Below are 72,089 nucleotides of genomic sequence, written 5' to 3' on the forward strand. Positions count from 1 at the left end.
AGATTGGTAGTAAATTCTTAGTTAGCTACTCAAAGCAGTCAGAATTATAGTGTCAAGGACATTATTTACTCATTTATTAAAGAGAAGCTTAAATAAAATACCCTCCTGCAATAGGATTCTAATTTGTAGCTTCTAATCAAAGAATCTTACCAAGAGTAAAGCAACATCACCCCATTTGACTCTTTCCTATTTACAAAGCAAAAGGTGATAATGAAGGAAAAATGAAACAAGAAACTAGTTTCTACTGTCCACATTTACTAGAATAATATCAGAAAATAAGAACTGGAGCTGAAGATATTTCCTTAAAAAATAAATTAGGATTGATGATGTTTCTGTATGGACTGGAATAAGCAGATGGGGACAGCAGCCACAAATTTGATTAAAAGCTCTGATTTCAGGCTTTTCTTCATCTTCATATTAAAACCAAAGAAAACTCATAGGAATACAGAATTAAGACTGTCCAGCCCAGCCAGCACCCTTGACAAATATGAGATGCTTCCTAGTTGCTGGCAGGAAAGGGGAAATTCCTCCCCTACCCATCTTAAGTTCTTATGCCTGGATTAATAATAAAATTGACACAAGACCAGATTAACAGGAGAGAAACCAATTTAATACATACATACAGGAGATCATAAAAATAATGCTCAGAGAGTGAACAAAGCAGGCAGTTTGTATATCTTTTTACACAAAGAAGCAATAAATTTGTGAGGATTTGACAGGACAAAGAAACTTAGGCGTGGGGTACATAATAAGTGAGGAATTTTAGCAGAGTTTAGGCTTGAGGTAGTAAATTATTAAAAGTCATTAGGTCTGTTTATACAGGCTTCTCAGCCCTGAATGCCTTAACTCTGGTGATAAGATGACTCTATCTCCTGGTGTGGGGACCGTCCCTTTCACATGGGAGATTTATTTCTTGCTTTCAGGGAAAATGGAGAGAGGAAGAGCAAAACTTTAAGTCAAAACAAGCAATTTTAATTCAAAGTAATCAATATGCCATTTTGGGGCAGCCTGCTGTGGGCCCCAACAGTCCCTTACGATAGATTTTATCACCATGGTTCTTTAGTCAGCTTCCACACCTACAGTGAAGAGCATAGTCTATACGTTAAGTCTAATGTTTAACAAGTTCTACATAAAGTTTTTGTTGTTGTTGTTTTGTTTTGTCTTTTAATATTCATCTACTTACATTTATCAACATTTGGTCTAAATTCTGCCCCTAAAGAGAGGATGAAACTCATCTTACAACTTGACGCCAATAATTATATGTTATAATATGAAACTGAGAGCAGCAATTTCAGAAACACTTCAAGTATCAATTAAAATATTTGTAAGAAATATTCAATTACCTGTAATTTGAGTCCCACATTTATGAGATTACATAGACTATGTCCTTCTGGGCTAATCTAGCTGATTTTTGGATTTTAGTAACATTCAGTAGCATAATTCAAATATAGAGCAATATTTCTACAAAGAGAAAGTAAAACATTTTACAAAATATGCAGGATTTCATGACATTAATGGATATGTTGGACAACTGCAAAGCCAATTGCAATGAAGTGGTGGCATTTATCAGCCTGGTGATGTGATTGGTACTTCAAATGAAAATGATTTGAATATCAAGAGTGAATGAAGCTAGGGGGAAAATGAGTTAAGATCTTGGAAAGTCTGCAAAAATAAAAACATATGATCATGCTGTAAAATTCGAACATAAATTAAAGAAATTTAAATTATACTGTGATGTAGTTTGGTAATTTGTAAAATTATATAAAACATTCAACACGATTCATTCTGTATTATTTTAAAGATTTTATTTAATTCAAGTTATAACTAACATTTTGTTCATTACTTTGCTTTAAGTTTCAGTTTTGTTTTCTAGATAAATTCTGGACCAAACTACTTTTGAAATTAAGCATTATAATAACACTCAGCTATAATTATCATGTTTGTATAAACTTATATAAAATTTACTAATTTTATACAGATATATATGTATAGAACTTTTTTCATAGCTGGATCTTATTCTTTCAGATAAAATTTCATATTAAATCCTAACATAATATTTCAAATAAACTTTTTTGTTTAAAACCATGTGTCAAAATATGAATATCGTGATCTTAAGCTCTGGGAGCTCGTAGTGCACAGTTTAAAAATAAATTAACAATATTCAATTATGTGGAAATAGCATAATTTATTTAACAATGCTTTTACTCCTCAGTATTACATTTTTTAAATATTAATGCCATTTTCAAGGATGCAATGAACACCTTTTCTTATCCAGTAATTGCACATTTCCCTCATTATAGTCTGTGTATAAATTCAAAAAATAGAAAACAATAATTCTGATAATATGAGGGTTTTTTTAGAGTGCTTGATATATATTACCAAATTACTTCTAGTATAATTTTTTTAAAAATATGCCTAACAACTTGTGTTTTATTGAGCGATTGCTGTTTCACTGCTTCCTACCTCAGATGAGAGTGTCCGTTATTCTCACCCCAACAACAATTCTTTAATTGCAAAATTTCTCTTTTTGGAGGGGAAGATATTATCATAGTTGAAGGTTAAGAGATGTTTAAACAATAAAGGAAGAAAACAGAAGTTTGAATGACTAATGAAGCTATTTGCTTAAAAATGTTAACATGCTCAGTAAGGAATTAAAACAATAATGCAAAAATGGACTTGGTGTGATTAGCAATATTCTTGTGATTAGAAACATTCCTAATCAAATGAGCTAACCATCTATACATGTGATTTGTTAAATTATTGCCATAGAAATATATGACAATACTATTACTGCAAAGGCACAAATCACAACATAAGCATTGTTACCTCAAATAGTCTTAAAATATTTCAATTTGTGTTAAAGTAGAGAGAAGAAACTAAGGTAGGATTGCTGCCTATACCCAAAAAGTCCTTGTATGCTTAAAGAGGGTAATCAATGTGACTTAATCATAGGTAGTGTTCAGTAATACAGTCATTGTTATCTAAATCAAAAATATTTGATGAAAAGTTATAAAATTCAGACTCCAGATCACAAAACATACCTGCAACATAATGCTTTGGACTATGGTGCCAGAATTAAGCCCCACCCCTGAGGTGACTTATATTATACACAGTAGAGTTCTAGAAGCACTAACAAAAATCCGTCTTTGTCTATAGAAAATGTGCCTCAAAATTTAACAGATCAACAGACAAAATAAAGTGCTTTAGGTACAAATACTGTTGAATTTGTTATTCTGTTTGTGTAAATGTCTTTTAAGACAAGCCAATTGATCTCTGAGATTTTTGAAACTCCACACACTAAAAAATTTATGCTATTATTGTTGTCTTAATTCCCGAACATAACAAATTTGTAAACATAAATAACCAGAAAGAATTCTTGAACTTTTTTCAGTTATAAACTTTGTCACATAGTATGCTACTGTTAAGAACCAGATAACAATGTCACTGAAGCTATAATTACAGTATTGCAATTTTTATACTTAACATAATTTTAGAAGATAAAACTTTACAAAAAATTTGTGTAACTTTAAAAAAATCTGTTATAATAATGCAAATCCATGGACTAGTATTTCTCTGAAGAATTGTTCTACAATAGGTATCAGTTTTAAATATTTTACACATTGTTTTCCATGGGCTTATCTTATTGTATTTTCATATGTGTGATAAGGAATCAGTAAATATTTATGTTATTATTCCCAGTATTTTAATATAATGTTTCAGATATACTAGATTTGAACTTTAAATTAAGAAGAAAAGAAAAAATTCCACAGAAAATGAAGAAGGGCTATGTTTTGTGCAGTCAAAGCACTCCATTGAGAGTCTTGGTGTCTCTGTGCAGTTCCAACTCTGGCACTAGATAGCATTATGTGCTTGGGTATTTTACTTATTTCTCCTACACTCCCTGGACCTAAATATTCTCCTCTTTGAATTTTTACCTCATGCATTTAATGAGAATTGATGGCTCCTTTCTTTGTCTCACCCCTAAAGAGTTTACATGCCTTTTAATTCTATTTATTACACTGTCAGGTATGCATTCGCTTGTGTGTGTCTCCTGTATTAGATTTCTACCTATTTGAAGTTTCATTTATCACAGTGTTCACAGTCCATGGCACAGTATGTGGCTCACAGTAGAAGCCTTTCAGTGACAATAATTTGACTTAAATTTTAAAGATTAAATGAATACTTAAGATTTTCATGTATTAAGAAATTATATAACTGAATTAAAACATCAGAAACATCATGAAATATAATAGTCACCAAAATCCCTGTACATCTCTTATTTTCTCTATTCCTATGCCATTTAACAGTCTCAAGAATATTAGAGAATTTACAGACACTGACTCTGAAACAAAGCAGTCCTCAGAGATTTACTCTGATATCAATCCTGTTAGCACTGCACATGACTTTTTGGTCTTTGTCAGTAATTAGTCTATCTCATCAATCTCAAGTTAAATATCTCTTATCAACAATAGTGGTATCTTATATTGATCCTGAAGTATTTTGAAATATATAATTAATAAAAGCCAATAGTTCACTTCCTTGTGAGACATCAAAACAGATCAGCCATATCAAGGGAAATGTCTAGTTTCACATGGCATCTGAGAGCAGTCCCTAACATGTAGTCTCCCCCAACTTCTACCTATAATTCCCCATGAAGACAAAAAAGAAAGCTGAAAGTTTAAACATTTAAAATTAAGATACGCGTAATTACTTGGAAGACTCCACTAATATAATGAACAAACCGATTAAAAAAAAAGTGTACATCTATAATTTGCCTCACATAAAAAGCAGCCCAGTTTATGTAAAAATAAGTAGGTAAAAGACAGTGCCGCCCGGGGGTATTATTTCTTTTTATAGTGTACCGTAGATAACTAGGCCAGAGTCTAGTAAATAACAGAGCAGGAAAGCTTGTGAGGTTCCCAAAGCTGGTGGGTACCACTGTATTTGCAGACCAAGGTAAGTGATCTAGGCAAGGTCAGAGGCAGGACTATACCTAGGAATTCTGAATGCTACTAATGGGAGTTTGAGCAGGAAGCAATATATTTCAAGTGTTAGCATGACTAGTGGAGTAGGTCTTAGCTTGGTACAAAAGAACTGCACTGTTAGCTATCCACCAGGACAATGGGGGTGAGAAGAGAGGAAATGTATCAGAGTCACCAGAGTAGCTTTCCAAATACACATACTTGCACTTCATTCAGTTCTCTAATTTCAGGATATAACAATTTCTGAATTTTTATTGTGAGTAAGAATCATTGAGGAGAACCCATGTAAAATGCACGATTCCAGAATCCATATCCAGAAATTTTCTTTCAGTAAGTCTGGAGTGGTTTTCAGAGTTTTAATCGTGTGAATTAAAATATTTATTGAGCATTTACTGTGTTCCAGGCACAGGTCCAAGGCTTCTCTGCCCTTCATGGAGCCTCCACTCTAGTGGGAGGTAAGGAGGAGCTCCAAACAGTAAACAAAACAAATTACATACTGTCACAAGTTGATAAGGGCTATGAAAAAAATAACAATATGACAGGGTAAAATGGGGCTGGAAAAGTTAGAGAGGTAAAAGTTACAATAAAAAGTACAGTGGTTATGGCAGATCTCATTGAGAAGTAGCATTTGAACAATTCGAACAACATATTCAGGTGATGTAAATGTAAGTGGTCATGGAAAACACTCTCTGTAGAATTTACTACAAAGGATAGAGTAAAAGCTCCTAACAAAAATGTCTTATATAGAGATTCAGAAGAAATTTTTAAAATGTTTTTCAAATCCATAGTAAAATATTAAAAATATAGCATTTATGAAATTAAAAATAAAATATAAACAAGAGATTGCGAAAAGATAATTAGAGAAAAGGTAAATAAGCACTAGGAGAAAAATAAAATTTTATTAACAAATCTAAAATAAAATATCTAGAAAGCAGAATTGAAGAGTGGTGTGGAAAACAAACTTGAGATACCTTTAAAGACATTGAAGAAAAGGAAAAGTGAAATGAAAGTATGAGGAAATGTATATTATATATTATTTATGTTATATCTGATAGAATGGTATGCAGCCTTTAAAATAAGAAATTTTAAAATCATAACATTTTTTAAAAGCCAGTATGAGTATGTTTAAAACAAACATAATCTCAAAAATAATGAACATGAGTGAGGTGACAAATCTCAAAATTAATTGCCTCATATTTATTTTTGTTGATGGGTTAAAATAAATAAACTAAAGCATATAGAACAAAAACTAATAAAGCAAACATAAGGAAGAATAAGATAACTTGGAAACTCCAAGAAAATCAAGTGAAAAACATTGCATCTAACATAAAATATATATTGTTGATTTAAAAATTACAAGTACAGTTTTCTTAAGTTCCAACAATAAACACTTAAAGCTATAATGACAATCTTATTAACAGTCACAACAAAATATACTAGCTAGGAATAAACTGATCAAAAAATTTTGTGATCTAGATATTTACATACATATATACATACATATATAGATAAATATGTAGATATATGGATAGTCTAGAGTTCTTTTTTCTATTTATGCTTTTGCATAAGGTAAATATCTATGTGTTTTGTTATACATGTATAAAAGCATTTTATTTTCTATATTTAGTACATATGCATGTAGGAATTAATAAACTGGTTTTTTTCAAGCACGAAATTTAAAATAAGTGGTGTATCCTTCCCCCAACTCCAAAAAAAAAGGAAACAGACCATGAACAGGAAGGACTGATCAACACCGGAAATAAACTACAAATAGTCCTTAAACCAGGGTTACGATATGATAGGTTGTACTACCAGCGTTCTCTAGAAGAAAGCTAACTGAGTAAGCTCCAACTTGAATATTCTGAGATATGAAAACTTCTAAATGGGGAGATCCTACTACTTCCTACATTATTTGTATGGACTATTAGTAGGATTCTGGCAGAAAATAAATGGCAAATACAAAGGGAAAATTGGGCACTAGTTACAAAGGTGTAATGAAGTTTAAGGAAAGCAACAAGGGAGGCTGATAATCCAAGAACCAATGGGAAAGCTTTGTGGGATGGGCTTGTAATCCAAGAATTCTATTTATAGTCAAACTATCAGTCATCTATAAAGGCAATATAAACTATTCAGTGACAGAAGGCTTAAAAACATATCACACCTTAAAAAAATCACTCATCTGTATTTCAGAAAACAAACATATATTAAACATAAATATTCAAGAATGGAGAATTCATGACATTAACAATACAGGTAAATTCACCCAAAACTTAAGAAATTCAAATTAGATTTGAATTCAAATTAAAATAAGAATTAAGTACCACTATTAATTTAACAAGAATATTTTCTAAAAGTTCTAAAATATTGGCCACGATATTGTTTGAGAAACTCTTACTGCAATTACATAAAGACATCATTGCATATTTTTATATAAAGTTTTAAAGTGTTTCTTTCTTAATTTGTATTATAATATGCTTGAATATATTACTTTTTAGTATATTGTGCAGTGGTATTTTCCCCCATTGGTATAATTATTTGTCTCACTGTTCATTAAATATTTTAATCATTCCCATGACCACATAATTTTATTTATTATATTCTTGGATTTGTGGGTATTCTATTCTGTTTCATAAGTCTCATTGTCACTGAGATTCATATGTATGGAAAAGGAACGACTGCATATATAGCAAAATTTTTGCAAGGACTAATGTCAGTGGAATTATGTATTTAAGTATTTTTCTCTATGGTATTTGCATATTTCAAGATTTTCTTAATATGTGTTTTTCATCCTATACTTTTAAAAAAATGTCTACCTATTTATTGGTTTTACGATTTTACATTATGCCTAGTAGTGTATGTAAAACAGAGCCTCTACAAGAGAAAATCTATTTAATAAATGTTCAGATACATCATTCTATTTTTTTATATTTCTTCTATGCTTGCTAGTATGAGAACAAGATTTAAGCTGAAACCTGTAATCTCTTATACTTTGGTAGTGTTTTATTATTTCAGATTGTGCTATATTTTTAAGAAAAAGTAAATGCAAGATTATTGTCAAGTATTAATAACAAGGCTCCTTCACCTGTGTTAGGTAACTCAGACATTAATTGGCCAAACTGCATGAAAAATGGCTTGTCATCTTAGGAATCTCAATGGCAAGCTCTCTCCCTTTTCACATTAGTTTAACAGGATCACACAGATGCCAGTTTTGTGTGCCAAGCGCATTGGTTTACTCTTATCTGTGAGTTCCTTATGTTTGGAAAATATACATTTGACCAACTCATCTGTTCAAGGGTGTAATCACCTCATCTCTAAACTGATAATTATATTTCTAATTGATATTTATGATACATTGTGGCATCAGAAATCCTAAGGTGTATAACAACAACAATGAAAACTAACTCAATAATATCAAAAACAAAAAGTACAAATCTACTTCTGAAAAATTATGGTCCTGCTTCAAATGCTAAAAAGTAAATTCATTTAATTTTCACTTTTCATTTTGACCCCAAAATATGATTCCTGTTTCTTTAGACATTAGTAAAAACACGTTGCCCTCTGAAAACTGTAAACTTTTGAACGTTGATAAAATGAGGTGGTGGTCTGGGGCCAGTTCTAAGTGGACAAGGCTCTATTTTTTAACATTTGCCATGATGATTGGCATTAATAGGTTCCTTGGCTGGCAGCACTGTCAGACAAAGGACAGATTGTGTGACACAGATGCATGAACTTCCATCCCTCCCAGAACTGAGCACTTGTATCCAGGACTTGGGAATGTGAGTAGGGCATAGGAAGGAGTCCCCGATGTATTTTACGCTGTGTGGGTCTTATAACTAGAGAATCAATTTGCTGTTAGCCTTCTCACTTGAGAGCTCAAGTCTGTGTTTGCAAGTTGCACAGTGTTAAGGCTGTTTTCAGATATTTTAAAACAGTGTATCTCTCTAGTGCAATGAAAACTGGTACCAATTAGACAGTGGAAAATATTGACGGATATGTTATTTTATTATATAAAAGTTCAGAATTCTTGGGCCGGCCCGGTGGCTTAGCGGTTAAGCGCACGCGCTCCGCTGCTGGCTGCCCAGGTTCGGATCCCAGGCGCGCACCGAGGCACCACTTCTCCAGCCATTCTGAGGCCACGTCCCACATACAGCAACTAGAAGGATGTGCAACTATGACATACAGCTATCTATGGGGGCTTTGGGGAAAAAAAAAGGAGGAGGATTGGCAATAGATGTTAGCTCAGAGCCGGTCTTCCTCAGCAAAACGAGGAGGATTACTATGGATGCTAGCTCAGGGCTGATCTTCCTCACACACAAAAAAAGTTCAGAATTCTTACAGTACATATCATGGAAAAAACACAAGCATTTAACCCAAGCAGAAACCACAATTAGAGATAATAATGGTGCCCTGCATATAAGCAATATAATCACTGCTTATGGTCTTCTAAACTCGTCTTTGTCTAGAGAACAGAAGTACTGACTCTTGTGGTCATAAATGCAGGGTTGCTGTTTCTATCAGTGCTTTGCTCCGTTTCTCTCTGGGAAATCATCTCTCTGGATCCATATTTTCCCCTTGTTTTAAAATGAATCATGTAAGCTTAGAATAATGGAAAATTAGAACTGGGAGAAAGGTTAGAGATACTATACCTACATAATACTGTAGTTCATGTTATAACAATTGACCAGGAAAAGGAAAGAATAGAAGACATAAAGCAGGTGAGACAGTGTAAAAATGTGGTGGGATAGACAAATTGGAGTTCCAAGGAGATCAAAGAACAAGAGACTGATCTGGAATGATGAGAGGTACAGATCAGAGAGTGGGATTCAAAATATGAAATTATAGTGAAGACACATAATAACAAGGAGAAATATTCAAGGAACTGGGAGGAGCTAAAATCTTCAGAAATGTCAAGAATACCACAGCGATCAAATCAATAATAGATGCACAAAGATTTACCTGATATATTGCCAGGTCCAGAGGAAGAAGATCCAATAAATCATTATTGAAGGTAGAAGTGAGAAAATAATAAAACTATAAGGTGATAATCCTTCATTCAATAAATATAATTATTTGATATGATATTTTTGATCTGTTATGTTCTAGCTGAGCAAAAATAGGTTTTTTATTCCAGTCAGAGTGCAGAGTAAAAACTTTACATGTATCAACAGTTCTTTCAATGTTAATTCTATGCACATTCAATCTCTCAAACATTTATAAGCAAGAACTGTGTCCTTTTCCCCCCATGATCATTTGATTCTTTGTGTAAGGTGAACATTCAACAGATGATTGTTGCCCAGGTCTATATGACTTCCAGAAAAATTAGGCTTTCCTGAAAAAGTCACTGGACTTTCTGGACAATGCAGTATTAAAGTGCTTAAGTTATTAGTGTTCATATTTTTCCATTTTCCTACTTACTAGTATAAGTATATAAAATATAAAATGTAGATAGATAATGGCTACAGTGTGCTAAGACTAGAAGTATATATTCACCATTTTATTAAAAAATGTATGTAGTAGCTGATTTTATTTATACTTCCCTCACTGCAAAACAAAAGAAAAAAGTTGTATACCATTTATTAAGAGAGGCTGGATTGTGTCATGTTTAAGAGCATGGATTAGAGGTCAGACGGCTTGAGTTGAAAGAATTATGAGTCAATACATATAAAATGCTTAGAACAGTACCTGACACATAGTAAGTGTTGCATAAATATTAGTTAATTTTATTATTATTATTTATATTATAAAATACCTACTGAATACAAAAGCAGCAAACTGGAAATGAGGAACTAAAGCCAGAAATAAAATGTCAGGAAATAAAATTAAACCTTGTGCGTATAATTTGGTCCTCCCAGGAAGCTCAGGAGCAAGAAATGAGAATTTTAGAGAAATATTAAAACATGACTTTGCCATGGAAAACAGTATGGAGATTCCTCAAAAAATTAAAAATAGAAATACCTCATGATCCAGCTGCTCCACTACTGAGTATCTACCCAACAAACCTGGAAACAACAATCCAAAGAGGCTTATGGACCCCTGTGTTCATAACAGCGTTATTCACTATAGCCAAGACATGGAAGCAACCCAAGTGTCCATCAACTGATGACTGGATAAAGAAGATGTGGTATATATGTACCATGGAATACTACTCAGCCATAAAAAAAGACAAAATCATCCCATTTGCCACAACATGGATGGACCTGGAGGATATTATGTTAAGCGAAGTAAGCCAGAAAGAGAAAGACAAACAGTGCATGATTTCACTCATATGTGGAAGATAAACCAACACATGGACAGATAGAACTGTTTGGTGGTTACCAGGGCCTGGGGGTGGGGCACAAGGGGTAGAGGGATGCACTTCTATGGTGACTGACAAATAATAATGTACAACAAAAATTTCATAATAAAAAAAAACAAAAAAAAAAACATGACTTTGCTTTTCCTTTGCCTTCCCTAAAACAATGTTCTCATTTGTTAATATAACTTACATGTGTATGCCAATGGCACAAATTATTGAGCTATGCAGCTGTTTTTGTGACTTTGCTTGTTCTATGCCCATTTCCTAATCTGTAAATTGGATATAAATAATGGTACTTATCTATTAGGATTTTAGTAATAATTAAACAATGTGCAGTACAACTTTTCTTTTTCTTCATTATTATTATTACATTATCATTATTTATGGTTTGAGACATAAAGAGAAACAGACACTAAACTAAGATAATCCAGCGCTTATTTGGACAAATCACTGCCATCATCATGGAAAATAAAAGTATATATAATGCTATCTGTATAAAATACATCCTACATGTCATGTATTATTTCCTGACGTATTTTCCTCATATCTTATTCAAAGAGCTTATTGAAATTGGGAGTCAGATATGTGACTAAATAAACATCAAGACCATGTGTGAGTTAATAACAGAAGTATGCTTATGAAAAAAGGCAACAGAGAAAAAAGTTATTGGCTGTATTGTTGGTGCAAAAAAGGTTTGGAATGTAGTGAAGTATGAGCTAAGTTTTGAAGACTCAACATTATCCTTATTCTGACATGTAGCAACTCTAATATCATGCGACCAATGTGCCAATATACCTTGAAATATTGCAGATCAGCAAAGCATTTGAGCTCTTGAGCTGTATCAAGCTAATGCTCCTTAGTCTATTTTACCAGTTCAGGTACTAAAGATATTTTACATTTGATTAATATTTTACAAATTATAAGTGGTTTAACAAACATAATACATATATTGATATTTAAATATCCATATGTGGAGAGCAATTTCCTCTTGCCAAAGAGATAATAAAAAACACACGGAAGCAAAGTAATATTTATGGTTAGAAATTTGAAGAGAAAGTGAAGTGAACCTGAAATTATCTTGATTTAGTAGCTTCATGTCTATTTGGGATTTATTCAACTTTCCTGGACTTAATGTTTTTCGTAAATGCTAACTGCACTCTGACACACATTAAGAGACCTTAGGAGTACATAGACCACATTGTGTGATACAGTAAATAAAAGGAAGCTCTGCCAGAGGTCATGGGAAAGCTGTCATGGATCTCAGGGCTTCCATGCATTTTCTTCTCAGGAAAAATATTTACAAATCAGAAGAGTGACACTGTTTTTTAATATATATTTTAAGAACTATTATTTTTATTGAGGTGCAATTGACATATAACATTATATTAGTTTCAGGTGTACAACACAATGATTCAATATTTGTATGTATTGTGAAATGATCACCACAATATGTTCTGGTTAACATTCATCATCATATATAGTTACAATTTTTTTTTCTTGTGATGAGGACTTTTAATTTACTCCCTTAGCAACTTTCAAATATGCAATACAGTATTATTAACTATCGTCACCATGCTGTACATTACATCCTCATGACTTAATTATTTTATAACTGGAAGTTTGTATGTTTTGAGCCCCTTCAAAAAACCATCCTTCCCCCTGTGATTTAGATTAGACTCACAGATGCTGCTGTGTTTCCCTATCACAAAGCCGGCACAGAGCCTCCAAATTCCCATTCTTGGCCTCATGAATGATTAGCTAAATTGTTTGTTCCTGCTGATCAATTGAAACAAAAATGCTTGTTAACCAAACTTTTGTTAAGATTCTCTCCTCCCCTAGACCCCTGAACTTTGACCCAGCCTCGGCCTAAGCATGCAGACAACCCCTTCTTAAAGGCCCCTCTGAAAAATAGACTGACATCAGGGTAAAGCATTCATCTACTATTCAGTCATGCCGTCCTCACTCATCCTACTTCCCCATGCCTGGTCTGTCCAGCCTTGATTACTCCTTCTTATTGAAGAAAAGCCCTGCTGGCCTAAGCTTTGAGATGCTCGCAGATTCCTCCTATTCTAATAGTCCCCTTCTCTCTTGCTCGCCCTATTGCAATAGTCCCTTTCCTCCCTCTTCCAATAATGCTTTCGAATAAAGTCTCTCCTTACCTAAGTTCAGAGTTGTTCTTTATTTGACAAGAGAAAAGTGAAAACAAAAATAGAGAAGCCACATGGGGACCCAAAGCAATTACTGACGATATTACGGCAGGTTTTCATGATTGCTTTGCTTATAGAAACATAAACTAAGAATCAGAAAACCTGAAGTCATTTCCTAGCTCTGCCTCTTGACACTTGGTATGACCTCGGGCAAGTCATAAAACTTTTGAGACTTGAATTTCTTCCATGATAAAGCGGGAATCACAATGCTTACCTCCAGGGATATTGAAGGATTAAATGAGATAATGCTTATGAAAGAGATTAGCAAATGGCAAAATCCTTTCATATTGCGTTTATTACCTATAAACTCTCCTCCACTTGCTGTTGATCACTCAAAACAGCTCCTGTCTTATAAGGATGGTTTAACAGTTTGCAAGATTATCGACTCTGATCATCCCTGCAGGACAGAATAAAAAGTGAATAGAGAAAAATAAAATTTAGCCAGAAATAACTCCACGTAAGCACCGTCGATTTTTTAACTTGAGCATAAGTGTTTTCTTAAAAGACCTTCAAGCAACAGGGAGAATTATCTAAAGGATAATCAACACTGGACCAGAGAATACAATGCAATGAAAATGAAATATTCCAAGGATTACATGAAATTGATTTTAAAAACGTGAAATTTTATATGATTATAAAATATTGCCAACCTTTTTTTGGAAATAAAGAATTTAAGAAAAGCTTTAAATAAGGGAGAAGCTTGTTGTCATAAAATCAACAGGAAACTAGACTGTTTTTCTTGAAGCTTAGCAAAATGGTACTTTCTTGGGGCTGTAGAATCAATCTTGCCATAAGAAGGTCTTTTTTAAATTACTAATCTTTAAGATTGAAAACACTTTAATTTACTTTCTCTGGTGCAGAAGTAGCAGTTTGACTCTTCGTTTATTTTAGACCCAAAGAGATACATTTTTAGGGCCGGCCCTGTGGCTTAGTGGTTAGGTGCGTGCACTCTGCTACTGGCGGGCCGGGGTTCGGATCCCGGGTGTGCACTGACGCACTGCTTCTCCGGCCATGCTGAGGCCGCGTCCCACATACAGCAACTAGAAGGATGTGCAACTATGACATACAACTATCTACTGGGGCTTTGGGGGGGAAAAAAAAGAGATACCTTTTTAAAGTTTATCCCTCAAGGTTATAGCAGTTCTTTAACTTTTTTTTCCTTTCTCATATTGAAGGACTTCTCCCTACCTGAATATTTTTCTTTGCATATTTCTTAAATCAAAAGGCATTTTAATTTATATTATTTTTCTAGTTCATGTATTATAAACAACAGGGAACTAATCATTTTGGAGCCAAATGTATGTATTCTAATTCATTTTATTCAAGTATTTTTAAACTTATACACAGTTTTTCCAGAAGAGAACGCATTTACTTTTTAAATTTATATGTTTTATTAGCCTATTCAGGAGCTGAACATATGAATTACAATATTTAATATACTTCTGTACTGAATAATGTGATGAACAATTATAAATTTAATTTTATGTCATGCTTATGTTTTCAGTCTTGAGTGGTAAAAAAATCTCGTTTAAGTTATGAATTTTCATTATACTTTAGAATATTCCCATTGTTTTTGACTCAGCCATTCATAAACTTACCTTTCATTTCAATTCTGGCTATTGGAAATATTAGCCCAAATTTTTTGTTGTTTGATTCTGTTTTTGTATATTTTTCCTCAAAATTGTCACTTTGCTGAATAAACATGAAAAAGAAAATACTTTTAAACACAAAAGCAGCGATATTACTGTTTTAAAATATTTTTTAAGTACTAAGAGACCGTTGAACATCATAAGCAAGATGTAGTTGAATTGCAAAAAGCAAGGAATATTGGACTTAAATCTTGGTTCTATAATTTTGTTACATAGACATCCCTGGGTTTCAGTTTCTTCCTTTATAAAATGAAGTATGTAAACCACGTAGTCCATAACATTTCTTAAAAAGCCAGCATCTTAAGATCTAGTTAAATTCATTTAGAATGTTATGAATTACAGCCCTTCTCTATTGAATCCTTTTTCTACTGAATAAACTTAGTTACTCAACTATGACATCCAGTATTTATTATTTCTCATGTACAAACAAGGGTAAACACAAACTATAACCTGCAGAGCACACTTTTTACTATACTACATTGAATTTTGCAAACAAGTTAATAAGTAAACACAACCTTCACCTCTTTCTATTTCCCTTCTTCCATCTTTACTCCGGCATTCATTACTATCACATCTATTACCTATATGTTCTGATATATATTCCTGAGTTTTTCCAATATTAGTGGAAGGATATGCATAGTTTTGTAACACATCATTGTTCTCTGAAAACCATAAAATGTGCTTAATCACTTGTGTAGTTGTGGTGAGCTCCATATAGAACTTACTCAGACCACATTTTTGTTTGGTTTTGCTTTTACAATCATAAAATAAATATACTTCTTCCAAGGAAAGATATCCCATTCAGAGTCATGTCTTGCACGGCAGATCTTTCAAATTGAACTTTTCCTATCACATGGAGTGAACTGCAGGAGAGCTCAAATCCTAAACTCTGCTTTCCTTTGACACCAACGGCGTTTCACTCCTCAGTAAACCAGTTTCCTTTTTGAGTCTTTCTCTCTTTATAAAATACAGATAATAATCTTTGCTTTGTGTAAGTTATGAGATTACTCTCAAGATCAATGGAACAACTACACGTGAAAGTGCATTGCGAATTATAAAATATAACATAGTTTATTCAAACTGAAATGTCACCTTTTTTGGGCACGTCTTCTTAAACTGATATCTTATAGACACGATTTGCCTCTTTACCATACAAGGCTCATATAAAAACTATGTGTACTTGTAATTTCTATTTTTAAAAGTTGAGAATGGAAACATGTAAGTTTTCTGTTTCAAAAACTCACTGTTCAGCAATCATATTTATATTTCCTGTCCCATCTGTTGTTATTTGTTCTCACACAAAACCGTAGATAGCAGAAATGTTAGCAAGTTTGATTAAATGTATTTTATGAATGACTATATGAGAGTAACTTTGGGTTAGGGTGGGTTTAACCTGAAGGTCTATCTCAGAGATACGTGAGTTTGCCTCCCTAAAACACTGAAGATTAATACAAAGACCAGCAATAACTCTAGATTCAAATATATAATTATAAAATAAGGTGAAAAAACATCTCACAGAGAGAAAATTACCTTTTCTTGCTGCTTATTTGGCTAAATAAGTTCCAGATTTTCATTTGGGTAAAATTACCAAAAACAATAGGTTTGTTCAAAGGTGTGAAATCACTCAGTGTGGCCAGATGCTAATGTGTTGGAACCAACGATAGTTTCATAGGTCTCAAATCATCTCACTCTAGGGAATATATTTTCATTCATTGGAACGGTCAACTGAACTGCGCATGCAACTTAAACTTGAAATTCTTTGGCTTTTGCTTTTCATCCAGTTTTTTTCTCAGCAAAACTCTGCTTCACACTTGCCCCATTTCTTGCATTTAGCATTGTTTATTCTTTTTGATTATCTATGTCCTCAATTTGAAAACGCATCTATCATTTGTTCTTTTTCTTCCATTTCTCTTTCCTCCCTCTTCTCAGATCCTGATAACAATGGGGCTGATGGCAGAGAAATATAGATACAACATACTTCTTGGAAGTTGAGAGAGTGTGCCTTCCCCACTTAAATAACCTTTCCTCCAAGGTAGTTTCTTATCTCCCTATGCAAATACCTTTCCTAAGTTTCTATTAAACTTTATCATCTGGAGTAATAAATGGCCCCTTGTGACAAAATGTTCACCCTTTACCATGTGGGAGTTTTATCTATTTCATGTCTAATACGCACAAAGTTTAAAAGCATTATCCTATTCTGATATTTATGGTTGTGGTAACTCAGACTACATGCAACATGGACTGGAGAATTTCCTTCATTTAGGGAAGAGAATGTATGATTTACCGGTTGTATTAGTTAGCTAGGGCTGCCATAACAAAGTACCATAAATTGAATGGCTTAAACAACAGACATTTATTGTCTTACCATTCTGAAGGCTAGAAGCATGAGATCAAGGTGTCAGTAGGGCTGATTCCTTCTGAGGACCAGGAGGAATTCTCTATTCCATGTCTATCCTCTAGCTTCTGGTGGTTTGCTGACAACCTTTGGCATTCCTTGGCATATAGAAACATCATTCTCATCTTTGGTTCATCTTCACTTGGTGTTCTCCTTGTATGTCTGTCTTCAAATTTCCCCTTTTTGTAAGGACACCAGTCATATTGGATGAAAGGTCCACCCTATTCCAGTATGACTTCATCTTAACTATATTTTCAATGACTGTATTTCTAAATAAAGTCACATTCTGTGGTACTGGGGTTAGGACTTCAACATATGTATTGGGTGTGGGGGACACAATTCAACCCATAACTCTGCTATTTAAAATATTTTACCTTACTATAGCCAAGTGCATTTGTTAGATTCTTATTTGTAAGATTGAAAAATAATTTTGGCTAATATTGACAGAGAGAGAATTCATTGAAAGAATAATGGATACTTCAAGGAATTGTCAGGAAGTTTCAGGAAAGCATACAAAGAGATAGTAGATTACACCTAGAAAGAACTCTAGAAAGCCAGAACCAGACACAATATCAGGCCACATAATGGTTAAGTAAGGGACACAACTGCAGCTGCCACTGAGTGCTGACATCCTGCCCCTACGAGCACCACATTGGCACTCAACAGGCTTACATGGCTACCTTTTGAAACTGGACTGAGTGCCACTGCTGTTGCTTCTCTAAGCCTCTACTTTCAGATTCAAATGTTTGATTCAGCAAATTGATGGCCAAGTCTAGACATTATGACCATACCTTGGCATTCTTAATGGCTAGAAACACCATTTCATCTTCTACAATAGGAGGTGAACTCTTCTCCCCAAAAAACACACATATTGGGAAATTCTGGAAATATATTGATAGGGTTTATATGCTGGAGAGCCTAAGACTGGCAAATGCCCTCAATAACGTGTTGTTATTATTTATTTCCTCACGGTTTTGAGAGTGTCCTTTATATAAATAACTGTATATTAAAAGATTGTCTCTGAGGAGGGGAGTTAGAGGGGCAAGGGATGGTGTCACTGTGGCAAACAATAGTGAAATAAACACTGTAAACACCCAAAGACAAGGGACTTTCCTAAGGACCTGGACCAGGCATTGAAATGAGGGCTGGGCTAAGTAGAGAAAGAGGCAGGGCACCTGATAAAGATGTGACACTGAGAGAAGAACGAATGGGACATCTTTGGCATAAAAATGGTTTACAAATTTAGCTGGAGTGAAGCATTTGTATAAATGAGTGATGGATTGGTATAAGGATCTCCATTTGGGCAGGCGATTTATCACCTTGTATGTCAGAGTAAAGAGTTTGAAAGTTATTCTAAAAAGAATGAGATATTATTCAAGAGAAGGAAGAGGCATATTTAGGAAGAATATTCTAATATATGATATTTTGCAGAGGGGAGTTTTGCAGGCATGAAACCTGGTAGAAGAAAACAGTTATGAAAAATGACTGCAATCAATATAGCACTTTGGAAATGTAGCAAAATAGTCAAACCTGTGAAATTTTACAAAGGGAAAGTAATAGAACTTGGTAGAGAAATAAAGCATCAGAGAGATAAATATATCTCTAAAGTTTTAAGCCTGTATAACTACAAGAAAATTAGTTTCTTGGCATGTACAAGAAATAAGGCAGGGAAACTGTCCTATGGGCAAATATTTTATATTTTTAAAATGCTGTGCTAAAAATGGTAGCATAATATTCGATAAGAAACATGTCCACACAAAAATGAAACCCTAGAACTCAGAAGAAAGGACCAAGCTGAAGGCACAGATTTGGGAGACATTTATAGAGACAATCAATTTAAACAACTTTACTCTGAGAAAGAGAGGGTGCAGAGAAATGAATAGCCTCAAAATCATTAGAAGTCAAGCATCTAAAGCCAAGATGTGTTAGTATGATACAATTCATGAAAATTCTCAAAACCTGAATTTTTAAAAAATGGATTATTGCTCATGATAATGATGAATTATAGTATTATTTATCATCTATTTGTTTTGTTTTGTTTTTGTGAGGGAGATCAGCCCTGAGCTAACATCCAATGCTGATCCTCCTCTTTTTTGCTGAGGAAGATTGGCCCTGGGCTGACATCTGTGCCCATCTTCCTCTACTTTATACAGGATGCCGCCACAGCATGGCTCGACAAGTGGTGCATCAGTGAGCGCCGGGATCGGAACCCTCGAACCCTGGGCCACCAAAGTGGAGCACGCACACCCAACCGCTTGCGCCTCTGGGCCGGGCCCTCATCTATTTAATTTTAATTCTATGAAAGTTATTTTTATGCATTATATATAAGGCATGTCTATTAAACAATATATTATATTCCCAAACAATTCAAGATAAAATTAGCTAACTACATTATCTACATGTATGTTAATATAACTTTAATTATGAACTACAATTAAAATTAAGGAGCTTACAAGCCAGCCCTGATGGCCTAATGGTTAAAGTTCATAGTGCTCTGCTTTGGTGGCCTGGGTTTTGTTCCCAGGCGTAGAACCACACCACTCATCTAACAGTAGCCATGCTGTGGTGGTGCCTCACATAGAGGAAATAGAAGGACTTACAACTGTGTACTGGGGCTTTGGGGAGGAAAAAAAAAAAGAAAGGAAGATTGGCAACAGATGTTAGCTTAGGGAAAATCTTTTTCAGCAAAAAAAAAAAAATTAAGGCACTTACAATAGTTTAGATCTTCAATATCCACAACTATAATAAATTATATTATTTTTTTTCACCAACTATCCTCAGTCTAATTAATATTTGGGTATTTTGTGAAATATGCAATAATTGTCTGTTTTTTCCATTGTAAATATCAGTGTGCTTAATTACACAACATAACCACCAAACTCACATTAGAAAAGTACAAATACATGAAATAGAAAAACATGCATTCAGAATATATTTGCATCTCAATTTTAATTTTTCTTTGATGAAGATTGTGGAAAGTTACATTTGTTTACTACTGTTCATTATTCTGAATCAAAATAGCAACTAGTATTGACCTTAAACAAATACACAGACAATTATTTCTCCAGAAAAAGTGAATTTATTCAGATCAGCAAAGAACTGCAATTCAGGATCTGCGACCATGGTGAGCCACTGGCAAGTCCCCAGCAACAAGAGGAAGAGAAATTCTTCCATAGAGGGGAAACAAAGAGTCCATTGTAGAACTGAGTTGATGTGTTGGCTTTTCACTAGCTGAGTTGTAATGGTATCTCATTGGCCGAGCTCTTTGCAGGTCAAGAAGAAGAAGTTCTTCTTCTTCCTGTTGGGCTCTGCTATTGAAGTAGGGCATGACAGCTCCCCATTTTGGCCTCCCAACTCCAATTTAATGAGATTTTTGTTTATTAATTTACATATTCCCCCCTTTTGATCAAGATCTTTCTCTAAAAGCTTCACTGATCAAGATCAGGTTTTTCCAGTTTCAGCAGCCTTTTGTCCCTTGATATGAGGAAGGATCTTGCCTGGGTGTCATGTCCCACACTGGAGGAAAAGTGCGCAGATTGGAAACCTATTGAGGTCACATTTAGAGTAACAATGAGGGGTAGGAGGGAGAACTCTCAGGCGTATGTTTTTTCTAAAGTCCTTATAGTATCAAGATCATACGTATTGGAGATCATCTGAAGTGTTGTGTCATCATCTAAGGTTTGACAGACAAACTTTCAACAGGCTAGCCCAAACACCTTGGGAAGCTGTCTCATCAGATGTCATCTGCCTCAATTCTGGGAAATCTTTACTTTTAGGTCACCAGTTGTTGTGCAGGTCCAGTCAGGGTTTAATACTTTCTTTAGGTGTCTCACCTGAATCCAAGAGTCTATCCCCCAGAGTTTTATGGCACAAAGGTTAGTTAACATTACTGGATAGGGGCCTTTCCAGTGAGGTTGAAGAGAGTCCTTCTGGAGTTGTCTTTTTCAATAGACAAAATCTGAAGGTTGCAAGGTGTGATGCTTAAGCTCTTCATCTCCCTGGAGCACACTATGAAAAGATTGCTCTACTAAAAGATGGTTAATTTTAATAGAAGCAGTCAGGCTTTTGCAATATTGGAGTATGTCTCTTTTTATCAGCTATGGATCAAAAGAAGCAGGAGCCAAGTGCATTGGGCATCCTGTGACCAACTCAAAAAGCAAGAGTTTATGAGTTCCAAAGTGGGTTGATTTGAGGTTTAGAAGAACCAAAGGCAATGCTTTTGGCTAAGGTATTTGGAAGGTCTCTACAAATTTTGCCAAATGAGTCTTAATAATGCCATAGCATGTTCAACTAAACCAGAGGACTGAGGGTGGTGAGTGCAGTGAATGTGTTGTAAAACTAGCCAAACAGTGCAGATTTGTTGAAGCACCTGACCAGTAAAATAAGTTCCTTGATCGCTATGAAGTTTGAGAGAAGTTTCTCTGGTAGGGATAATCTTTTCAAAAGGACTTTAGCCACAGAAGAGGCAGTAACCTTTCTGCAAGGGAAGGCTTCAGTCCAGTGAGAAAACATACGGACCGTGACTAAAACATATTTACATCCATGAGACAGGAAAGTTGCATGAAATCCATTTGTCAAACCTCAAATGGTCCATTAGGCAGTTTAAAATGTCCAGGAGCAGTATAAACAGGCTTCTCAGGTTGTATTTTAGACAAGTGGGAAAAGTGAGGTAGGCACTTTTTGGGGCCTTGCTAATATTCCCCCACCAATGCTGATTCATGATGGCTATCATTTTGTCAGTAGACCAATGGTTAAATGCATGTACAGTAGTTAGGAGTTTTCCACTCCTAGAGTCTCTTGTAGTACTGGTTGTCATTTGCTCCAAAGCAGAACTTTCTATTTTTTATCAAACCAACAATTCTTGAATTTATGCTCTTGTTTTTCCTTTTCTGAGGCCAATTCTTGGGCTTCTTTAGACAGTTTTTCTAAGTTATCATTTGGGGAAATGTCCTTTTGGACCATGACAGAGAAGTTTCGTTGTTGTTGGTTCCTTTAAGGGCAGCATTTCTTGCAGAAGTATCAGCAAGGTGATTGTCTTTAGCTTCCAGAGAGTCAAGTTTAGAATGCCCTGGCATCTTAATAATAGCTAAAGCAGCAGGTAAAAGTATAGCATCCAATAATTCCTGAACATAGGGGCCATTTCTAGTTTTATTTCTGCTGGAAGTAAGGAAGCCATATTGCTTACACAACATTCCAAAATTATGAGCTACTCCAAAAGCATATCTACTACCAGTATAAATATCGGCAGTTTTGCCCTTGGCTAGAGTACAAGCCTGTGTAAGAGTATATAATTCAAGCTCTTGAGCTGAAGTAGCCATAGTTAAAGGTGTTTCTTCAATGATATCAAAAGCAGTTGCAATAGCCTACCAGATACAGTATTTGCCATGGTCATCCTTTAAATAAGAACCATCAGTAAACCATGAGAAGTTGATGTTACCCAAAGGAGTTTCCTGCAGATCATCATGAGGAGTTAGGAGCTGATCTGTCAACATTAAGCAATCATAGAGACTTCATTGGTAATGGAGGGGAGAAGAGTAGCAGTGTTAAGGTTATTACAACATAAAAGTGTTATGTGAGGAGCGGTTAACAAAAGGATTTCACAGGAGGTGAGGTGGTTGAGTGAAATATGTTGAATGTGATGAGAATTCAGGAGAGCTTCCACAGCATGAGGTGCAAAAATGGTTAAAGGGGATCCCACAACAATTTTCTTGGTGGCCTTAACCAAAGGGGCAATGGCAGTAATGTCTGTAAGGCAAGGGGGTATCCCGATACCACAGGGTCCAGTTGCTGGCTATAATACCATATGGGTCACTGGTGGTCGCTGTGTTTTTGGGTGAATACCCTTAGGGCATTCCCTTCCTTTTAATACAAAAAGGAAAAATGGAATCTGATAATTGGGATATCCAAGGGCAGGTGGGTTCATCAAACTCTCCTTTAAGGCCTTAATGTTTATGTCATCCTGCTCTTTCTATAAAATCGGGTCAGGGTTTTTGTTCTTTAATAAAACATACAGAGATTTGGCCATAAGAGAGAAATTTGGAATCCAATTTCAGCAATAACCAACTAGCCTGAGAAAAGCTCACATTTGATGCTTAGTTTTGGATTTGGGGAAACTTAGGACACCATGAAACCTGTCTGAATCTAGGTGTAGCCCTTGTTCTGATATCTGATGCCCTAAATATCAAACCTGGGTTTGGTCAAACTGCAATTTCTCTTTGGCGACATTGTGTCCCTTTAAGGTTAAAAGCTCTAGCAAGTGGCTACTGTCTTCCTGTGAGTTGGTTTGGGAAGAAGAGCAAAGAAACAAATCAACCACATATTGCAACCAAGTAGAACACCTGGGGAACTTTATATCATCCAGCTCAGCCTTCAGGATTTGTGAGAAATAAGAAGGGCTTTCAGTAAATCTCTGGGGCATTACCGTCCAGGTGAATTGTTTTCCTTTCCAAGTGAAGGCAAAAATGTATTGACTAGTTTCATCAACTGGAATGCTAAAAAATGTACTACATAAATCAATTACTGTAAAAAATTTGCTTCCAATGGGAATGGATGTTTGCAGCATATGAAAGTGAGGAACAATAGGGTGTCAAGGGATAACAATGTTGTTTATTGCCCTGGAGGTCTTGGACAAACCTCCACACTTGGCAGTTGGGTTTTCTCACAGGGAAAATAGAAGTATTACAGGGACTATTACAAGGGATAATGAGGCCCTGAACTTGTAATTCTCTATTATGAGCTTTATACATTGAAGGGCTTCTTTACTTACAAGATATTGATTAATTCTGGGAGGAGTTTTTGAGGGATTTATTTGAATCTTGTTGGGAGCTATGTTATGAATTTTTATCACTATCAGTTGGAGATTTTGCCCATAAGGCAGGTGGTAGCTGATTCAATAGAGACAAATGGTCAGTGTTTCCAGAAGCAGCTCTCGTACCGTCAGAGATGGAGCAAATAAAACATGTCAAAGTGTCATTTAGTTTACCTCTTTGGCTGTTTTTGTGTGTGTGTGTGTGTGTGTGTGTGTGTGTGTGTGTGAGGAAGATTAGCCCTGAGCTAACCTCTGTTGCCAATCCTCCTCTTTTTGTTGAAGAAGATTGGCCCTGGGCTAACCTCCCTCTACTTTACGTGTGTAAGCCACAGCATGGCTTGATAAGCGATGCATAGGTCCACACCTGGGATCCGAACCTGCGAACCCTGGGCTGCCGAAGCAGAACATGGGAACTTAACCACTACACCACAGGGCTGCCCCCCTCATTGGCTGTTTTGATGGCTACTTCAAATTCTAGAATTATTTCCCCCTTTTGGAGGAAAGAAGTTCTGGTATGATACTTTTAGAAAGAAGTATCATGTATAATGTACCTAATAAATGAATAGGGGCAGAGGAACTAAGGATAAAAGCGTGTGTGTCTCCTCTCAAAGGGCCTAAACAAAAGGAAATGGGTTCAGAGACAGGAACCTTTTGAGGTTTATTGGAGATCCCCACTATTTGAACTATTTTAGTACTCCAAGGCAGGAGATGCTTTATAGTAGTGGGGTTGAGCACTGAGAGTGTGGCTCCAGCGTCAACTAGGGCAGAAAGGGATTTATCTCCAACCTGCAGAACTCTTTCTCCAAGCCAATTGAGAGGGAGGATTGGAAAGATCCCCTGAATTTCCTTGGAGCCCCATCAGTGAGAACATTGGGAAGTCTGGTTAGAGGGCTGAGAGCACTTAAAGCACTTAAATTTGTAACAATCTCTTTTCCAATGTCCTGGCTCTTTGAAATAATAGAAACTAAGAGATTTCATTTAGGGGCCTTCATTTGCTGGAGTTGAAGATCAAGAATTTTACCGGTCTTTCTTTTAGGTGACTCATCTGGAGTGTGAGAGAGTTGGTTTGCCAGATTAACTAAATCTAGGGTGGATATAGTTTTCCATTCCATCCTGGTCCTTTTTACTAGAAGGGAAAGGTCCTGGTTCAGCACATTGATAAACATGAAGGTACAGGCTACCCAGGTAGAACCAACATCTGAAGGAAGAACAGAAATTTTTTTTTTTTTTTGGTGAGGAAGATTGGCCCTGAGCTAACATCTGCTGTCAATCTTCCTCTTTTTGCTTGAAGAAGATTGTCCTTGAGCTAACATCTGTGCCAATCCTCTTCTATTTTGCATGTGGGACGCCACCACAGCATGGCTTGATGAGCGGCGTGTAGGTCCGTGCCCGAGATCGAGACCCATGAACACTGGGCCGCTGAAGTGGAGCACGCTAACTTAACCACTATGCCACCGGGCTGGCCTCCCAGAAACTTTTTTAAAAGCAATCTGAAGTCAATTGTAATAGTCATGAACAGGTTCATCAGGTTTTTGTGCACAAGCCTGAATTTTGTTCTAATCAACAGGCCTTGGGAAAGCTCTAGGAATTGCCTGATGAAGTCATCTAGCAATTGCCTGAGCCTGACCATACAACAAATCAGCATGTTCATTTCCTGGTTGTAATCCTAGAGACCTTTCAGGATTTTCCAGATTAACAGCTTTAATCCAATGCTGGGCCTGGCCTTCACCGACAAGCATATGAACTAGCTGATATAAGTCAGGGAAACCAGACTGAAAAGTTTGAATGACTATATTGAATTCCTCAGTAAAACTGTGAGGATCTTCAGTCACTTTGGGAAAATCTTTGACTATGGTTCAGAGTTCAGCTTTAGTCTGGGGATTAAAAGAAATTAAAGGTTTAGCCTTTGAGTCCTCAGAAGGCTTAATTTTAAAAAGACAGGTTCTGATAGATTCAGAGAAAGAGGGAGTGGGGAGAGGTTCAGGGAAAAGGGAAGATTGGTGAGAGAGTTAGTATGGGGGAACTGAGGGTATAGAGGAGGTGTAGACTGTAGAAGGAAAGGAGGAAGATGGCACTAGAGGCAGGGCGTGAACACAAGGAAGGACATGATGGCGCCAGAGGCAGAGCCTGAGACGAAGAAGCCAGGAGAGAGGAACGTGAGCTTTGGAAGCCATTTTGTCTTTCTCTAATCATTTGTTTGTCTTAGTTAATCTTAAAATCTAATTTTGAAAAAAGGCAATTTTAGACTTCTGATAATGTTTGGAAGCCTCAAAATAACAATTGAAATAAGAATTCCATTCAGTTTTGGAAATTACAGAGCTATGGTTGTCCAATTCGGTTTTAAGAAAAATAAGTTTGGGGAGTTCAAAAGTTTCCCAAAATGGCCACTGGTATTCTAAATTACTTTTGGTTAAGTTGGTCTATATATAGTCGTGTGTTGCTTAATGACGGGGATATGTTTTGAGAAATACATCGTTAAGAGATTTTGTCATGCAAACATCATAGAGTGTACTTACACAAACCTAGATGGAATAGCTTACTACACATCTAGGCTATATGGTACTAGTCGTATGGTACTAGTCTTATGGTACTAGTCTTATGGGTACTAGGCTTATGGTACTAGTCACTGTTGTACATGCAGTCCATTGTTAACCAAAATGTCCTTATGTGGTGCGTGACTGTAGTTAGAAATGCACATGAGGAAGTACGGCAGCTTTTAGAACTTAAAATCAGGGTCCCTGTAGGAGGGGTGGCCTCAAAATATATAGGTAATAGGATCCCATTTCTTAGAGGTTTTTCTCTAGAGCGAGGGAATAATTCTCAAATAGCCTAAAGAGCTCAAATAGCTTGCAACTCAAACAGCTTAAACAACTGAAACAGCCTGCAGGCTTAACACCAGCCAGTTCCAATAGAACAGTCTGATTTCAGTACAGTGGACCAGAGGTTGATTTAATGCAGTTCCAATGAACAGTTCAGTTCCAAAAGGAATCAGACTGAAGGCTGATCAATGCAATTCCAAGGAACAGTCTGCTTCCAATGGAGTCAGACCAAAGGCGGGACCAGCTCAGTTCCAATGAAACAGCCTGAAATTTGGGCCAGAGGTTAGCAGTTCCAAAGAACAGCCTGATTCAGAGTCTAGTTGAAGTGTCACCTAAGTACTTGCAGACAAACAAGGCTTTAACCAGAAAGGGCCAAAGCCTTAAAATAGATCACAAATAAAGCCCGGAGAGGCTCAAACACAGATGGTGAAATCTCAGATCCAGGAGAAAGACTTAACGCTCAAGCTCCAGTGTTGCCAAGAAAAGGGGTGAGCTCAATGGACTCCGTTGTGGGTACTGCACCTATTTGCTCACTGCCTTGGAGTTGTTGGGGGTCTTCTCTGGATCCTCACACAGACCACCAAAATGTTGGCCTTAAACAAATATATAGCCAGTTATTTCTCCAGCAAAAGTGCATTTATTCAGGTTCAGCAAAGAATTGCAATTCAGGGTCTGCAACCATGGTGAGCCACACTCAAGTCCCCAGCAATAGAGGAGGAGAAACTCTTTTGTAGAGAGAAAGAGGACACTTGGAGGACTATTGTAAACAGAGTCCATTGGAGGAAGTGAGAGTTCCATGTATAGTGGCTTTTCATTGGCTGAGCTATGACAGTCTCTCATTGGCTGAGCTTCTTGCTGGTCAAGAAGTCTTTCTTCTTCCTGTTGGGCTCTGCTATTGATGTAGGGCATGAGAGCTCCCCCTTGTGGTCTCTTACTCTAACTTAATGAGGTTTCTATTCATTAATTTCCCCAATAGTCCAGCCAAATGCAAACCTAAAACAACCTGTGACTATTACTTCATAATAATAGTGGTGAACCGAACACAAACCCTGACTGATGTAAATTACAAATAAACTTTATACACCAAAAATTAAATTGCTTACTTTTTGTCTTGCTTTCCAAAAGTAACTTTGGAAAAGTAACCTCACTTCTCTGAATCTTATTTGCCCCTTTGGTAAAATGTAAATAATGATACTTGATTTACTTGGTTCGTAGGATTATTGTAAGGATGAAATAAGATAATTTAAGTAAAAATGGCCTGTAAATTATAAAGTAGATGAGAGGGTCCAGCCAAACAGAAATATCTTAAAACTGAATGTCATAAAACAGAAACAAAAAACTGTCAACTGACCTCAAAGGAAGCCATAGAGATAAGCTTCTATTAAAAATTCCTGATTTGTTTTCTTCACCTCTCACCTCCTTGTCATTTTTCAACCTACCCTGCTCTTTCCCTTTCAATCTTCCCTAGATGCCTCCTTTCCTCAATTCAGGTACCATCTTGTCTCCTCCTGCGAAAGATCTTCCCCAACTATTTCAAATATATATACCTTGTATTGTCTCATAAATATGTATATTTCTTGTGATACTTGCTACAAATTATAATTCTATGTCTACTTGTTCTTTTAATCATTTATTGTCTCTTTTCACTGCTTTAATTGTACACCTAAAGAGAGCAAGGACCACCATATATCTAACAGTTACTTCAGTGCCTGGCACATAGTACATTCACCTGTCAAGTTTACATAGAAAAGAGAGTAATCAAGGATTTTAAATGATACAATCTAATTAATAATAGTTTCCTATATTTGTTAAAATATCAAGGAAGAATGTATATTGACACCGTTAGCTAAAGAAACCTTGGCTGTTCATGTATTCTCCACGCACAATTTTATTTATTTAACTTTTTACCACAATAGTTTAAACATAGTAGTTACTAGTTTATAAGTATCTTCATTATTTATAGCAACTGTTTTTTATATATAATTATTGCCTTTGATTTGTAGATGACAGATCTAAAATTTAGGATAAGTGAATAATTCTTCTCAAGATAATAGAATTAACCAAGAGTAGAAAACGAAATCCTGCTCGATGTTTTGGTTCTGAAGGCAGGGAGAAAAAAAAAAAAGAAGAAGAAATCACCTCAGATGAATACATGAAGCTCTACTCATCTGTCCATAGAATTAACTCTGTCATTTCTCCGTTAAGCACCCATTAACTTCAAAATCTGACTTTTCTGTGAAAAGGTCAATGTGTATCTTCTCTCACCCCACTTCTTTTCTACCATCACTACAAGAATGAGTGCAAGGTTATATTACCTGAGGGTTCAGATTGGAAGAGCTCAGGCAAAGAAAATGATTTGTTATGGCTTTTTATATAAGAGTAACATCCCTGAAGTATTAATAAAAGTTGGATATTAATCATGTACTCATTAACCTGAGAAGAATATGTGCAGTTTAGCTACAGTAATTTTTAAATTATTTATGACAAAAACTTCTACTAAATTTTTCTATAAAAAGAAGAAAACATTTCAATCAAAGAAATAGCAAAGGTGTAGTTCTTTAGATATATTAATTGCTAACTGACAGCACTATCATATTTTAAAATAAATTCACTAGGATCACATTCTACATTACACATCATTTGGAACTGAATTGGTATGCAGCATCTACATGGCAAAAATAAAAGTAATATATTAATGTTAATCTGAATAATTATCTCTTGTATAAGATGGGTCATAAGCATCATTTCTGATTTAATTTTATATAAATCAAGATGAATATAGTGCATAAATGTTAGTAAAATGATAAAGAATAATATTGTCATGATTGTAATAAGTTTATTGTTGAGCAAATGATGAGGAGGAGAAAAATGGGAGTAGTTAGTTTCTGTAGCTCAATAAAACATATGGAAGTGAATGTTTTCATTAATTATTGGAGAAAATAATGGGAAAAATGTTCTCCTCCTTGGAGAAGATTATAGTATATCAAAAACTTGTTTTTGACAGGGCTAAATTGTTGAGTTCCTTACATTTGTAAAATGCTATGATTATTAAGGATACTTCATCTAAATCAAAGTACTTATCTAAATGCTTCCCTCTCTTACGTATTGCGTATTTCATTTGCACTGACATTGGAAAATCCAAGATAAAAAGTCAAGTTACGATGTAAATGTTTGTGTTTTATCTCTCTTAATGCCCAACCATTTCCCACTTGAATTATATCTCTTCGAATCCCCAAACCGTTTACTAGATACGGGATATCTGAAGACAGCTTACTCTCTTAAATTCATCTTTGAATTCATTTTACTTTTTTCCCATTCCCATGCACAGCCAACTGAGTTAACAACTAGTTATATAAAATCTCCTTCATTTTAATTAAATTCAAAAATTAATTGAATAATGCATGCTTCCAGTACAATATTTCATGTAGGGATCTAAAGATTCTTAAGGAATAGCCCTTATCTTCAAAGAATTGAATGTATAATCTACTGAAAGAATAAAGGGTAAACAGTAAGAGAATAATCAAAGTGCTGGAATAGATGCAGGTAGGATCAGGACGATTTAGGAATAGTCCACAGACATGATATTTGAGGTGTGTTTGGAAGGGTACATTATTTCTCTGAGGAAAGGAGACAGTTACAATGGATAGACGCAAACATGTATCAACTTTATAATCGTTAGAGTCTGAGCATGTACAGAAATTATAGAGAAATAGAAAATGAAGAATATTAGGGACTGAGAGTAGGAGATAAAACCAGAGATAAGCTAGCCTCAGATTTGACATGCAAAAAATTTTTTCCCCTGAGCAGATTGCCATAATCAATTTTTTCTTTAAGGAGCTAATTTTGGTAAAAATTTTAGAGTATACTAAATTCCAGGGAGAGTAGAAGCAGATAAACAGCATATGTTTAAAAAATCCCCAAAAGGATAGAGGGTGCAACAGCCTTATCTTTTCCTATTGGACGGATTATCGTAAAGTAATTTATCAGAGCTCTTCATGTTTTCTGCTTTCTACTTCTGCATTATATGGATTAGTCTAAAATAATCTTACTTGACCTTCTCACATTTTCCCTCTGTTATCACATAGTACATTTTTTTCCACATATATTAAGGCAGTTGTTATTTTACTAAATGGCTTCCCTATTTCTAGTCACAGAATACATAACCTAAATTTGTAACAGCAGATAAATAACAAAAGACTACTTTACTCTTGATTATTTAGAGCAACGACTCACCAACAGGCTTTACAGAGAAGTTTAGTTAAACATTACATATTGCCTCTAATTTAGTCCCAGAGATGAAACCATAACATATTTTAAACACAAGTAACCGCACCATTATATACACTGTTAAAGAATGACATGTTCTGGATTACCAATGACTGGGAAAATGTTAAACCCCAATGATAAAGATTTAAACCCCAATAGTGTTATTCAAACCATAAGCATTTTTTGGACTTACCAAATTCGGATCTTCAAGTTGCTGGCTCACAAGACTTATTTCTACATTTCTGAGTTCGTGTCATTGCTGAATTCATTCCTGGTTGTTGAAAAACGGAGATCACACATATATATTTCAACTTAAGGTAAAAATCAGATTGTTTCCTAGACTATCACAGCTAGATGGCATGTAGTATGTTGTTAGGGAAACAATATTGCCATAGAAGATAGCTATTCTTTACTATTCACAAACCATTAGTTAACTAACCATCTACTCACTATTCACTGTTAAGTAACTGGCTAGTTTATTTTTCGTTATTAACTTACTCTAATTCTCACATATTCTTCATTTTTAATTAAATTGAATTTGAGTGATTCATTTATCTTTTTTTCTTTTTTTTGAACAGATTCTTATCTACAAAATGAAAGTTCAGCCAATGATACATCATGCCTATTATGGCTCCATAATTTTATTTATTAGATGTTCAACTTCAAATAAAATAAAAGTTAGCTATTTCCTTACGTCTGTCCGGAGTTCTTTCATTTGCTAAGTAACGTTTTTATTGAGTCCCTAACATGTTCAAGATAAGGTGCCTACTAAGTTAAAGAACTATAGAGGGAAAAGGGGTTAGTCAAATGTGTTGCCTATTCTCAAAAAGAATCTGAAGAGAGAGAGCTGTAGATAAGGTATTACTCTGGGGAATAATGGTATTCTCAACAAGATGGGGGAGAAGGATGGCCACAAAACTTCAATAATTCTGCACAAAAAATTAACTCTTTTCTAGCTTCTGCAACCTCACTCACTAATATAGGTTTGAAAATGAAAGCTCACTAATGCTGGTTAGATCAGTCTCATGATTTCAGTATATTCTGGATAGGTATTTTTTTGCTGTAGGGTCTCAGCATCAATTGTACTGTTTGTTGCCTTTGGGACACAAGCCAAAACTAAAACTGAAGTAATCTTTAAAAAACATCCAACTACTTTAGGGAAAATAAATGAAAAACTGGAAAGCCATTGTGCAAATGCTTTGATATTTGTATCTTCTTCACATTGTGGATTTAAAATCAAAGAATATAAAAAGGGAGTCAGGAGTGTTTGTATATGTATCTTCATTTCTATTTAAATGCTGCAATTCTTTATGGTTTTTGTTAGGTCTCTGTAGCTACAGGACTGTGAAAGCTTAATTGCTTAGTTCTCCTTAAATTTTACCAAGTATGTTTATGTGCTTGCTGAAGCTAGAAATCTTAAATATGTGATGGCCCTAATTGTACAAATGCATCATTTTTTGCTGCAAGATGAAAGACAAGTGAAAATTAGATGGTTGGATACAGATTTTGCATATGATAGTGATGGTGGTGGTAAGGGGCACATCAAGGCAAAAGGCAATCAAGAAATATGGGATTCTGGCAGGAAAACAATTGTTTTGATGAACTAAGGAAGTTAGGTTTAGGTAGTGTATTAGTCAGGGTTCTCCAGAGAAACAGAACCAATAGGATATATATATATTAGAAGATTTATCATAGGAATTGGCTCACATGGTTATGGAAGCTCAGAAGTCCCATGATCTGCCATACGCAGACTGGAGAACCAGGAAAGTCTGTGGTGTAATTTAGTTCGAGTCCAAAGGCTTGAGAATGTGGATGGGAGGAGGGTGATGACGTAAGTGCCTGTCTTGAGTCCAGAAGCCCAAGAACCAGGAGCACCTATGTCAGAGGGCAGAAGAAGATGGATGTCCCAGCCCAACAGAAAGAGAAAATTCGCCCTTCCTTCTCTTTTGTTCTATTCAGGCCCTCAACAGATTGAATGATGCCCACTCACATTGGTGAGAGCATCTTTACTCAGTCTATTGATTCAATGCTAAACTCTTCCAGATTCTGACACCCTCATGGACATACCCAAAAACAATGTTTTACCAGCTATCTGGACACCTCTTAGCCCAGTCAAATTGACAAATAAAATTCACCATCACAGGTAGGTAAGGAAAAACTGAAGGCGTAGAGGAACTACCAGTTTAAGTGAATTAGGAGGACCAAGAAACTTGTGATTGCAACTTTTTTTTAAGTAATCTCCAATTCCTCTATATTAATGAAAGAACTAAGTAAAAAAAAATTATAGTTTGATACTTAAAACTCATCCCATTATTTTTTTCAAAATGTAGGCTTCATGGAATTTACTACTTAAGAATATCAAGAGAGTTCCAAAAAGTTCTCTATTTTATAAAGAATGAATAATACTTCCTTTTCATGACTGACAATGATAAGTCTAAACGAAAGCAATTGCTAAGAGATATTCTCTTGATCCTTGTAGAGAAGTGGTCTCTGTAATAGTTTTCTCTTGATGCATTTATTAAGATAATTATATGCTTTTCCTATTTAAATCATTAATGTGTTGGGCTATATTAATAGATGGACTTTACACTGTTCATGAATTTCTAAGATGAGTCCAACGGATCAATTACACTTATATGCATTATTGGATTCATTTTTTTCTAATATTTTATTTAGGTCATTACATGTTTACAAGTGAAATTTGCCTACAAATTTGGTTTTCATATTGTCCTTATCTAATTTTATTTTTAATGTTATTACTGCATTATGTAAAGGATTGTGTAGTGATCCTTCATTTTATCTTCTCTAGAACACTTTGTAAATACTCGCATTTACCTAGTCCTTGATTTTCAAGTAAATATGTATCTCATTTTGAGATTATAAGACATTTTCTTTTCACACAATAACAAGGAATGCACAGCATTTTTATTGTCATGAGTGTATATGTATGTATTACATATATATGAAGGAAACTGTCAGAAACCATTCAAGAGGTCACATTATTTAAAACAGACTGGAACAAATGAGAGTATTTCAAATAGTACAGAAGAGAACAAAACTTCTCCCTTGTCTACCAATCTTCATTAAATACCAGACTCTCTTCCAGGAGAATGAATTGCTATGTGAAGGTATAGAGGTATAGAATAAAACAAAAAAGCACAGAGACAAAAAAATGTACTTTCTCCGGCTCCCTTAGCAACGTAAATAATTCCCCCGTTTCTCTGTGTCTATAACTCCAGTCTAGTCCAACACTACGCCCGAAAATCTGTCCTTTCCCAAGACTTTTTTCTCAAGCGTGTTTTTCACAAAAGCTTTGAGTTAGCTTTGTGTGAACTAAATAACAATGAAGATTATCTCTTTACCTTAAAAAGTCATTGTATAGCCCCTGCTGATGAAACAATCTCAACTCACTTTTTAGCTTTTGCTGTACTATCTTCTGTCACGTCTCTGTTTTGTTCCTTGTAAAGACCAATCTATCTTGAAAAAATCAGTGTACATTCTTTATACATATATAGTTTTACTTATCAGCATAATTTGGGTTTAAAGGTGTTAATTTAAAGGACCAAATTAAATTGAAATTCTGTCTCTCTTGCCATTTCTCTTCTCTGAAAAAACTGTCCAGAGAGGGAGGTATTCTATCTTCAGCACTTGTTCCTGAACTGACTTTGATAGTCTCTGTCCCCACATGCAAAACACAATGACCTCACTTAGAAACTACATTAGCACTAAGCTCTTTAATTTTATTAGAATTATTTTCATGCTTTTTGTTTACATTGGGAACACAGAATTCATCAAAATATCATCTTCCTTGGGAAATAGCAAAAGCATGACTTGTCTTGTGGCTATACTTGCAATCACAAGGGGTCACTTCAGAGATCAAGGGATGGCCCAGTAATTAATGATAGGAGGTAAAGATAACATAGTTCTTCTCTATGTTTACTTTGTATTAATCTAAAAATATAATCTTTCTCATGGTTATTTGAGAGTCACTTATTATTGCTATTTTTCATTTTGATAAATTATTTGGGGCTACAAGCAAAATTATTTATTTTTGAGTAAAAAATGGAATATGCTATTGACATTCTCATTTTTGTCTTTTTTTTTTTTTTGGTGAGGAAGACTGTCACTGAGCTAACATTTGTGTCAATCTTCCTCTATTTTGTATGTGGGACATGACCACAGCCTGGCTTGATGAGCGGTATGTAGGTCTGTGCCCAGGATCCAAACCCGCAAACCCCGGGCCACTGAGGCTAAGCGCATGAACTTAACCAGTATGCCACTGGGCCGGCCCCTACCTTCTTATTTTTTAACTGCATTTTAGTTTTGGGAAATAAAATAGCCTTTCCTCATAAGTAAATGTGCCTACTGCTCTTCATTCATGGCTTCAAGAGCAGACAAATCAAGAACACACAGAATTTAAACTATTTTATTGATATAAAATCACTATTCATTATGTAATTTTATTTGGTCACAATATGTAAGATATAATTCATGATACAGAAAGACTGCATAATTCTAACTTCATTTCTGCTCTTATTTCCCATTCTGAAAATAACTATATGTTAAATAAAATGTCCTTCCTGAGCCTTTCAATTTCACACTTGCTTTTTTTTTTTTTTGAAGTCATGAATTTGCCAATTCTGTAAGCTTTTGAACTACACAAAGTTATCAATTGCTAACTATGCTTGGGGTATAAGTAATATCACATTTTATTGCCTTAAATTTTAGCTTAATCTCCCCCATAGTAACACCTTCAGGTGATCCCAAATCAGTCAATTTCCAAGTCTATTTCTCCCTGTCTCTAACAAAGAAAACTGTTTCCATAAAAATGCAGGAAATGTGCGGGGCCACGTATCTTTGCAAATTTCAGAAATCTGAATGAAGCATTTGAAAGCACGCAGCCAGATAGTGCCTCCATTTCTTCTTTGCTAATCTGGGAGATGTTCATCCGGACTCCCAACTGCTGTGGCTTCTAGTGAGCTGCCATCACCCGCGTCCCCATAGCCACTGATGGGAACGTCCATTGGGCGTGTTCACTTTACTGCATACGCTGATAAGCTTGCAGCATCTCACACTTCAGCCTCCTGGAATCCGACATCACTTGGGTCATGGCTGCCATCTCACTTCCCCAGGCTATTGAACTTTAGGGTCTAAATCCTCCACCCCTTCTCTACTCAGACAGTTCAACATAATGTTTTCTTCAGCTTCCTTCAAATTATTAAGCAATGTTTAGAGCTTGCCTTTTGGATATTCCCACTTTCCTCTTTTATTCTGACACACATACAAATTAAAGGGGTAAATTGAGGCTAGGTCATAGGAAACAGTGCTTGGCTTCATCCTAGAGTGAGGTTATAAATGGTATTTGATTTATCTTTCATTCATGCTAGTGAATTTATACTTTAAAAAGTCCAATATAATTTCCCAATAGGTTTTCCAGCTGCCTTGAATTTTCAAAAATATCATCCTATTGTATTGTATTCTAAAATTGTATGTTTTTATGGATTTTGAATAATGTTAAATCTCTAATATAAAAGGGAATACCTATTTATACAATCTCTCATAATCCAAATATGAATATATGTATATATGAATATATATGTTCATGTATATAAGCATAGATACAAGTACATCTCAATGTGTATGTGTGTATATGTATATTCATAATACCTACATTTATATTATATTAAGAGATAGTCTGTTATAGCCCTTTATTTCTGATAGGAGCCCGGGAGATCAAGTAAAGAAATCAGGGAAACCTCAAATATTATAATAGATTAAATCATTCTCTGCTTTTTATTCTCCTTCTCTTTACACCCTACTTACTGTCGTTGCAAGATTGAACCTCCAAAAAATATCACTCTTTAGTTTCCACACCTTGTACAAGTACCTCTGATGGCTTTGCTTTGCCCCAAACAGAAATCTTCAACATTGTTTTAATTTTTGTCTGGAAATAATCATGACAAATAATGCTTACTCCAATAAGATATGCCTAAAACCTCATAGTTAAGATTAGCTGGGTACTATGTATAATTCATGGCAGAAGTATATAATTAACTGATTTTTTTCCCCCACTACGTAAGTATAGATGGTCCCCAGCTTACGATGGTTTGACTTATGATTTTTTGGCTTTACGGTGGTGGAAAAACCATACGTATTCAGTAGAAACCAAACTTCAGATTTTGAATTTTGATCTTTTCCCAAGCTAGCTATATGCGGTAGGATATGCTTTTGTAATGTTGAGCAGTGGCAGCGAGCTGCAGCTCCCAGTCAGCCACACCATCATGAGGGTAAACAACTGATACACTTACAGCCACACTGTTTTTCACTTTCAGTACAGTGTCCAATAAATTACAGGAGATATTCAACACTTTATTAAAAATAGGCTTTGTGTTAGATGATTTTACCAACTGTAGGCTGATGTAAGTGTTCTGAGCCTGCTTAAGTTAGGCTAGGATAAGCTATGACTTCAGTAGGTTAGGTGTATTAAATGCGTTTTCAGTTTACGATATTTTCAACTTACAATGGGATTATCGAGATGTGACTTCATCCTAAGTGGAGGAAGAACTGTATATCATCATGCTGGTGAATGACTATGACTTACCAATGGGCTAAATTGGAACTCATTCTAATTTATATTTTTAAAAATACAAATTATGTGTCCACTTTAAGAAATTAGTAGCAAATCACTTTATGACACTCTGTCACAACATCACAGATGAGAATTATTGACTTGACGGATAAATTACATATTCAAATTTTCAGTAAAGGCCCTGCACCATGCAGTCGCTATTTCCTTCTTTACTCTTATTTTCCAATATCCCTATTCTAAAATCATCCTCATAACATACTTCTATTCATTGCATCTGGGAAACTTTGTAACATTTCCTCCACCGTCTCCTTTTACTTCTTCCAATCCTACCTCCTTTTAATCATCCTTTATAGGAAATATGTATTATGGTTCTGAGCCTATAATAATCTGGTCACTCCTTTGAAATCAAGTAGGACTTATTATTCTGACAATACATTTGATTGATTAATTTTGTATGCTACCACAAATTCTAAATACACCATATATATATATACACCTGTGTGTGAGTGTTTAAGTATATGTTATAGATTATATATGTATTTTATATATATTATATATGTATCACATGTACACATATGTGAGCACATACACATATAGCATATATATTTCTCCTGAATGTGCAATAAAATATGTATGTTTATCAACTGAGGTCATCCTCTTCTTTAGGATGCATGTAATTATCTCAGTCCTCCTATAGGGAAATGTCCTAATCAATATATCAACTCACAAGAACATACAATATTGAGATTTTACAGTGCTCCTTATTTATCCCTAATTTCACACATGTAGTACGTCTTATTGTTACCTTCTGCTGCTTAGCTCCTCTCATTGTGTCATACAGACTTGGACACACAATTCAGTCACTGCTCTCCATTTCAGAGCAAGAGAGAAAATTAAATAAAATATTGTAATAGGCCATTGTGTGTCCCCAGCTTCAATAAATTTTGAAGAAAATGAAGGACAGGACTCAATGGAAAGTAAAATAATTTAAATTTTGGTGACATGCATGTGTCTCCTCTTCCCAAATTCATATTTTGAAGCCCTAACTCTAATTAAGATTAAATGAGGTCATAAGAGTGGGGTCCTAATCCACTAAGATTGGTGGCCTGTAAGAAGAGGAAGAAAGAGATCTCTCTTCACTTGCAAGCACCATGGAAAGGCCATGTGAGGACACAGTGAGAAGGCTGCCATCTGCGAGACAGGAAGAGGACTGTCAACAGGAACTGAATTGGCTGGCACCTTGACCTTGGACTTCCCAGCCTCCAGAACTACGAGAAATAAATTTCTATTGTTTAAGACACTCAGTCTATGGTATTTTGTAATGGCAGCCTGAGTAGACATGACATATTTTGAAGTCCCTAAAATTCTATCTCCATAAAACTTTTCATGTTATTTCTTTTTCTTTCTTTCTTTTTTGTGAGGAAGATCAGCCCTGAGCTAACATCTGATGTGAATCCTCCTCTTTTTTCTGAGGAAGACTGGCCCTGAGCTAACATCCATGCCCATCTTCCTCTACTTTATATGGGACGCCACCACAGCATGGCTTGACAAGCAGTGCGTCCCTGTGCGCCCGGGATCAGAACCGGGGAACCCGGGCAGCCGCAGCGGAGCACGCGCACTTAACCACCTGCATCACCAGGCCAGCCCCTTCATATTATTTCTTAAACATGGATCTTAAAAACAAACCTACAACACCAATAGCTTTTGATTCTTTATCATAATCGTCTAAACTCCTTAAGAATAGATTCCACAGCAGATAGTAGAAACATTATTTTTGCACCTTGCTTCAATTAGATTCAATCTATGTGACAGAATTTGACATTTTTGTTTGAATCCATCACGTCTGTTAGGAAGCCCTGAGCATCCGGGAATGGATGAGATTGGTAACAGGGATAACGACCTCAGAACTGGCTTGTATACAACCTGTGGCCCATTGTCCAAATTAAAAATTTAAATAGATTAGAATTGATAAATCTAGTTAATTCTCACTTTGTTCATTTTGTGTTAACTGCCTTTATTTGTAATTTTACTATATCCATATATTTACCCTTACCACCAAATGAAGCGCTTTTCTAGCAAAACCATTTAAAGCCGAGTGTCTCTAGTCAACATGGCATTTTAAGGTATTTGGTTTTAACATATTTCTAGGTAAATCTTAACTGGAACTTGATTCTTTTTTTCCTTCTTATATGCAGGTTGATTTGTGCTCCAAGAACACAACTCATATTTAAGTTACCAGTCCTGATGATTTCGGAAATATTTTCCACGTTTTCTAGACAATCTAGACTAAGACTAGTTTTATTTACAAGCAAAGCCCAGAAGAAAGATGAGTTACACGTGTCTTCCTAAATACGTCGGACAAGATTGCTTAGTGACACCAATGTTGCTCTGAGACATTGTGTTCCTCAGTAAAATCCCAATTTTGATTTCAGTCTGGGAAGTTCAGCTTCGTTCTCTCTAATGCATTGAAAATATTCTTCTTTTCTTTCATGGTGAAATTATTAAAGATATTCCTATCACTAATAGAAGATTACAGAACAAGAAAAATTTAAGCACTTTGCTGAAAAAAAATGTTAGTGGAGTTGCAGTCATCTCACTTTTAGCTTGAATTAAAAACAAACCTACAACACCAATAGCTTTTGATTCTTTACTTTCATAATCTTCTAAGAATTGTTATTATTGAATCTGAGTTCAGTAAAGTAAATTATTGATTGGAAACAGCAACATATACTTCAAGTGGTAATATAATGAAAGTTACTGGTCAAAGCAATGTCTCAATAAACCTATTAGATTTTTCTTATGGCTAAATAATATTCCATTGTGTGTCTCTCTCTCTATATATATACACACACATATATATGTATATCTTCTTTATCCATTTACTTCTTCTTCCATATCTTCTTTATCCATTCACCCACCATTTGTGACAACATGGATGGTCACTGAGCACATTATGCTAAGTGAGTTGTCAGACAGAGAAAGACAAGTGCTATATGGTATCACTTATATGTGGAATCTAAAAGAGCTAAACTCATAAAAACAGAGAGTAAAATGGTGGTTACCGGGAGATGGGGGATGGAGAGATAGGACAGATGTTGTTTAAGGGTACAAATTTGCAACAAGTAGTAAATAAGCCTTAAAGATCTAATGCACAATTATTCTTTAAAAATAAATACAATTTTGGGGAGCCCGGTGGGGTAGTAGTTAAGTTTCACACCCTCCCCTTTGGCTGCCCAGGGTTTGCCGGTTCAGATCCTGGGCGTGGACCCGCTCACCACTCATCAAGCCATGCTGAGGCGGTGTCCCACATAGAAGAGCTACAACTCTACAACTATGATACACAACTATGCACTGGGGCTTTGGGGAGAAAAAAGAAAAAAGAGGACTACTGGCAACAGATGTTAGTGCAGGGCCAATCTTCCTCAAAAAAAAAAAAATGAAGATGAAAGAAAGAAATACAATTTGAAAAAGAACTAATTCCTAAAAGAGAAAATAGTATGGGACCCCAGAAGTTATTTAGTCTACCTCTTCCAATGATTTAATAAACAAGAAATTAAGGAATGGCTGTTGGACAAGAAAGAGCAGCATCACTTTTCAGCTTATCTCTGTTTTGAGTAATTGAATTAAAAGACAAACCAGTGCCATATGTTATTAACCACTAATCCCCTAAACAGTCGCAAGTCTTGTGTCAGGATGTCAACGGTACGAATAGTTTGGACTGCTTTTCCCAATTTTTACCTCACTGTGACTCAAGTCCCCACTCACAAACCTGTGGAAGTTTTTCCACTGGTAATGCAGGGGGCTGACAGCTGCAAGCAAGCTGCCTGTAATGCACCAATAAAAGTTCTATTAAAAGGGAAGAAATACTGGAATCTTTAATAATTACTCCAAAGTCCCACACCATGTATTCTTGAAAGGAACTAACTTACCTCGAGAAGGTTGGAATCAATCAGGATTCCATAGTTACGCCCTGGCTGGATGCAGCTGCTCTTGAAGTCCAGCTGGTTGACAGGGCCTCTGGAAAAGGTGGCACTGGTCCGTGAAGACAACCACAGGGTCCTCTAGTTCATCCCCTTCCTCAGCTGGTGAATTCTCTGGTTCTGATGGGCATCCCAGAGGGACAGTTTAGGGATCATTCCCTACCCTGCCAGCCAGCCCACATTCGTTGCTTCTTTATATTCACTCAGCTGCCAAAACAGAGAGATTCTTCCTTTTGAACTTCCATTTTGTTGCCCTTTAAATATCTGGTCACCTCTAGGGCTGAGAATTATTGTTTTTACCACAAGAAGATTTTCCCCTATTTCTAAAATATTGTTTCTACTAGGGGAGACCTTGTGACCCAGGTCTTTGTTCATTCCTAAAGTTCCTTCTACTTTCTTCAGATAGAGATGGCTGTCCCTTCTCCCACAGCTTCTGGCTGGCAACCTCCTGGAGGGCTGGTTGCCACACCCATTGCAAGTCCAGCTGCATTCTAAGCAGCTCTGTGCACATGACAGGGAGTCCTGTCACAGTTTTTCCTCTACTGAGTGAAAAAGGCAATGACAGAAAGCATCCTAGCTGATTCCGCCTGGTCCAGTTAACCGCGGATGAACAGTGGAGGGGCATCAGGCTCACCTATAATTTCAAGTCCTTTAAAATGACCAATTATGATTTAAGCTGGGAAAACAAGGACTGAACTCTGCAAGTCAGGAGAAGAGGGCTTTCCTCTGGGGCAGAGAGGGCCTCTTCCAGTGCCAGTGTGGGCACTGGGTTTGGAATGAGGACTTCTGAGCTTGGTTGCCTGCTCTATCTCTTGGGAGACGTGTGTTCTGGAAAAGTCACTAAATATACCTGAGCTTCAACTTCTATTACAAAAGGAAAGAGTTGCACTAGATCCCTGAGGGAATCCCATTCTAGCTCTAACATTCTCTGGTTCTGCAGAGAATTATAGTCTATTTGCATCACTAGATCCGTCTAGTCCCTGAAATTCTTGGACTGCTAACCTTTTTAGCAAAGTGTAAATTAATACAAAGACAACCTTGAATGTAAATAACAGGGAATATTCTTTTTTCATTTGTCCCATTTTCTATAAAAACAAGTTTGACTGTTATATAATCATTTAAAAATATTTTACTAAGCATTGATTTAAAAAATGCAAGAGAAGAATATAACACCTCAGAGCAAATGCTTGAAGGTAAAACAAATATCACTATAAATATTGCACTTATAAAATCTCTTTTACATCTTGTTACGAGAGGTTCGGGGATTCGATTGGAGATGTAAAAGACACTTTCCACTCCAAACAAATGGACTGAAGGTATATTTTATTATATAGAGGATAGTAAAGGCGATAGTCTGCAAACAGATCCGAATAGGTCAAATATTAAGAGGGAAAAAACATCAGCCCGACTGGAAAGGGAAAACATCCACATTGGCTGAAGAGAAATGACACAAATCAACCGGAAAGAGAAACACCAGGTTGACCGAAAAGAGAACACATCAAATCAATTACTTCATATCAAATCAATTACTTCACATCAAATCAATTACTCACAACATCCACGCCCCACTGCCGGGAGAGCCCTGTCAATCGACACGGCTGGGCAAGGATCACACATCCTGGGCAAGGTGTCCCTTCCACAGGTGGAACTCTCACCAGGTCTCAGTTTCCAGCAGTTTATATAAGCAGTTACAGAGTTTTTACAGAGCAAGCATCTAGTGTTCCCATGCACAAATGGTTATCAGTGGCGTACGTGCGCTGAGCCCCTTGGCAAACGTCCCAGCCCAGTAATTGTGTACGTGCATTGTTCTCTTTGGTTATCGTCTTAGCCCGGCACAGATGGCCAGTCCACCCCGGGCTACGACGCTCCAAGAGCCTTGAAATGTTACAACTTGCAACTCTCTCCGTGGGAGAAGGGCCAGTTCGCACCAGGCAGAAAGCAGCTTTTATATTTCTTTTTGTGCTGGTGGCTGTAGGTCAATGGAGCGGCCAAACATGGCTGTACTCATGTCAAGACACATCTTCACACGACTCATTTCTAAAATATCCTTTTACAGGGATGTAGAAATAAACTGCTTCCGAACTGTCAACGCTTGATACATTCAGTTTCCTATCACCACACTAAATCTGCAGGTTTTCGATGAGATATCTGCTCCTCGCGGTGCAGGCACAGAATTTCCATCAGCGATATCGGAGGTCTCATACCTACATCATGTGAGGAGTAAATCTTTCTGAACGCTCAATATTTAATTTTATAAGATTTTTTTTCTACTGAGAAAAAATAGGTCTCTCAAAGGCAGTGACAGAACGTAGCTTAAAATGACAGTTCACTGTTAACATTGCTTGTTTTCCAAGGCATTCGGGAGCTTCTGGTTCTTGGTCTTGAGCATCATGATAGCTGTTCGGCATGATTTTGCCTCACCCATCTTCACCCACTTGGTCCATAACAATGTAATTTAGACCTAAAAGAGAGAACATAAAATTAATTTTTTTCTCTATATGTGTTGGTTTGAAACAACTTAGAATATAACTTACCCCTAGATAAAGGTTCTGTAAATGATATAATTATACACTTATACTCTCTAGGATGGAATCTGGTTTAAGACTCTCATCAGCAAAAAACGAAGTTCAACTGAGTAATATGTTCCAGCTGTGCCAACATTAGGACACTGGATGGAAGGATTAGATCCAGTCACGTCCTGCGCTGCCGTGCTGTATGTCTGGTGTATTTACTGTCTACTATGAATGATGCACAGTGTTCGTGTGAAAGGCTCTCCTTCCTCAGAGGCCTCTAGTGCTCCTTGACATGCCATCCTCAGGTGGCTTCTCATAGTCCCAGAATGCTTTTGGACTTCCCAGGCATTTGGCAACTAATGATCCACTCTCTTCTGTCGTTGTCTTGAACTTTTTTCAACATCTTAAGCATTTATACTATGGAGGTTTCTCGAGGACGTGATTGGATCATACACTTCTTTGCATTCTTAAAAAAAGAGAAGATCTAATGCACAGTATAGTGACTATAGACAATATCGTGTTATGGTCAAACTTGCTAAGAGACTAGAACTTAATTATTTCAACCACTAAAAAGAAATAATAATTATATAATGTGATCAAGGTTCTAATTATTGATATAATGGTAACCACAGTATAATATATAAATGTATCAAATTAATATGTTGTACAACTTCAATTTGCACAATGTTATATGTCAAATATACTTTAACAAAAAAGCATGTTAGATTTTCATATTTGAGAGTTAAAAAAATACTGGCCATAAAGAAAACTATAAGGGCTTTGAGTTAGCTAACTATGGGTTTAAATTTTGTATAATCTTCTTATAATTCTGGCAACTTGGGTAAGATAATTAACCTGTCTGAATTAACCTGTCTGAATTTATAAAATAATGATAACTACATCTACTTCATAGAATTGTTCTGAGCATTAAATTAAAATATCGCTAGATTGGGGCCAGCCTGGTGCCATAGGGGTTAAGTTCGTGTGCTCTGCTGCAGTGGCCTGGGGTTGGCCTATCTTTGAAACTAGCAAGCCCTTTACAATTTTGCCCTACTTCCAATCAGCTTACATCCTCAAACAATAAATGTCTCAGAAGTCCCTGGACTATCTTAGGCATACAATTCCCTTTTGCCTGTAAGTCCTTCTCTTCTTCTCAAAATGCTACTTAATCTCCAAGCACATTCTTGATGACACTTCTCCACTTCTCCCAGTTTATTATTTCTTTGCCAATTCACAAAAAGCATTGCATTGATACCTCTATAACAGCATGCAGCATGATGAATTAGAAGCTCTCTATTTACATATCTGCATCTAGACCTTGAGTTTCTTAAGGATCCTTATCATTTACTAATTATCTTTATATCTCCAATGACTACCAACGGGTTAAATTAATGATATGCATTCATAGATCACTCTCTTGACTTATGAAATGAAAGATGAAAGTATATAATGAAATAATCACCCTTTAGCAAATCACTGATAATTAAAAATATGCCATTGATGAAACACCAGTGAGTAGCTTAGTCAGAGTATGTACCTAGGAAGTACATTGGGTCCTTGAAGTGGTGGGGGGTGAGGTGTAGGTGGGGAAATAGATTATGGAACACTTCTAGAGATACTCACAGGAACTGCCCTGATCAACAATAGTCCAAGAAATATAACCAATTCTTACTTTACCACAAGAAGTAAAATAAATTTCAAAGGTACAGTTCAGTTTTAGAGTATCTTCAAGATATTGTTATACTAATACCATCTAGTCGATATGTATTTAAAAGGGTCCGGAACAGACTAATCTTATAAAAATAGAAAGATCATAGCCTTCTCAAAATTTTACAGTAAAGGAGTTTTCATATATATTATAATTTCATAAAGATAGAGCCAATCAAAATAACTCAGATATCAGCTGATACTCTCCTATGGCTTAGGGGACAGACTAGTGCAATGAACATGGGATCTGAATTATCTGTGCTTGAATCCTCACTACAGCCATTGAGAGCTGTCTTAAACTGGGACAAGTTACTGATCTTCTCTCTATCTCTTTTTATCATCTGTTAAAAAAGGAAGTAAATCATAGTTATTGTAATATATTTAATAGATAATAGATTTATTGTGATAAATAAAATGGTTAATATACATAAAGATCTTAAAACACCTCTCAGAATGCATGTTTTCTTTTATATAGAACATATGAACGACTGTGTATGTGTACAAATGTGTGTGTATATCCACATGTATGATTAGATTGAACCTTATTACCACCCGTAGGATGTCTGTGAGTTTTCATAGAGACTTAACACTTTTTCTCAATGTTCTTCATTACTAGGAGTCTTGTACTCTACCTAAAAATCTTAGAGTAGTGCCTTTTTATCTGCATTAAAATTGACAAAAACATGGTACTCAGGATATCATTGATTCATTCTCTCATCTTTTAATTGATATTTATTGAATATCTAATAATTTTCACACTTTGTGGTAGCTACTGTTGATACTATGACTTAGCAAGGTAAAGAAGGCCCTTGCCTTACGGTTTATATTAAGTAATAGGCAAATGAATAAATTAACAAGTGAGTTAATTGTGTCTTATGCTAAGTGCTTTAAGTAAAAGTAATAGGTGCTGTGAAAAAGAAAAATGGGAGAGGATTAGATAGGGATTCTCTGAGGAAATGAACTTAAACTGAGATTTCAGTTTTGAGAAGAAGTCAGACATGAGAAAAAAACCTGGAGAAGAATGTTCCAAATAGAACAAACTAAAAACTCAAAATTGCTATTACTACTATTTTTAAAAATGGCCCTCGCACCACATCTCTGTGAGAATTAAACTTTTGTGGCGGTTCGTTAAAGATGGAGGGTGTTACAGAAAACTAGAGCAAATTAAAATTGAGTATAACATTCTCCTTTTAAAGTACTTTTCCGCCACCATAATGCTTGATAATTGTTTTCTTTCTTCTTTCTGCTCCCCTCTTCTCTCTTTTCTCTTCTTCCTGTCATTGATTCCTGATTGTACAACACATAGTTTGCACATGAGGTTTGCCTTTGCATTAGTGTGACTTTCTCATTTCATGTCACTTATATTGGATCAGGTCATCCTTTGTAAATTAGTTCAGAATTTAATAGTTAAAATTTTCAACAGAATAATTTATTCTCAGCAAGCCACTTTTTCCAACATATAGGGTTTGATGTTGCAATAAAAACACCACGTAGAAAAATATTTTTCTCAACTTCATGGGTGTTTCTTAATAAAAACATCTCTTGTTAACGCTAAAGAGTGAATGATGATAAAATCAAGAGGTCTTCAGAGATTTTTTTTTAATAGCTACAGTATCTCAAACACTGGAGTTGTTTATTCATTTTCATGGCAGAGTGGAGTTCCAAAATGTCTCCCTGGTCTTGATTTTAACGCAGCATGTGTTGTGAAGAATCAACTGAGGCTGTCTTATTTTCCTAAAAAATTAACATTCCAAAAGGGCAAAATTAACAAAAATTCCTATATGCAAACAAAATAGCAGAACATTATAAGCACTTGTTTCAAAAGACAATATAATAAACCTGGATTCAATTTCAAATAAATCCAAATGCAATCTCCATTCTAGCATTATCTCGTCATATACATGTTATCATTAAGGGACAATGTATTAAGAAGAAAAGAAAGACAATTAACACATTTTCTGAACTGCTGCTTTATGTGAGTCACTGTGATAGATGTTTGAATGAATGCGTTCACCAGAAGACAGCTCGGAGTTAGCTACCACTCATGCATCATAAATAAGAAAACTGAAGCTCAGAGGCATAGCATTTTTTCACTAATTTAAAAATATTTAATGAGAACTTTTTATGTGCTAGTCATTGTGTGAGGCACTTGACATTAAGTGGTAAACCAGGAGAAACACAGCTTCTGCTCTCACGGAACTTTTATCTTATGGAGAGAGTAATAAGACATTAATAATCAATGATACTATTTAATTACAAATAGTGTTACGTAGTACCAAAGAAATGTGAACAGTGCTATATGAATAGCCTGACATACTGTAGGGACTAGGAAACCTCTTATAAGAAATAGAAAATTGGATTGAGAGATCAAGATTTATGGAAACTAACTATGAAAAGGAGGATGGAGGATATATTCTAGGCACAGAGAGTAGTATACGGAAAATGCCTGCAATGGAATAAACACACAGTTTACTTAAAGTTCTGAAAAAGATACTGTGGTGCTAGAGTCCAGACAACAAGTGTAGAAAGTTAAAAAAATGAGATTGCAGAGGTGAGACCTGCAGGCTCCTTAGGCAATTCTTAATAGTATTTTTAATCTTTTTCCTAAGAGAAGAGAAATCAGAAAACTTTAAGCTTGAAAAAGTCAGATTAACAGGGAAAAGATTACCTCTGCAATTTGGAGAGTGGTTGGAAAGAGAATAAAATTGGAACTGGAATACCAGTTTTTAAGAAGGTCCAGGCAAAGTTGATAGTATCTTGGATTATGAAAGCATCAAGGAAAGTAAATATATATAGACATATCCAAAAGGAAAAAATTTATATAAAGTTTGGGAATGAAAAGGTAAAAAACAGAGAAGCCATTTATTAGATATGACATTCATGTGTCATGCATGTTGGGTTATGGCATATTTGGCATCCAAGTCTTCAGTGAATAAGGTGCTTAGAGGTCTGGTAGAATGTATCAATGAACAAATAGAGAGGGGAGTACAGTTGAATAATTTAAGTTTCAAATGATTAGAGACTTTAAAAGGACAAGGTGTTTAATGGTTTACAGACCACAGTGGGAAGGAAAAAGAGCATCAATGTGACACAAATTTTTACAGACCTAGTGCCCAGTGCACTATGTACTGAAGCCCTCTTATTCTCCACTCCAAAGAAGCTCATGTCATATTCTGACCTATTCCTATTTCTCAATGAACCACAGACTGTATGTTCATTTGTACATCCATTTAATAAATGTACACTAATAAGCATACTACGTGCCAATAATGATGTGAATCACTGGAATACAACAATACAAACAAAGCATACATTATCCTTGCGTTCAAAGAGTTTGTCATTCATTTACTGTATCTTAAAATGAAATGTGCCTAAGAATTCCCTGGGGAACTTATTTAAAATGCAGAATCCTGAGTCTTTTGTTCACTGATTAAAAGTGCCAGACATTGGGAAAAGAAATCTGCATTGCAACAAGTGCTTGAGTTGATTTCGATGCCAGTGGCCCAGAGAAATCCTGAATTAGTGCGTGATTCTAGCCAACAGAACAAGAACAATTTTTTTAGCACAAGATATATTTTTCTCATTCTATCTCTAATCTGTGCATATATTTTCTTCTCTTTTTTAGAGATATTAAGTTCAAGGTGTCTAAGAGGGCATCAAATTTTGTTGTCTCTGCACCACCCACTCAAGGCCTCCCAAATTTTGTAGCAGCCATGTGAGCAACACTTATCTCTTGTATAGAGTTGCTGGAAATGGCCTAAACTAATCAGTGTAATTGGTTCAGTGGTGAGAAAGTGACTTGGTGGCACCAATAAGATAGAATTGCGGACTTTTTTTTTTTTTTTTTTTAATATTTAATAAAGGAGATCTCTCCCCTGGATGGAGTGACATGCATTTCTGAGTCCTGGAATATGTAGATATTTGGCATCCATGATGTTAGCCAGAATGAGTCTGAAACTTGGCAAAACCAAGAGAATTTTACCTGATGCCCTTAATCCTGTCTTCAGTTGTGTGATCATATAAATTCCCTACTTTTTTTCTTTCCAGCCAATTGGCGATTGGAATTTATGGCAGATAACAGTAATTTAGAGTTTTGAACTCTCTGTGTTGGCTTAATGTTATCTTCTGATTCTTCCTAAATCATAAGAATTAGGAATTCTTCCTAACTCATAGAGTACACCAGAGAATTGCTTAAATTGTGTTTACCTTTTTTTATCCTTCCTTTCATTCTTACTTAACTAACTCCTCTTTTACAATAATAACCTACATTAGAATGCTAATAGAAGTTAGTCTTTTTTCAAACAACAATATGCCCTATAATAGAAGATTATGATTCTTAAAATAATGAGAATAAATCTATTGTCCCATACAAATAATTTTTATCAGTATAAAACATAAATAATTTATGTCAGTGAAATAGCCATTCTAAAATTAGATTTTATTTCTCCATAAATAGCTGTCTTATATATTCACTGTTTGAATTAAAAGTTATTTTCAAATATAGCTTGGCTCTTTCCTGAAAATTAATTTTCAATAAATTATGACAGTTTTCTTATTTATTGATTGTGTTAGTGTTTTTGGCTTGTAAAAATGGTGTTGTTTTTAAAGATGAGAAGACAATTATAATGGTTTTAAAATAAGAAAAAATATATGCTTCCAAACATCGAGACCACAAGTTAATTTTTAAACTTCCATTCTTTACATCCACATTTGAAGAATTCTTCTCATCTTTATTCCTTCATTTCTCCATAATTTTATCATCTTTTTTTTTTCTGTGTGGTCTCGAAGTATGGAGTTAATAAGGATTCTATTATTTGTCTATGAGAAATGTCCACATAATTTTTTATCTTGTCTTTCTCAAATGAATCCTCTAAATAATCAATAAGAATTTCTCTTAATCATAAATTTGAGTATGCTTTTATATTTAATAAATGACAAAATTTTCAATAATTCGACGCCTCTGTTAGTCTGGTATCATATTTCCTTAAACCATATGCATCAGTAATATCAAAATTGTGAGTGGTTCAAAAATAACCCACCACTCTGTTTCTTCTCTCTTAGCTTTGCTTACACTGTATTCTCTGCCACCATTGGACTTATCTCTAAAACATAACCTTTGCCTAATTAAAGGCTACTCATGAATTAAACTCAAAGTCAGTTACCATTTCTTTTAGGAGATATTATTTAACTGTCTCCCAACAACAAAAAAAGGCTTATTCTTTTTCTCTATCTCCAAAATTCTATGGGGAAAATCACAGTATTTCACTTAGATGTTCATAGGCAAATAAATTATATCTCTATTAAGTAAGTTAAAAGTATAGTGGCATTCCTCCTATCGTTCCCTATCCATTCCCCACTGCCTACCAGTATGTAGGAAGTGCTCTTGTCTAGTCATAGTGGGGAAATAACTTTATGACTCTGCTTTATTGAGGGATAAGTTTGTGAGAAATTGGGCTTTGGAGGGGGAACAGAGCCTTTAGAAGAACTGAGGAATTTGAAGAAAATATGTGTCCACAGGAACCTTTTAAGCGTAAGTACAGGGTAGTGTGTTGAATGGTGGTTCCCCAAGATATATGTCCATGTCCTAACCCATGGAACCTGTGAATGTGACTTTATTTGGAGAAAGGGCTTTTGCAGATGTAATTAAGTTAAAGATATAAAAATGAGATCATCCTGGATTATCCAGGCTAAATCCGGTGGCAAGTATCCTTATAAAAGACACACAGAGGAGAAAGACAAGGAGAGACTGGAGAATGCCGTGCAAAAATGGAGGCACATATTGCATTATGAAGCCACAAGTCAAGGGACACCTAAAGCCACCAGAAGCTGGAAGAGGCAAGGAAGGATTCTCCCCTAGAGGCTTCCCCCGGAGCAGTACCCTGCCAACGCCTTGATTTCAGACTTCTGGCCTCCAGAACTGTTCAGGTTATACTAAATTTCTACTGTTTTAAGCCACTGAGTTTGTGGTCATTTGTTACAGCAGACTGAGTAAACCAATATAAGCAGTATGATTGGATTTTATTTTCTAAACGTCAGAATAGCAGATCCAAATGAGCATAAATAAAACCAGTGAGCAAGATGGCCTTAATGTTTCTCTCAGTTTAACTAAAATTTAGATAGGCTTCCTTCCTAGGCCCCTGAACTTCCTTTTCTTAGCACTTAACTTTAGAAAACTTGTAATCCTAGATTCTTTCTCTGCCCCTTGGAGATGTAAATCTTTTTTTAAAGCCTCTTGCCAGTTTTACAACCCGGGGATGTTTTTCTGAAGGACTTGGAAGAGAGCCTCCCCATACCCACACCATCCCTGTCTCTGTGGGAGGGTAGGAGCCTAACTTGGGTAAATGATGAGTGCCTTGCTCTAAGTTGCAAAACTACCTCCTATCATAAAGATATGAGAAGTTTAATGTTCCTTTGGACATAGCCAATTAGCCAACACAGATAGTCTAGCATCCCTTAGTACTTTTCCGCTAGCTCACTCCAGCCTTTAAAATCCCTGCTGCCCTTTGCTTCAGCAGAGTTGAGTTCAAACTGAGTTTTGACTTCTCTCCCCTATTGCAATAGCCTGGATAAAGTCATCCTTCCCTGTTTAACTTTGTTCAGTGCAATTTTTGCTTTGATATCAGGAAGATTAGTATTTGTCCTATTGCCATAACTCACTACAAATACTTAAGAATATTAAATCTGGGAATTCAGACTAAAAGTCCCGTCCAACCTTGGAGAGAAAAAATTTCCAAATCAACCTCTAGGAATCTAGTAAAGTATAAGAGTCCTCATATCACTTTGCCTGTAGCAAAACTCATCGTGCAATAATAGACCAGACTAGAACTAGAAATGAAGGAGATAGAGCAAGGTGTGGCATCTAGAGAACACAGGAGGAAACCAGTAAATATAGTTACAGGAAGCTAGGCTTGATCTGTACCTGTTTTCTGCCTTGTGGTAGACACCAGAAGCTCAGAGACTGAGGAAGAAAAGGGTGTGGCTTGAAATTTGGATTGGGTTCACAGCAACTCGCATACCCATTCTCTCCCTTATATGATGTCCTGTGGTGTCTCCTGTAAGTGATCTCAGGTCAAATAGAGCTCTACCTTTATTCGTGGCCAAGAAGGCAGTCGAGAATCTCTTCTGTCACGTAGGCTTACCTTGCTCAACTTAAAAACCGAGAAAGGTATCATTCACAAATCCTTACTCTGCTTTTTCTGTGACATTCACCACACTGTAACCCTGATTCTGGACAGTTTATTATGGAATTTGGGATAAGGGTGTTTGGAGGAAACTAAACTCAAAATTATTTTTTTCACGAGCAAAGATGCAGTGAGAAGACAAATACAACAGGATCATACTTTTAACCAATGTGGGTTTTTTATTTATCTGTTTTCTTCTAGAAGATAAAAAATTCATTAATTTATAGGCATTCAATTAGCTAAGAATTGTTTTTATAGCCTCAGGTGAGACATGCTATAAGAGAAATTCAGAAAGTAAACAGAGTCAATGATTGTGGAAACAGTGAATAGACCACAGTTTTAGGAAATCATGTACTGATTAAACTGTGCTCCTAGATTAAATAAAGATTTCCCAGATTAGGTGAGGAGAAGCATTGAGAGCTCCTTATGAGAATTTTTCTCTAGGGCCTGAGTATATGTCTATTGATTAGCATGTTATATAATCTTCTTTGCTAAACACATCCATAATGCACTATCTATTATTCTCAATTTTGGTTCTTTAATGTTGAGCAGAAATTTGATGAAACTTCGTATATCAACCTAGGGATAGAACTATTTAAGCATTATGATTTTTCTCATCTTTTTTAGTTGTCTAGAATCTTGATACTCAAAGTGTGATCCATGGACCAATAGTATCAGCATTGTCCGGGAGCTTACTAGAAAAACAGAATCTCAAATCCTTCCTCAAACCTCTTGAATCAGAACGTGCATATTAACCTAAACCCCTAGCGATTTCTATACACATTAAACTTTTGAGAAACACTACCCTAGAGCTCTTTCCCAGATTTTATTCCTTAGATTCCCTAATTCAAATGTTTGAAGATTTTTTTGGAAGTAAGATTTAAAATTTCCTTTAAAGCATTTATTTCTCCATAAGAACTGCATAACATATAACCAATTTTTTTTATTGTACTACATCATATATGTATATTTCTAATAACCTAAAATAATTAGTATCTTACTTGGAATTTAATAGCCTACCAGGTAATGATTTAAACATAAGTTGCACTTCCCAACTTTTACCTCCCTCCGAAAACAGTTTTTCATATTTCTAATTAATAAGTTGAACAAAACCAGTAAAGCCTTGGAGGACATCACCAACTTCGGAAGCTGAACAGCTGTCTCCCTCCTGATCGACAGGTTCTGGCCTATGATAGACGAGCTGAGCCAGATTACTATTCAGAAGCAGAACTCTAAAGGTGTTAATGCTTTGGTTTCAAATTTGCTTGTCAACCCAGATTCCTTTTATTTTTTTTTAACATAGTATCAATCTTACATATGTTCCCAAATTATTGACTGCAACATTACTGATTAAAATTTACTACTCTGATCTGCACAAATTTTATATCATTAGTTTTGATAGGTTTAAACATTGATCTTACGTGGATCTTCTCTGAGAAATTTCTAATTGCATAATTATTTACATGAGTGTCATGTCATGAGAATACCAAAATTACCCCAAAAGCTCAATCACAGCCACCTATGCCCGACATACACACACACACTAACGCACACACACACACACATCTTAGAATTCAGTATAAAACCAAATTATATGTGTAACCGATGCACATTATAAGGCACCAACACACTGGGTAAGCATCTCTAAAAAGCTGAGATTAATTTCAGGACATTTCTATATTTAACCAATAAGACATTTCCATTTTAAATGTAAGAAGAAAATATAAAAGAGAAAACTGAGAATAGAGAAATGTTTCAAATTTTCCATGTTTTATTTTATCAATAAAATAAGCTTAATAAAAATGACTTTACTGAGTACTATGTCTTTAGTTTTGAGAAGAAATTTAAAGAATTTTCTATATTAACATTAGGATATAATCCTTTTATTTTTATGATTTTTCTCCTATTCTGTTACAGTTGTCTACCATCTTGATCCTTAAAGTATGACATACCTTTTACATTCATTATCTAATTTAATGCACACAAGAATGTTAATATGTCATAGCAATGCTATCTTCAAAATATATTCTGGATTCAATCGTTTCTCTACCCCTTCTATTGTGACCCTAGTCCAAGCAGTTATAACCTCTCCTTTAGCCCATCTTCATAACCCTGCACTGGTCTCCTGCTAAACCTCTCAGCCCTCCAGAGTCCATAATCTCCTCAGAGCCTCAAGGCATTCTCTTCAGTTTTTCATTTAAATTGCATTAGGCAAAAGCTCTGCTCAAAAGACTTTACAGAGGCTTCCCATCCCATTTAGAATAAAATTCAAATTATTTACCATGGTTTAGGGTGCATTAAATTTAATAATACTATGCCGCAATTTGCACCGTTCTTTTGATTGCTCTATCCAAATTTATCATCTTTCTATCCCTTAAATACTCCAAATTTTGTCTGAACTTTGAGTATTTCCACTGGTTGCTTTTTCTGGCTCAAGTTTACTCTCAGGACTCTCTCTTACATTTCATTCTAGTTTCTATTCAAATGTCCTCCCTTCAGAAAAGCCTTATCCAACAACTCTAAAATGCCGCTGCTAATCTTAATTCCTTTACTTTGCTTTATTTTTCTTGAAAGCACCGTGTGCTGAGATTGTATCACATATGTACTGAAATATATGGTAATTTTCTCTCCCTCTAGAATGTAACTCCATGAGGGCAGGGATTTGCCTCCTTTGCCCATTGCTATATCTTTCAGTTGCTAAAAGCATTGCTGGCGTACATAATATATATACATATATACATACATATATTTACTTGTATTATAGGAAACCATATGGTAACTGCTATCAGTTCTGCCACATACAAATTGCATAATTCTGGACAGTGCTTACTGAATGCCCTACACGAGTTGTTTTACATGAGCTATTCAACTAAATTTGTTTATCCGCAAGAGAGGGATTAAAATATCCTCTTCCTAAACTTGATTATAAGAGTTAAATGAGATAGAATAGTGCTTTTCCCATTTCCTAGATAATACTTGGAGCTCCACTAATGACTTTCCTGTCTTCTTCCTTCCTGGTTGACTAGAAATCTCATTAGCATCAGAGGTCACTTGTTTCTTTTCTTTCTTCCTTTTTCTTTTTTATCCCACAACACCTAGCCCAGGCACTGAATTGGTATTTAATGATCTTTAGTTACTGGAAAGTGTTGCAAACTTTACTGGGACTGAAAGACACGGAGTAAACAACATTGCTGCTAATTACAAGTCATAAATTAACACTCTGAAAGCCTGTTTTCTTATCTCAAGGCACATGTTTTGATGCTTCTTTCCAAGTGACTGCCTCTTAGGTGTTCAATGAAAAAGGACCCCAAATTAGTGCAGATTTCCTTGAAACCAAATCAGCAGGATATATTTATCAAAGAATTCACTTTGCACATATTTCAGGTTTATTCGCATGTATAGCTCAATAATTTGGTTAGCTTGAAACTTTAATGGTATCCTAAAGTAATTATAGCACAAACTCAAGTCTCAGATAATGAACAAGGTGTCAAGTTTACTCTAGGGCTATGACTATTTCATTTTCCAATTAAAGAGTCTGTAGCAGCTACATTAATGATTGCATTGTATCTCTGACTGATGCTCTGAAAACTTTTAATTTAAAAGGCGCATCCCATGACATTTTTGTTTGTATCATGTATACAAAGAATATAATATATAGATTTGAATATAATCCTCAAAAATAAATTCTATCACTATAATTTATATTAATACTTGCCAGTATTCTACAGCTTATTATGTTTCTGCATAGTTATTAAGAATTTTCAAAACAAATTCATAATCGTTACTTCATTTTTACTTTACAACAACCCACTGAGCAGGAAGCGACTGTTATCTTCATTTTGAAACGAGAAAAAAAGTCCAAAGAAGATGCAAACGTCATGGTGTGAGTTGTAAATCCAAGATTAGAACACAGGGTTACTGTACCTACTTCAGTCCATTTTTATCACTGTGCAAACTATTCTGTGTGGCAGATGCATGGGGGATATTTTATAAAGCAAAAATGGAGGTAAGAGTTCCAGGGATGAATCTGGATTTCTTATGAAGACTGATGTAAAACAGGGTGAAAAAAACATACGAGGATTACCAGAGGGTGTCGCAGCAAATCTTGGTAGCTGTGAGTATTTTAGAGGGGGGAGAATGGGGCATGAGGACTCTTTCCAGGAGCAAGAGGATTACAGGGGCACACCCTTCACTCCTAGGAATGGAGGTATAAATATTGGGAAGGGAGTTATCTGATCTAGAGTTCTGGGAGCCCTGCATCTCCCTTGTCTCTCATAAAGAAACTACAGCATGTTTTCCAACAGTCAAGGTAAATCCATAGAGCTCACATCTGCTGTTTTAAGGAAGGTACCTCTTTAATCAATGTAGAGGAAGACATCAATGTATGTGCTAGCCCAGTAGATTGTGCGCTTTTTGAAGAGTTCTGTAGAAATTCATTTCCATTGAAACTAATACTGCATAGTAGGCATTTAACATATACTGGTTGAATGAATGAATGCGATAAGTACAAATAAAAAGAGGAAGATGACAGAAAGGAGAGACTGAAGACAGAGCAGAGAAACCTCTGACTTCTCAATTTCTCCCTCCAGTTGAATATAAAAGGAGACACATTACTTGTTAAAGACTGTATCACCATATTTTCTTTTGCAAAATATATTTATAAAATAATGAGATTCTCTGAGTCACACACATAAAAATAATTGATTGATTAATCTATAGTCCATTGAGTAGAGTTCTCTCGTATTTTTCAGATTTCTGAGTCATGACTTCCTTACAAGGTTGTGAAGAATCCATCATATCCTTTTAAGCTCCCCTTCATACAGAACATGAAGTATTCTGTATGACAGGCCCATAATCAGCCTTTGCTCTGTATAGCAGAGGGACAAATACGGTTTTAAAACTGTGTGAGAACCAAATAATTCTAGACTGTTTCTATAATTAAGCCTTTATTATAAAGTAGCTCTCTGTAATAAAAAAGTTTCCAATTAAATTTCATTTATGATCAAGTCAATTCACTTCAACAAAAATAGTTTCTTCATCCTTATTTTGAGACTTTAGCAAAATACCTTCCCAATACTTATTCTAAAATGGCAACTCTAGATGAAAAATACTTTAACCAATTGTTTCGAATGCAATATGCTGTTATATTTCACATCCTTTTCTCTTCATATATGACCTGAAAAGTATAATAAAGGGCTAATGAAATAAAAAAATAGTAATCACCAACATAGAGAAATATTGAAAGTACAGTTTGAATTAAAATTTGGCAAAGCATTTTGCCATTTGTGTACAATTTAAAAGTATATCATATCTTCTTCATGATCACCTGCATAGTTACTAAAATAGTAAATAATTAGGCAGAGGAGATGCTCAAACATTAGTTACTTCTGTGCAGTGAAGGAAGAGACAAGAATGGTTGTACTTGGAGAGAAACATAGGTCTTCAATGCTATCTATAATGCTTTATTTCTCCCTAAATTAACTGTAAGCGTGTATGCAAAGGGTTTATATTTGTTATATGTAGCATGAGGGGATTTCCCTGAGCTTGTTAAATACTCTCTATTTTCTGCTCTTTTGACATTGTTCATAATTATTAAAATAACTAAATTAACTAATATAAAAGTATTTTGGTAGGGTCGTGTTATAAATGCAGACCCCTTCCTGCCCTATCATATTAGTTGGGGTTCTCCAAAGAAAAAGAACCAATAGAATATACATAGCTATATAGAAAGAGATTCGTTATAAGCAATTGGCTCATAGGATTATGGAGACCGAGAAGGTCCAAGATCTGCCACCTGCAGGCTGGAGAACCAGGACAGCGAGTAGAGGAGTTCCAGTCCAAACCCGAAGGCCTGAGAACTAAGAACACCAATGTCTGAGGGCAGTAGAAGACGGATGTTCCAGCTCAAACAGAGAGCAAATTTGCTTCCTTCACCCTTTTGTTCTACTCAGTGGATTGGATGGCACCCACTCACATTGGCGAGAGTGATTGTCTTTACTCAGTGGACCGATTCAACGGCTAATCTCTTCCAGAACGCCGTCACAGACACACCTAGAAATAATGTTTTATCAGCAGTCTGGGCATCCTTTAGCTCAGTCAAGAAGACACATAAAGGTAACCATCATACCTATTAACTAATTTAACTACTTTAAAATAAGTAACAAAATATACAAAAAATAATAAAGCAAACACTGTCTCAACAATGTAAGCTAGATATGCCTATCATCCATACAATACCCTGGATATCTGGAAGGAGTTCTGCTAAATAAATACCAAAGAGAGAATTTTAGTAAAAAGTAATAAACCACTCAGAGGGCTGGTGGGCTTCTGAAGAGGAAAAGTTCTTGAGGAAAGATTTTTAATATTAAAAATTAGGAGAGCATCCATTTTATACATTTTCAGGCAGCTGGCAGCCTCAGAAATAGATTTACTGCTGGTGACATTAAAATAAAATAGAGATTATTTTATTTATTTTCTCCATAACATTCAAAAAAAACACTTCATCAATGAAAATATGGACGGCCTTCTAGAAAAGAACAGTTTAAGACAAAGATCTGAGGTAAATAAAAAGCGTGTTTGTATAATTTAAAAGCACGGTGGAAGATCTTTAGGCTTTAAAGTAGTAATATTGGATCTATTTAGATGGTGACATTTCAAGTGACTTTAAAAAATCTTCCTGGCTGTCTGTATTTCCATGATATTTTCTAATATAATTGTATTTCTACAATCAGACAAAATAATATTTATTTCTGTTAGAAGTAAATACTTCCCTCACAGAATTCTTCTGAATATAAAATAAGATCATGTACATAAAAACCACTTGCTAGATAGAGATATATATTAAAAGCAATAGTGAACAGCAGTAAAAATTTTGAACTGTGAGGTTATAGAGACTTGAGTTCAAATCCAGACTCTGCATCTTTCTGAGTGAGTGACCTTGAGCTAGTGATTTAATTACCCTCACCTTCATTGCCCCACTGGTAAAATGAGTATAACAACAGATTCCATCTGATAGGGTTTAGTGAAGACTAAATAAGCTAATTCTCTTAAAACAGTGCTTGACTCAGCTGAAGCGCTTAATAATCAGTAACTATTAATTTCTTTCAAATGATTTAAAAAAACTAAAAAGCAACCCCATAAACTATCTAGCTCACCTCAAAAGAAACAAAAGTCATTGTAAATTATTTTGTGACATGAAAGGCACCATCAATCATGTAAAATCACTAAACCCTATGATAGATGAAATGGGGGTAATTTAAGCCCACTTCAATTTAAGTGTCTTCCACTTTAGATCATTTCCGGTGTAATGTTCCTTTTACTTCTAGTCATTAGATGTGTTCATTTACATAAGCAATATTTCTCTCAAAGATCTCATGAATGAACACAAACTTTTTGAAGGCAAAGGCTTGTTAGATTTGGTTATTTTGCAGTCATATAAAAGGAAATTGTCTAAGTGGAAAACTTAAGTTATATATACAGCAAACTGTTATTTGCCTTGCATAAAACGCTGGGAAGCTACTTGTATTGAAACAAACATAATATTACTTCATAGATAGGTATTTTCCACATGTGCATGCGCACATGCACACATTTATAAGTCAAGAAATGTGTAGCAGTGTATATGGGATTTGTTGCTAATGAACTGCAAGCCACCTTGTGTAATGAAAGAACTAGTTGGGGGAATTAGTATCTTCCTGAAGCAGGGTTGCATGTTTTTATTGTTATTCTGTTGTTTGATTTTTCCCATTGGAACATCATGACCCAGGAAAGACATCAGCTATATATAACTGAAACAAATTTATAACAAACAATTCAACATGAGATGCATTCTGTTATTTATTTACTCAATGCTATTCCAATTTTTAAAAATGTAATCTACAATCCACTAAATTGATTTTATAAACCAATAATATGTCGTCATGTATTAATAATCTGAGATCTGGCTGTGTCAGTGGGTTTAAGAGGCTCCCAAATAAGAGGTGTGTATATCCCATAAGATCCTTCTTGGAATCTGGACATTCACTTATTCATTCATTCAATAGACGTTTGCTGAACACCACTAGGTGCTCAGGTCCTAAAGTCAATGATACAGCATCAAAAAAATGTAATATTTTCTTTAAAGAGACTACCTTTATGTAGCAATAGTATCTCTCCCACTTTCTTCATCAAGAACTCAATATCAATATTATATGTCAAGTATATCTCAATAAATCTGGGGAAAGAAAGGGAAAATAAAGTTAAAAAAATCAAATTAAAAAAAACCCATATCAGACTAAAATAACCGAGGTCTTAGAGAGGAAATAGGGAAGAATGTAAAACAATCCCAATATATTTTATTTGTGAAGAAAGAGAAACGAGAATTAAAATTTTCTCTTCTGGAAAAGAAACAAGTAGAACATAGTCTGCACTGGGAAAGAAGAGAGTGTGGGCACTTCATTTTTCTGCAGTCTTGGATCTAGAATCTTTAGTAGGGCCTCTGGGCAGATGAAGGGTCCACTAAGTTATCTCTTCTGTTTCCTTAGCTGAACCCTGAGACGTTTGGTTTGATGTTGACCAGATCATTTGCGTAAAACTGTCAATTTGCTTATTTAGCATTTAGCACAATAGCATGCATATAGTAAGAAGATCAGGTGGCATTCGAAGTTTATTTGGTTATAAACTGTGACTCTGAAAAATGTTGTCTTAATCTATTATTTATACCACGTGATCATTTCCTGACAACTTGAACAATTTGGAGAGAATAACGGTAAGCACCATAGTACAGGGGGTCCTTGACTTACGATGGTTCAACTTACCATTTTTTGACTTCGCAATGGTGTGAAAATGATACACATTCCCTAGAAACCATCTTTTGAATTTTGCTGCTTTCCCGGGCTGCTGATAGGCTATAGTATGCTCTCCTGTAGCGCTGGGCAGCCGCGCAAGGACGAGGGTAAACAGCCAATACGCTTCAAGTCGTTCTTGTGCTCATTCAGTCATGTTGTTTTTCACTTTCAGTGCAGTAATCAATAAATTCCATGAGATATTCAACACTTTATTATGAAGTAAGCTTTGTGTTAGATGAGTTTGCCCAACTGTAGGCTAACATAAGTGTTCTGAGCACATTTAAGGTAGGCTAGGCTAAGCCGTGATGTTTGGTAGGTTAGGTGTATTAAATGCAATTTCAACTTATGATGGGTTTGTTGGGACGTAACCCCATCATAAGTTGAGGAAGATCTGTATATGTTCTAATGTGTAACCTCACTTATTAACATAAATCCTATAAAAATAACGACAGCAAGTACCAAAAGTACTCCTACTATTATCACTTCTATTACTAATACCAATATTACTACCACTATTACTGTTACTACCATTTATTGAGCTCCTACTATATGCGAGCTACTGAAATATGCAATTTATATAAAGTATAATCTCATTTTTAGACAAATCATATAGTTTAACAAATCAGTTGTAGAATAGCTAATACATAGGTGTGATGACAGTAATGGAGAATGAAGAACGATTTTTTCAAAACTAAAAAATGTTATATTTAAGAATATGAATTCATTTTGGTAAAACAAAATGCACCATATAATACAAATTTTATCATTTTAAAATGATCCCATCAGTTTAATTCAAATTTTGAAGATTCATACTGATCATCAATATGGCTGAATCACTGTAGAAGCAAAAAAAATGTTAACATTAAACAGTGAATGTTCTTTGCTAACAATATAAAAAAATTTTAAATTTCATTTATTTTCCTTTAGTATAGACAAATAAACCTTTCATTAATTTAATATTTCATTGTAAAATAGGGGAAATAGCCTAGTTTCCTTATTGGAGATGTTAGAGAAGTATTGTATAATTTTGTAGTATTGTTCAGTTTTATTTTGTTCATTCTTAATACTGTTTTTATTCAATTTTATCTGTTGCAGGAATGGAATTGTTTTATATGTTGCATAATTTGAAATAAAATTAGAGATGATGTCTTTATTTTTTCCTCATCTCAAGATATTCATGTTGCTATCTTTTAATAAGAAACAATTTAATAAAATTATTTCCCTTGCTAGCTGATTATATTCTAAAAAGAGAATAGGAAAAGGGGAATGCAAAAATTCAGTCTTATTATTATTTCTCCCATCATTTCAATTGCTAAGTTCAATTACCAAGGGAAATGCATCTATGTAAGTTTATATAACAACAAAACATGATTTCCTCTCAACATCACAGCTGATGATTATAAAAACTATTAAGGGGCCAACCTGGTGGCACAAGTAGTTAAGTGTGCACACTCCGCTGGTTCATATCCTGGGCGTGCACTGACACACTGCTTGTTGAGCCATGCTCTGGTGGCGTCCCATATAAAGTGGAGGAAGATGGGCACAGATGATAGCTCAGGGCCAATCTTCTTCAGTAAAAAGAGGAGGATCAGCATCAGGTGTTACCTCAGGGCTGATCCTCCTCACGAAAAAAAAAAAACTTTTAAAATACCAGAAAACATGGATAGCCCTATACGTGCTTGTTACTAGTTGTTTTATAAGTATATACTGGATACTATGCTAAATTAAGACTTGAAAAATTTACCCACTGTAATACATTATTACTATATCTTTTAAACACATGGACATATCTATCTTTATAATCCCCATTGCTTCGATACTCAATTTCTTTCTTTTTTCTACATTCCCAGAGAACACAGATGTTCTTTTTTTTGTGTGTGTGAGGAAGATCAGCCCTGAGCTAACATCCATGCTAATCCTCCTCTTTTTGCTGAGGAAGACCGGCTCTGAGCTAACATCTATTGCCAATCCTCCTCCTTTTTTTTTCCCCAAAGCCCCAGTAGATAGTTTTATGTCATAGCTGCTATGACATACCTATGCTATGATATACCTTCTAGTTGCTGTATATGGGACGTGGCCTCAGCATGGCCGGAGAAGCGGTGCGTCGGTGCGTCGGTGCGCGCCCGGGATCCAAACCTGGGCCGCCAGTAGCAGAGTGCACGCACTTCACCGCTAAGCCATGGGGCCAGCCCCCTCTCTTGTTCTTTTTTGTTGGAGCTTTTTAGCACAAGTGCACACTTGCCACAGAGGCAAGGCAATAGAGGATAGATAATTAAAACAATGCATAACTTCTTCAATGTCGATCAGAGTACCAGAATCATTACTGTAATAGGCATACTGGCATTTTTATTTCGTATATCCATCTAAAATACATTCACTAGGTTTTTCTAAAAATATATACATCTTAGAAAATTAGAGTATTTCTTTAAATGACTGAATAGACACTTGGGAATAAGTAATAGCAGCTGCAAAATGCACATGTGTTAAATGAATGAATGAATGCTTGAAAGAAATATCACCATGTGTTTCTTATTGCTGTTGTAACAAATTACCACAAATCGAGTGGCTTAAAACAACGCAAATTTATTATCTTACATTTATGAAGGTCAAAAGTCCAAAATGAGTCATACTGGGCTAAAATCAAGATGTCAGTACATCTACATTCTTTCTAGAGTCTCTGTGGGAGAATCAGTTTCTTTGTCTTTTCTAGCATCTAGAGGCTGCCTGTATTCTTTGGCTCATGGCTGTATTACTTCGTCTTCAGTGCTGCAGTGTCAGTCTTTCTCACACCGTCATTTCTCTCGTTCTGTTTTCTAATTCCTTCTTTCACTTTTAAGGACTCTTGTGATTATATTAGGCCCACTGGGATAATCCAGAATAATTTCTTTATTTTAAGGTCAGTTGATTAGCAACCTTAATTCCATCTACAATTTGAATTCCCTCCTTTGCCATGTAAACTAACACATTCATAAGTTCCAGGAATTAGGACATAAAAATATTTGGCCGGGTAGAGGGAGGAATCATGATTCTGCCCACCATCTCATGACACTATGTAATTAACTCAAAAGGGAAACAGACCCTGTAAGGAAGAGTTTTGTAGATTATGATAAGAATTTTAGACTGTATCTTAAACAAGAACGGATTAAAGAATTTAAGCAGGAGAAACATCAATAATTCAATATCTCTTTTTAAAAGATCACTCGTGTGCAGTGTACAGAATTAATAGAAGGAATTAAGAGTGGATTTCCTGATGTATTATGTCAAAGGTGTGAGAAAAAAATTAGCAGAGCACAGATCTTAAAGTATTTAAATAAAATTACAGGTTTCTACTTAACTAGCTGTGTGAACTTGGAAAATTCTGTCTCAGTTTCCTAATGGGTAAATTGAGGATAATAATTGTAGCAAACTCTTAGTTTTTCTTTCCTAATAAAACTGAATCCCTTAATGAATGTTATACTAAGAATTCTATGGGAGATAGAATTTACTAAATGACTGAATATGGATTTAAATCAAATATTGATAAAGTTTCTGAAAATCAAGACTTTTTTAAATAGTAAAGTTGGAGCCTATGTGGCTGAAGTACCTCCAAACCTTTGCTTTCTTCTATGCTGAACACAAGATGCTTGAGAGAAATCCAAGGACAAATGTTGAGAAAAAGTTGCATGTAACTTCTATTTCTCCAATGTGGGTTTGGAATTGAGAGAATCGATATGTCTTGGCTTCTGCCAATGCTGTCTTTCTTCATATAGAAGATGCTATAGATCATAGTGCGTACCATTGTTTTGTACCACTCAGAAAGAAAAAATAAATAAAAATTGTAAATAGAAACATGACATGCAATCAATTTACAAATAAATTAGTTTTTATGTTAAAATATGGAAGAAATTTACAGCTCAGAGCCAATATAATAGAGTTGACTATTTTTAACAATTTATGAGTAGATTAAATCATCTTGGTAAGCAGTGTAGAGTGAAAAGTGAAGGCCTTGGGGAAATATGACACATTAGAGCAGAGATTAAGGAATGGGAGATGAGGAAATAGAAATTGTGGGTATAGTCAATTCCTCTTTGAAGCTTGACTGTCAATGGAAGGGAACTGGAAGAGGACATGGTGTCTAACAATCTTATTTTCCATTCTTTTTTTAAAGATGAGAGCAATCAGCACATTTTTGAATATTGAAGACTGATTAAAAGGACAAAGTGAGAGGAAGAAACTAATTGTATAAAAGAAAGGGAAGAAGAAATTGAACAACATCTTGTAGAAGGCATATGAAAAGAAGTGGATGCGTTCCAGGACTCACGTGGTGTAATTTTTCCCTCAATGGTAGAGAGACAATTCTCCTACTTTCACAGGAGGGAAGGAGAAAGTACCTGCAGAGATGCTGGAGAGAGATGGCAGCAGGAGGGTGAAGAAATTCATCAGATGGCTTCAATTCTGTCAGTGGAAGTCGAGGCAAGGTCATCCACTGAGAGTAAAGGGGCAGAGATAATGTTCAGAGGTTGCACGAGAGAAAATGGTATGAAAAAAATTGTAGCAAAGAGTGAATGAATGAATTCAATAAGAGAAATGTACCAACATGGACAAGTGAAATTGAAAAGTCCATTGAATGTGGTGATAAAAGAAATTTACCTCATAGGGATATTGTGAAGATTAACTGTTTAGCCTGACATAGAGTAAGCAAAGCTATTATTATTATCACATAACAAATTCCAGATTACAAAATATTCTTCAGTGGCATTAAGCTACTTTAATACAAAAGAATAGCTGAGTTTATTTAGGATTGAGATTTAGCAAATAGGAAAAACAGAAATGGTTTTAGGAAATTTGTGGAAGGGTAAAGATGATTCTGGATCATAGAATTCAAGCTGGGCAAAGAGAAAAGCAAAGTGTATGTATCACTTTGTTCATGATGATGGACGTGAATATAATTAGGCTAATGACAGGAATCTGGTTAAAGAGGTAAACTGTAAGCCATGTGCTAAAATCATAATAAACCGTGGACTATCCACAGGAGGCCAATGGGTGGCAATACTGAAGTTGTATATACAATTAAATGGCAAGAACTTTAAAAGAATAGATAGTTTAATAAGAAGTTGGAGGAGTAATAGCCATCGGGAAGAAGCATGAACACTTGACAGTTTAGCAATATTTAATATCTCATTTGGATAGCAGTACCAATACCTGTAACCGAAAGCACAAAAATATTTACATTTATCCATAATAAGTAGAACTAAATTGAGATTGATACTCAATTAAAGGATGTTTGAGTGTTTTTGAAACTATGAAGGGCAGTTCTACACAGTTTGATAGTAAAATCTAAGGAAAATTCCACCACAAATATGGGAAAAATTTATTAATTTATGTGAAAGAGCTGAAAATGAAGAAACTGTAAGGTATAATTATAGAGACACTCTTCAGTTTCCATTGAAAGAAATAAACAATTTAACTTAATCAAGTGTGGCCTTTAAAGAATGACTTTGCCAAAACACGGTTGCTCTTCTGCATCTCTCTTTACTGGAACGTTTTAATAGATTTCTCTACACCTTTTAGCTTACTGAAATATTTATTGACTAAAATGCCCCGAGAGATAACATTTTTCATCTCATTTCAGCCCAGCCTCCATCGTGAGGCACTTCACTTCCAAAATGTGTTATGATACTTGTGTCACATCCCTCACCCACATATCTCATGTTCGACAAAATCTGTACTCCATCTGCATTGTGACCCCAAATCTTTAAACCTTATCAGGCATAATTATTAACAATTTTTTCAGCCTGATCTCACTCTACACACCAGATTTTATCCTAAACTCTTTCATCCAAATATATAAAAATAGTTTTCACTAGACTGGTAGACATATATGATTAAAACTATTTTTAACAAGACTGCCCAAACCCCATCTTTCATTATTTATGTCTTCCATTCATATTATAAACTGATGCTGAGAATTGAGGATTTAGTTGCTACAAACATATTCATAAAATGTCGGCAATATAAGACTCAAGCCCTCACCTACTTCTGTGTTTTTCTACAAATTGGGTCAGTCAGAATTCAAGTAAAATTAATGAATTTTCAAAGTTTGAGATTGTATTAATCATATTTTATCACTTTTGACACTTTTCTTGTGAACATTTCCAAATATTTCAGGCAGAGAGAAAGATTATCTTTATGAACTGAGTATAAGAATCAACAGGCCCCATCTTTTAAACCACACTTTTATGATTCCTGACAGAGAGGGGAAAAGAGCGGCAGACTACATTGCTATCGATAAAGCCAGTTTAATAGCACAAAACAAATTCCATGAAAAATCTTCTCTGTTCCCAAGAGGGAGTTTCACAAGTTTAGAAATGATCTTTGTGATCCATGTTGATGAATCTGATCATTCTGACATTACAATAGAAGTTCTTGAAAATAAAATGTACAAGATATATCTACGTATGAAAGACCTAATTCATTTATAGACTGGAACAGTCCATTTACATTTTGTTCAAAAAGTGTGAAGGGCCAATTGAAACAAGTTACAACTGATGAGAGAATGGATTCATGTAGTAATTTGATAGCTGCAGGAATAGGTTTTTATCATGGTTGACCTAGTGTGAATCAATACTTTCCTTTTAGAAACACTCTGATTTGAATTCTTATTAGGCCATGTAGAGCAACACACTTTCAACATAGCATGTGTTCTAGAAATAAAGGCTATTAAGTTTTCAGCAGCCATGGAAAGCCTATAATTTATATCTTAGATGATGAGTCTTCAGATGGCTTTAAAACTGATTACATTTACATTTTTTGATTTAATCATTTCTGTTAGCATTACAAAATGATGGCACATTGTTATACATAAGAAAAGCTAATCTTTCTGACTTATGAAAAATAAAAATAGTACTAGAAAGTTTCCTTGGTTTATGCTCCTTTCTGTGCTACTGCAAATACCTGGTAGTTTCTACTATTTATTTTGAAGCTATCGTAATTTTTTTAGTCTTAAATTCAGTGCAACGACCATGAGCTTCAGAGTCCAGTATTACTCTCATTATAAAATACTTGGATCTAGAATTCAAAACTGGATGAAATTGAAGATTGTGAAAGTAATTTACCATTTTGTGAGCGTGGTAACTCAAAATAATGGGTTCTGATTATGAGATGTTGATTGTGGAGTACCAAAATAACGTGAGTATGTACAAAATTGCTGTTAAAAGTATAGCTGGTATGCAAATTTTACTTATTTTCTAGAAAAGAAAATTCTAAGTATACAATTTTCATTGTTTTTTTCTGCTTGAGATGAGAACATCCTATGATGATTTTAAAATTGAGGATACAGAACCAAGACAGCACAAATAAGAGCTATCATGATTTTTAAAAAATGTACATAGTAGTGATAAACGTTTCAGTCATACCCAGAAAACTGTCATCGTTATGTTAATAAAATGATTATGCCCATTTATACACGAAATAAAACTGCCGGTGAGTCAACACAGTAGCCTGAGTTTTCACTCAACTGACGACTATTTGAATGTTTTAAAAAGTTTGATCCATGAGATATAACCCTCTTTTTATGTGTTATCACCAACATTCTTGATCCTCGCTCTCCCAGAATTATTTCATTATGCTGGCCTGTCTGTGGCCAATGCACATGAGGTGAAAAGGATCAAATCTTACGTGTACCAGATTAATAATTTTTGCTTAAAATACTCCTAAGGCTTCCTATCATAATTAGGAAAAAAAATTGGTATTCTTTTCTATCGCCTTGAAAGCCTATGAGCTGTCCCCAAGCAGAAAATGTAAATTGCTCACCATTACCACACAACTAATAAATAGTGTGGTGTAGTTTTCATCCTTCTATTATCTAAATCCACCATAGTTCCATGTACATAACTCTGCCTCTCCATGACATTTAGAGATTAAAATCTACCTGGTTATAGGCATATGCAATCTTTTAGGATGAATTATAGATTAACTATCACTAAGTACAAATTTATCCATTCCAGACTGAATACACTCAGTTGAATAGATACAGAATAGGTGGGAGGCCCGAGGCAATGCTGTTTCTCTTTCTTTAAGAGCACATTGGACTGGGAGTAAAATACTTCCCAAGCCAAACTAACTGTGTCATGGATTTCACCTGGACAATGTTTTGTTTTATAAGCATAGTATTTAATGTTTATAAATAATTTAAAATTTATTTATAAACCAAAACAGCTCAGGAAATATGTTAGTTTCAGCAGAATCTATTTTTTTTAAAGTAATCTGAAACTAACTCGTTTTTTGTTACCCTCATCTTGCTAACTTGTGAGCATAATGGAAGCAGTAACCTCATTTTGTAAAAAAATGCAAAAACTATAATTTTATACTCTCTGCTAAGCGTAAACATAATAAACCGAGTGCCATATGGCTCACCATTATAAAAGTTAGTATTTCCACTCACTTTGTAAATCTCTTCAATTTTATGGGGCATAGAAAGAAAACTAATTGCTAAGTGAGGTCATAGTATTCTCTCTCTGAAGCACTAAACATTCATAAGCTTAGCTTAAATTTTTTCAGGAGAAAAGTAAACTATATTTGTAAATGGAGGCTGTTATGATATAATTATTATTTATTTCCCCAGCTTTTTCATGAGATGTACATTTACTGGGCAACTATCAGACGAATTTCATTTCTATCTTTTTTATCCAAATAAGATGGATTTATTAAAAAATACAATAATGAGTCTTTTTAGTAATCCAATGTAAATTAGTTTTCACATTAACGAGGACTTTCACAGGGCAAAATTAAATTCTTAATAAAATGAATATAACATGATTTAGTTAGGCAAGCATTATATTCTGTCTTAACCTTTTCTTAAATCAGCAATTAATTTTAATCTTAAAAATTATATTTCTTTTGTAAGATTATTTTTCTATTTACTAATTTTATCATTATGCACAGATGCACTGCATAATGAAGGAAATAACATCACATACAGTTTTGACATTAATCTCAGAAACTGTTTCCATTGCTTACAAACTATTATTAATGTGATTTTGCCTCTGAGTGTGGTCATAATAAATATTAAATCAAAATATTTTGGGAAAGTTGCAACATAACTTTTAAATATCAGGCAAATAGACTATTCTTAACTTCAGGCTTTGGTGGTGGTGGTGGTGTGTGGGGGTGTGTGTAGGTGTGTGTGTGGTGAATGAATTGGCAATATACTTTTGCTTCATCTGTAATTTAATGAGTGATTAATTGTGTTACAGGATTTAGAAGTATTGATTGTGTGTTTTCTAAAAATGTTATTTATAAGATGTGGCATGTGTTCCTTATCATGTTAAATAGAAAAAATATATTGTAGTCATTGATCTTTTGTCATTTTTATTTTATATATTTTAAAGGCCTTCATTATTTTTGTATTATTGTTTTAAAGAGATATATACATCAGTATTATATCACTAACACACATTATCAACATAAAAGAAAGTAAAAACCATATGCATGTAATATTAAGTTATTACTAGATTTTAGATTAACTAGTAGCATACAGGGTAAATCAAATTTTCCTGTGCAGGTTTTTCTAAGTATGATGCTCACATACAGTAATTCTCTTCTCTTTTTCAATTTACATAAAGAGTTATTTTGTTTCGCTTTTAACTGTATTACTCATATAAAATATAAAATATATACCCACAGATTTAAACAATATAAAAATTACATGAAAGTAAAACTACACCAGATAAATAAAAATATCCTGGGAGTGACATCAGCATCATGGCAGAGTGAGCTTCCCCCATTGAACTCTCCCGCTCTAATACACAAAAAAAAGACATTAATACTCCAACAGAAGCTATTCACACAACACAGGGGACGTCTGAGTCACCCAAGCAGCCGTACACCTGAGGA

The sequence above is a fragment of the Diceros bicornis genome, chromosome 8, assembly GCF_020826845.1.
Source record: "Diceros bicornis minor isolate mBicDic1 chromosome 8, mDicBic1.mat.cur, whole genome shotgun sequence".
Classification (NCBI taxonomy): Eukaryota; Metazoa; Chordata; class Mammalia; order Perissodactyla; family Rhinocerotidae; genus Diceros; species Diceros bicornis.